The 66,968-nt window shown below is 47.5% G+C and overlaps 12 protein-coding genes across 13 annotated transcripts in view; 6 read left to right on the top strand and 6 right to left on the bottom strand.

Annotated features, from left to right (window-relative positions):
* The window catches only part of LOC101755798 (protein NRT1/ PTR FAMILY 5.7), a 2,572-nt gene extending 429 nt beyond the window's left edge, over window positions 1-2,143 (bottom strand). Inside the window, exons 1-4 of the mRNA XM_004981173.2 lie at window positions 1,909-2,143; window positions 1,529-1,746; window positions 910-1,433; window positions 1-654 (exon numbers count right to left, since the gene is read on the bottom strand). The exon at window positions 1-654 is cut by the window's left edge and continues 429 nt beyond it. Of these exons, the coding sequence (XP_004981230.1) occupies window positions 1-654; window positions 910-1,433; window positions 1,529-1,746; window positions 1,909-2,041 (1,529 nt within the window). The 5' untranslated portion in view covers window positions 2,042-2,143. The remainder of the gene's footprint in view (window positions 655-909; window positions 1,434-1,528; window positions 1,747-1,908) is intronic.
* Window positions 2,144-12,360: 10,217 nt separating this feature from the next.
* Window positions 12,361-15,178, bottom strand: LOC101755392 (ras-related protein Rab11C). The gene is made up of 3 exons (XM_004981172.4): window positions 15,047-15,178; window positions 14,699-14,910; window positions 12,361-13,181 (listed from the first exon to the last, which is right to left on the bottom strand). The coding sequence occupies exons 2-3, from the start codon at window positions 14,861-14,863 to the stop codon at window positions 12,699-12,701; spliced, it is 648 nt and encodes a 215-aa protein (XP_004981229.1). The 5' UTR covers window positions 14,864-14,910; window positions 15,047-15,178; the 3' UTR covers window positions 12,361-12,698.
* Window positions 15,179-16,380: 1,202 nt separating this feature from the next.
* LOC101754980 (nucleobase-ascorbate transporter 6) lies at window positions 16,381-20,591 on the bottom strand. The gene is made up of 14 exons (XM_004981171.4): window positions 20,034-20,591; window positions 19,766-19,863; window positions 19,464-19,640; window positions 19,273-19,373; window positions 19,107-19,182; window positions 18,971-19,030; window positions 18,705-18,889; window positions 18,469-18,565; window positions 18,239-18,325; window positions 18,075-18,133; window positions 17,881-17,972; window positions 17,604-17,681; window positions 17,342-17,502; window positions 16,381-16,852 (listed from the first exon to the last, which is right to left on the bottom strand). Exons 1-14 carry the CDS (start codon window positions 20,131-20,133, stop codon window positions 16,634-16,636), a joined length of 1,590 nt encoding a protein of 529 aa, XP_004981228.1. The 5' UTR covers window positions 20,134-20,591; the 3' UTR covers window positions 16,381-16,633.
* A 1,519-nt stretch (window positions 20,592-22,110) lies between these two features.
* On the bottom strand, window positions 22,111-25,603 carry LOC101754302 (calmodulin-binding protein 60 A). 2 transcript variants are annotated; one of them, XM_004981170.4, is made up of 7 exons: window positions 25,317-25,603; window positions 25,127-25,202; window positions 24,503-24,555; window positions 23,923-24,410; window positions 23,449-23,609; window positions 23,135-23,335; window positions 22,111-23,026 (listed from the first exon to the last, which is right to left on the bottom strand). In XM_004981170.4, the coding sequence occupies exons 1-7, from the start codon at window positions 25,454-25,456 to the stop codon at window positions 22,445-22,447; spliced, it is 1,701 nt and encodes a 566-aa protein (XP_004981227.1). In that variant the 5' UTR covers window positions 25,457-25,603; the 3' UTR covers window positions 22,111-22,444. The 2 variants fall into 2 exon arrangements, with proteins under 2 accessions (XP_004981227.1, XP_004981226.1); XM_004981169.4 differs by having other exon boundaries at window positions 23,923-24,413; window positions 25,317-25,602.
* A 558-nt stretch (window positions 25,604-26,161) lies between these two features.
* On the bottom strand, window positions 26,162-33,201 carry LOC101753229 (pentatricopeptide repeat-containing protein At1g74850, chloroplastic). Its single transcript, XM_004981166.3, has 6 exons — window positions 31,569-33,201; window positions 31,064-31,479; window positions 29,778-30,092; window positions 29,580-29,687; window positions 27,769-29,158; window positions 26,162-26,496 (listed from the first exon to the last, which is right to left on the bottom strand). The coding sequence occupies exons 1-5, from the start codon at window positions 33,069-33,071 to the stop codon at window positions 28,822-28,824; spliced, it is 2,679 nt and encodes an 892-aa protein (XP_004981223.2). The 5' UTR covers window positions 33,072-33,201; the 3' UTR covers window positions 26,162-26,496; window positions 27,769-28,821.
* Window positions 27,080-28,245, bottom strand: LOC101752816. The gene has a single exon (XM_012842732.2). It carries the CDS (start codon window positions 28,214-28,216, stop codon window positions 27,770-27,772), a length of 447 nt encoding a protein of 148 aa, XP_012698186.1. The 5' UTR covers window positions 28,217-28,245; the 3' UTR covers window positions 27,080-27,769.
* A 25-nt stretch (window positions 33,202-33,226) lies between the features above and the next one.
* Window positions 33,227-35,198, top strand: LOC101753904 (hemK methyltransferase family member 2). Its single transcript, XM_004981168.3, has 2 exons — window positions 33,227-33,438; window positions 34,085-35,198. Exons 1-2 carry the CDS (start codon window positions 33,349-33,351, stop codon window positions 34,832-34,834), a joined length of 840 nt encoding a protein of 279 aa, XP_004981225.1. The 5' UTR covers window positions 33,227-33,348; the 3' UTR covers window positions 34,835-35,198.
* A 4,365-nt stretch (window positions 35,199-39,563) lies between these two features.
* Window positions 39,564-42,480, top strand: LOC101786694 (dolichol-phosphate mannosyltransferase subunit 1). Its single transcript, XM_004981164.3, has 8 exons — window positions 39,564-39,857; window positions 40,828-40,927; window positions 41,051-41,084; window positions 41,163-41,239; window positions 41,337-41,362; window positions 41,626-41,790; window positions 41,866-41,980; window positions 42,079-42,480. Exons 1-8 carry the CDS (start codon window positions 39,751-39,753, stop codon window positions 42,181-42,183), a joined length of 729 nt encoding a protein of 242 aa, XP_004981221.1. The 5' UTR covers window positions 39,564-39,750; the 3' UTR covers window positions 42,184-42,480.
* Window positions 42,481-48,590: 6,110 nt separating this feature from the next.
* On the top strand, window positions 48,591-50,289 carry LOC101785893 (DIMBOA UDP-glucosyltransferase BX8). Its single transcript, XM_004981161.3, has 2 exons — window positions 48,591-49,251; window positions 49,340-50,289. The coding sequence occupies exons 1-2, from the start codon at window positions 48,717-48,719 to the stop codon at window positions 50,212-50,214; spliced, it is 1,410 nt and encodes a 469-aa protein (XP_004981218.1). The 5' UTR covers window positions 48,591-48,716; the 3' UTR covers window positions 50,215-50,289.
* Window positions 50,290-56,050: 5,761 nt separating this feature from the next.
* LOC106804111 (DIMBOA UDP-glucosyltransferase BX8) lies at window positions 56,051-57,851 on the top strand. The gene is made up of 3 exons (XM_014805744.2): window positions 56,051-56,792; window positions 56,885-57,758; window positions 57,808-57,851. Coding segments are annotated over exons 1-3 (1,569 nt in total). The 5' UTR covers window positions 56,051-56,098; the 3' UTR covers window positions 57,809-57,851.
* A 5,172-nt stretch (window positions 57,852-63,023) lies between these two features.
* On the top strand, window positions 63,024-64,769 carry LOC101785081 (DIMBOA UDP-glucosyltransferase BX8). Its single transcript, XM_004981159.2, has 2 exons — window positions 63,024-63,755; window positions 63,848-64,769. The coding sequence occupies exons 1-2, from the start codon at window positions 63,236-63,238 to the stop codon at window positions 64,720-64,722; spliced, it is 1,395 nt and encodes a 464-aa protein (XP_004981216.1). The 5' UTR covers window positions 63,024-63,235; the 3' UTR covers window positions 64,723-64,769.
* Window positions 64,770-66,652: 1,883 nt separating this feature from the next.
* LOC101784691 (DIMBOA UDP-glucosyltransferase BX9) overlaps window positions 66,653-66,968 on the top strand; it is a 1,776-nt gene continuing 1,460 nt past the window's right edge. Inside the window, exon 1 of the mRNA XM_004981158.2 lies at window positions 66,653-66,968. This exon is cut by the window's right edge and continues 364 nt beyond it. Coding sequence (XP_004981215.1) covers window positions 66,813-66,968 — 156 coding nt within the window. The 5' untranslated portion in view covers window positions 66,653-66,812.

The following is a 66,968-nucleotide window of genomic DNA, read 5'->3' as shown; positions in this document are numbered from 1 at the left end:
CCGCCGCGGGAGCTCGCCCTGTCCGCCGCCGTGATCACCAGGCTGCTCAGGAAGCTCCCGGCGCCGATCACGCTCAGGTACAGCCCGATGCCCAGGCTGCGCATGTTGTCGGGGACCTGGTCGTAGAAGTACTCCTGGAGCCCCACCAGCGCGAACCCGTCGCCTACACCGATCAGCACGAACTGCGGCAGCAGCCAGAACACCGACATGGACGCCGGCGAGGGGGACAGCAGGCGCCGACGCTCGACCACGGCCGCCACGGCGAGCGCCACCACGGCGAGCACCATGCCGATGCCCACGCGCCGCAGGATGCTGATCCCGCGCTCGCCGCCCGTGGCGCGCCGCAGGAACGGCACCAGCACCTTGTCGTAGACCGCGACGGTGGCGATCATGCTGATGGCGGACAGCGCGAAGATGGACGCCGGCGGGAGAACGAAGTGCGGGCCCATGCGCCGGTCCATCATGCTGCCCTGCTTGATGAAGAAGGTGGACACCTGCGCCGCCGCCATGCCGAAGGGCAGCGTCGCCACCCAGATGGGCACCATGGCAAGCACCAGCTTCGTCTCCTCCACCTGCGTCACCGTCGCGAGCCGCCACGGCCCGGCCGCGTCCTCGCCGCCGTCGTGCTCCACTATGGCCGCCTTGTCCAGGAACCTGCACGTACGTCACGTACCACATGCGTCACACTCAACATTTCATCGTAAATGTAATGCTGGGTTTCTGTGTTCCCTTTTGCTTTTCAAAGATTTGCTCCGGATTTGTTCATCCGAAAGAAGCAGAATTGGATAAACTCGTATCGCAATCACTGGTCACTAGCGACGGTTGCAACAATTGTAGCCAGCAATTGCACCTCACGATCGACCACTTTAATGGCCGGCGAAAGGAAAGGAAAGCAACGCCAGTTCTTACCGGAGCTGGTGGGTGTGGCAAAGCAGCCTCTTCTTGATATTCTGCGGCTTGACCTCGTACAGCTCGCCGGCGTCGGCCGGCAGCGCGAGGCGCCTCTTCCTGACGGCGGCGACGACGACCTGGAGCAGCGGCGTCAGCGGGCTGCCCTCCGGCACCCTGTAGCGGTAGAACCTCCAGCCGGCGAGGAAGACGACGAGCGAGGCGGCCATGACGGCGGCGAGCACGACGCTGGCGGCGCCCCAGCCGATGCGGTCCTGCGCGTAGACGATGACGGTGACGCCGAGCAGGACGCCGGAGCAGAGCGCGCAGTTCCACCAGTTGAAGAAGGACATCTTCTGGACCCGCTCCGCCGCGTGGCTCTCGTCGAACTGGTCGGCGCCGAAGCTCTCTAGCGCCGGCTTGTGCCCGCCGGTGCCGACGGACACCAGGTATATCCCGACGAAGAAGAGCGTCTCGTGGAGCCGCAGCGAGTGGTTGGGCGTCAGCCTCGGCGACAGCTGCGCCGTGGCCAGGACCATCAGGCCCTGGAACGACGACAAGAAAACACGCGTCAACGGACGGAGCTGAGAGATTCAATGCATGCATGCGAGAAGAATTCAAAGGGACATCAGCAGCTCACCAGGAGGTAGACGACGGTGGAGCAGACGACGGTGGAGAACCTGCCGAGGTATCCGTCGGCGAGGAAGCCGCCGAGCAAGGGCATGAGCGTGGTGACGCTGGTCCAGTAGTTGACGTTCTTGGCAGCGACCTTCATCTCCTCCTGCAGCACCTTGGTGAGGTAGAGCATCAGGCTCGTCGCGATCCCGAAATAGCTGAGCCTCTCGCTGAACTCGATCACTGCATGCCAATCGACCAAAGGAGGAAGACGAAATCAGTGATCACCTATTTTGGGAGAGGAAAAGCTAGGAACGAATTAATCGACCCGAAGAACACGCCGACGACAGAAAAACAGCTGGTCGGTGCATGGAGCTCGATGATCTCTGGACAGTGGGTACTCACTGATGATGAACATGGCGGCCTTCCACGAGCCGGTGGCGTCACGGGAGGGCGGCCTCCCGCGGTGATCGACGGAGGAGTCGTGTACCCATTCCCGGCGGTCCTCCATGGAACCAACCCTCAAGCTTTTCTCCATGAAGTCAATCTCGATTCCTATATTTGCCAGTCGTCAAGAGAGAAAGAGAGGAGAGGGTTGTTTTGTTTGATCTATCTATGATCTATCTAGTTCTTGGTTTGGTGGTCTGAGAGGCCGAGAAGGGAGGAGGGCCTTTATATAAGCGCCCCCCCCTGTGGGGCCCACATGGCAGCACGGGAGCGGCCGGGGGAATAGGAAAGCGGCCGGAATTGCGGCACCGGGTGGTCGCTGTTGAGGAGATGGACGACGATGGGCACGAATCGAATCGAGCAAAGGCAAGGCCACGCAGGCGAATCCATGGAGGGAATTTGTTAATCTGGCAATTGTTCAGTAAAGAGGCAGCACTAATGGGGGAGATCGAGATCGCTGGCTGGCTCAGAACCAAAAGCGGCGGGTCTGGTACCACGTCGTATCAGCGAAAATTAACAAGTCAGAGCAAAAGGGTTGCGAAGATTACAGTAGATCTACTCATAAAAAGGAACTTATTTTGAAATCTATACATGACACTACGAGGCTAAGTGCGTAGTATTCAACAATATCTCTCGATTTCTTTTGGCAAGTTCTTATGTTCCTCACGGAGTCCACTAGATGTGCTGCCATGACCTGAACTATATGTAGCGTCCCTCGCAGGCAGATGAACGAGACTATGTGTAACGCCTGCATTGCATTCAAGGCCAGCTACAAACCGTAGCAGACCACCGGTTGTCAGCTACAATTGTTTGCCGGTTCAGTTCGTGTCCAGAAGTCAGAGGTCCAAATGCCAGCCATCAGCAATGATGCAATCCGGATGGCTGAATCCTGCAGCCCGCGCCGCGGTGGTGCGCTTGGATCTCTTGCCACTGTGATCATGGAAGCAAGCAAACTGAGCTGTTTATACGCGCAGGCAGGTATCCAGCTGTTTGTTCCAGCGTCTCGGGTGTCCGAGGACAAAGGTTTTAATGGGGCTTGTCTGGCCGAGCAAACAGCTTGGACTACGCAAATGAGTGTGGTTGCCTGAATCTGGTGTTCTCCTCGTTTGAAATTACAAGGTGCGTGTATTTCCATCAGGATGCAGTCAAAGAAACAATTGAATATGACTGCACAGCACATCATTGTCGCCGTTTCAAAGACTTACTATATTTAATGTGTAATATTCAAAAAAAAATTGTAATATTTGTATGAGTGAATTTTGCAAAAATTTAAAACTTTTTGTTTGAATTATGTGCTCATTTGAAAAACTAGATAATTTCTCTCTCATCCCTAAATCCCATTTAAAAATTTGTGTGGCTTGATTTGGATCTTTTGGATTTTATTTGGAGTTCATGTTCAAGTGTTGCAATTCAAAATTCAAACTAAAATCTAAATCTAACTCTAAATCTAAAACTAAATAAAAACTAACCTAAACTAACCCAGACCACTAAGCTGAGCCGATCTGGCCCACTAACCTACCTTTCTTCTCAACCACGCGCCGCCCCGCAGCTCACCCGCACCGTGCTTGCTCGGCCTAGCTCGCCCGCACCGCTCTGCGCTGCCCAGCAGGCCGCCAACACCCAGGTCGCTTGCTCGGCCCAGCTCACGCTCGCGCAAGCGTTCTGCGCGCTCGCCCGTGCCTTCTCTCGCTGACCAACCGGCCCAACCTGTCGGTGTGCCCTGTTCGCCTTTCTTCCATATCCCGCTCATACGAGTCACGCGCCCGGTACGTGCACGCTCACGGGCGGGCAAGGGCGCCGCACTGGCGCACACCCCCGGCCGGAGGCGCCTCCGTGTCCCCTTCTAGAGGCTTCCGCAGAGGGGAATTCCCCTCCGTGCCCCCGGAGCGCCCGCTGCCCGCGCCCTAATCCTAGCCGCAGAGTCGCCGGATTGGTGCCACGCCATCCTCGGGCGCGGACACCGAGGATGGACGGCGGAGCACAATTGTGCCCTTGTACCGCCTCTTCACCGCTATAAAAGGAGCCGCGCCCCTCCCTCCAGCCTCACCATCCCTAGCCGCCCGGGGTTCTCCCCTTGCGCCGCCATCGCCGAGAGAGAAAGGGAGAGGAGGGCCGTGGGGAAGAAGAGAAGAAGGAGATGAAGGAGAAGGAGGAGAAGAAGGAGAAGAGGAAGAGAAGAAGAGCAAGGGGAGGAGGCTGCCCGCGGGAGCCGCCACGCCGCCGCCTAAGGGAGCTGCCGCCGACGCCATTCCTCTTCACCCGCCTTGCCGTGAGCCTCGCATCCCTCCTCCTTTCCCCCTTGCTGTTAGTTGTGCCGTAGCCATAGCGTAGTCGTAGATGCCGCCGCTCGCCACGGGACGCCGCGGCCATGCCGCGACCAAGGGATGCCCAACCGTGCCGCGCCAGTGCTCGCCTGCGCCTGCCGTGCCGCGCCCGCGTGTGCCCGCTGTGTTGTGCCGCGCTCGCCTACGCGCACTCACCGTTGCCCGCACGCCATGCCGCCGCCGCCGCCCACGTGGCTGCCACGTAGGCACCACGTGGCGCTGATGTGGCCGGCCGGGCCCACTTGTGGGCCCACTAACCCGATGGGCCCACGTTGATCGTTGATCAGGTCAACGCTAACGTCAGCAGGACACGTGGCAACCCGAGGGGTGCCACGTGGAGCAACCACAAGCTGACACATGTCACCTTTAATAAATATTTGTTTGAAATTACTAAATAATTAAATAAATCCTTTAATCTTTAAAAATTCATAACTAATTTATTTTAACTCCGAAAGTAGTTGCATTAAATTCGTAAAATCGAGCCCGTGCTGTTTGTTGCTAGTTTGGTATTATTTGGATCTTCTAAATTTGGCTTTATTGGAGTTTTTGCCTAGATGTAATGCCATTTAATTTACGTTTCATCGTATCTTGTTCTGTTCAGATCCGAGCTATGACCAGGAAGACCATCAAGACCTCGACTACACCGAGGAGGACCCAATCGACTACGGACAAAGTATCATGTCACTCCCAATTATATAGATCCTATGCATGCTTATTTGCTAGTGCTTTACTTATATTTCTTGGTGATGATGGATTGCATAGCCAATATTTTTAGTCATGCCTTGATAATTGTTTAATCCTGTTTTTCTTGGTTACCTACTTTTGTGGACTAGCTACGGACCCCTAGCTAGTCCAACGCTCATTTATCCATTTATATGCTTTTGAGTTATGGATGCGTATTTGCTATGGATTTGGTGATGGGATTCCTTGAACACTCTCGCGTGTGTTTTGGGTGAGTGTGACTCCTTGATGTGTTCTTGGTGGGAGCGAGCCATGATTGGTACTAAGGAGTGCCTTGCCGAGAGAGAGCTTTCTGGACTCTCTCTATACCCCATACCTGTGGTGGGTACCTTATTTGTTACTAAGGAGCATGTGGCTTACTTGTACATTGCAAGTGCTTCGGCACATACTTGTTGGCTGAGTGCTCGCTCTCAGCCGCTTAAGGACCGAGTCAGTTTACCACCAGTCACATCAGCTACTTTTCATACTTACCACTCGCTTACGTTATGGGCGGGGTTCGGTCCGAGACTAGTAGTGGATAGTGCTCTGCTTGTAGGTGGATTGGAGGATCGTGTAAGGAGTTCGAGGTGTTGACTTGCTCTAACTAGACTGCACCCTAGTGTGGGTAGGTTTCATAGCTTCGAGGTCCTCATTGGTGACGGTGTGCCCTACAGCTGAGGACGGTTCCAGAATCGAGGAAACAGGAGAGAGCTATCCACTTACTAGGGCTCCGGCTGCTAGGCGGGGTTTGGACGGTTCACTACCGTTCAAGCTCCATCCGTGCGGATATAGTTATAGAACCTCTGCAGAGTGTATAAAGCTATAGCTATAGTCCGTGTCCACTGGTTATGGACAGTGTTGTTGACTACCGCTACTTCTGACTAGACTTCTCTTGTACTTCCACCTTTCCCCTTTTTGAGATAGGCTGGCGTTTGCCATTGAGATGTGACCCCTTTTTGAGATAGGCTGGCGTTTGCCATTGAGATGTGAGGGGAGGGAGTTCTCACATTGCCTAGTGTGTTTGGGTGCTGGACCCTTGGATAAAGGATCCGGTGATTTGTGGCGACTTCCTTGTTTGAGGTGTTGACCTCGGAGATGATGTTGCATTGTTGCTTCCTTGATTGCTGCTGCAGTTGCTGCATAAACCTCTACAGCCATATATAGGTTTTATCCATGCATATAGTATATTTCCCCTATTTCCTTAGCTCTGCTGCTTTTGAGAGTTGACATGGCCTACCCGCTTCTCAGGTAGATTGTGGCTTTTCAGGGTCGGAGCCCGACTACGACTTCGACAACAACGGTTGGGAAGACTAGAGACCATTCTTCGCTCGAGTTGCCTCTGGAGATGGAGTTCGCCATAGCTTATGTTTCCGCTGTGTAGATGTTTTACCTTTCTTGATTCAGTCTTGATGGACTTGTACCGGCATGTGCCGCTGAGATGTACTCGTACTCATGTTACCTATGATGTTTGTATTCTATTTCTCTCTCTGTTTTTATGTTGGTATGGGTTTGTACTACCTGAGATAGGGATTCACACGTGATAGCCTTCCTAAAATTATCATCGAGGTGCGTAGGCTTGAATTCTCAGAAATAGGAATTCGGGTCCGTTTCGTAATGTATGCATGCAAGCATGCGAAGTTACTTTTAAAAATACTTCTTCCATTTTACAAATGTAAGGTTCGATTTGACTGACCTGGTCTCTAACGCTAGTAACAGTTAATATCTCCTACTCCATATGAGATGGTACGTGTCCATAAGGTCAACACTATAGAAATGCTTCTAAATATGAATCTAATGATATTAAAGCTATATCCTACAATTTACAAAATATTAGATTAGATCTTGATAGATACATTCTATATTGGAGTATGAAATAATATATCTTTGTATTAATGAACAAAGCATATGCTATGTTTGAAACAAAGGGGGTGGTTTCTTTTTTTTTTCACGTCTTGTAACAACTGTAACCGAGCTTAAAGATTGGCCAACCTCCATCTCTAATTGACAATCTCTAGAAGATAGCTTTTTCAAGAATCTGTCTGTCTCTAGAGAACCAAATACGGTAGGATACTTTCTCTCTTTTATTAAAATTTTCTTTTCCTCAAGTGGGTCTGAGTATAATAAGTCGGATTTTGAAGCCCATAGCTTGGTCAATTTTCTTAGTTTTGATCAAGATGACGCCACTTTTAGAGCCGATTATCATATTGAGTTAGTGGGTAAACCTTTTTTTCTAAAAAAAAGAGTTGGTGGGTAAACCTAGAAGGCTACTATAACATGAAGGGTCAATCAGAAGTGATTGTGCATTCTAATCAACACATTCTTATTCCTGAATATATCGCCTAGGTAGCCCATATCCGAGGGGGGAAATGTCGATTTTACCGTTGTGCGACAAGTACTTCCACCCGAATATTATGTGTGGATTCCATTGATGCGACACCGATTTTTCGTAATGGGTGTATCATCAGTATCAAAAAAAAAAATGATTTGCAGTAAACTGGATGATCTAATCTCGTGTGTTTTCCTTTTAATCGACAAATAGTAACTAGTTTTGGTTGATAAATAGCTGCAATAGTATTTGTAAAAAAGATACTAATTTGCAGTGGGTAACTGTAGCAAGAACTGTGAATGAAATATATAAATAAATTATAATATGCTTTTAAGCTGCCTAAAAAAATCTGAATGTTTTAAATATAGCAGTTTTTGATGAATATAAAAGATAATATAACCTTCATTCATCAATTCATATTTGGCATTATTCATAGTTAATTACTTCAAATTTTGCAAGCTTTGTCTTGCTTTGCAGTCGAATGGATTGATCTACTATCTAGTGTCATAGTGTGTCATATTGTCATACACCATCGTGATTCTTTGCCTTCTATCTTTTATTTCTCTCACTTTGAGTTGTCATATTGCTTATACCACTTCTTGTTACTCCTTGAATCTCTCTAATCATGAAGGCTATGTGGCTAGAAAGGCTATTTATTTTTGCAAAAAGAAGTTCTGGTCTTATTTTGATCACAAATGCAAGTGGACGCCTCTAGCTTTGTAATTAAAACGTTAATACCGTCATGTTTGCAGCGCAGAAAAATGCAGCAACTTGTAAGAATTATCTGAAAAATTGTATAGCTATGCATAAACCTAAAAAGTAGCTAGTAGTGGTCGTCCTCAGTGTTTGAAATTTGAAACCAGTCAAAGTTGGATCATGGATGGGATTTGCTCCAGTACACATTGTCGACCGAAAAGAAAGTTGACAACAGCCAACGATACACTGCCGGAAGAACTGAGATTTGACGAAAAAGGATGAACAATGCACGCACTGATCGACCAAGTGCAGCGGTGGAGCACAATCATTTTCAAGGTCAGACGATAACTACTTGATGTGCCATTCGTCTGTCACTCAGCTCGCAGCTAATCACATCCATTTTATCTCTGACCGAACCGAATGATTTCATCCACAAATCATACTGCAAATTTGACATGTGCCCATTTATAGCATTCACTGCAAGTTAAGCTAACCACTACCTTGCTACATATATGAGCATCACTACTTTTGTTTTTTTAACCCAGATTAGCAGTAGTTCCATGCATCGAACGAACTTGCTGGAAAATTAGTGGCCGGATCCATGCATGCACTTGCATTGCCGACAACGTCGAGTTGGGTGCAATCGGTGAAGGATCAATCGATGGATGGATGCGATCCACACCACACCTTTGCTACCACCACTTTGGTTTTGCTTTAGTCAGTGCCTGCCTCGATCCAACTAACTAATTCAAGCACATGAAAGAAATGCGTCAGAAATTTGCACAGCAAGCTCGTACCGAGCTAATTAGTTAGTGGATGCTAATGCAGATCTTCAGCCGCCACCGGAAACTGCTTCAGGTACAAACTATTTTGCTAGTGACTGTTTGTAAACAGATGGGACTGCTATGCATGGCACCTCTGTATCTCTTGAGCTAGCTGATGTCAAGAACTTTGGATTGATCGGTCCAGGCATTGTGGGAGCAGGACGATAATCATCATTTGTACCGGTCCGGTCACAGTGGGCGTGCTCTCCCATTATGGTCATCATCACTCTCCAAACTACTGTCAAATCGTCATGTTGAAAGGATACTATATTGAGGGTGTGCATCACTAATCTGCCGATAGTGGCGCCGATCCACGTGTCGATCGTTGGCGCTATCTGAAACAACAGCAGTTGACTGTTGACATGTGCTTTGGCTATATAATGACATACCGGTATCTTTTTTCTTCGGTCCGTTAGCGGTCATTATGAGCCAGATGGATTGATTGGAAATTTGGTCGTGTACAATGTGCTGAAAGGATTACATGATTGATTTGAAACGCCAATCAGATTAGATGCGCTGAAGATACGGATTGATAGGCCTTTTTGAAGTGGCCTGTAAGTAAGAGTAGAAAGATAAATGCTTGAGCTAGATACTGTATCTGATTGCAATTTGTATTAGCTGAAGGGACTGTGATTTGTAATTCTTGGAGCTAACCTTGGTACTCAGTTCCAACAAAATGCAACCGAGAGTTAGTTTGGCAGTGGTAAATAAGGTTAACCTTGTGCCCTTCTTTTTCTCATCTCACCTGTGTACCATGTTGTCACCATTTTGCACAACTGCAATGCAGAGAGTCTTATTATAATAGTTGTCTTAAATCAACACCATGCTCACCAAGATGTGCACAAATTCACTTTTGCGCCTTAGATCGTGGAGCATGAAATTCCCAACCCAAATCTCATGATGGAAGCAAAATGATTAGCTCCAAATTTAGTGGGTAATCCCCTGGTCAACCCCTGGCCTACACCGACCAAACCTGCATCTAGAGAGGAATAGGAATAAATATTCAGTGGTAGATTGCACCTCAGCCACAAGTGAGTATTTTTTATTGTCCTGGCCAACGTGAATTTCCAGCATGGGTCTAGTGAGTCTAACCCCTGATGAGGACAAGCATATGGATCGTGGGATGGACCTTCTTTTCCAAGACAGGCAAGGTGGTGCCTACACAACCGCTTCTTAATAGGATATATTCAAAGAATCAGAATGTAGCCATTTTTCTATGGGAGAATGTAACCATCGGAGTACCAAATTGGCGACATATCATACATGATTGGCGCATTTGGGGATAAGAATTTGTGGTAGCCAGTAACGAGTTAGCTCACCTTGTTGCACTTGCATCAGACACCCACTTGCTTCTCCAAAGTGCGCCTCACATCAATCCATCATGAAGGGTAATTTTCTACCTTGGTTCAATTGATATTTGATCAGTGTTTTTGCCTTGATCAGCAATGCCAACCAATCCAAGAAGGGGCGAGTCAGAACCCATGTAACATTGTAACCCCGGGAGCGAGGCTCCTTACAAATAAAGCACATGACAAATGGCCACCTGCATGATAGATCACGATCAGGGCCAAGGCTGCCTGCCACTGGAAATCTGGAATCGGAGGGATGTATTGGACTTGGATCCTACGAGCCAAAGCCTGACTGAGGTTTCTAGAACTGCTTTGCTTTGGCCTGCAAAAAAGAGGTCTGAAGAAAGCAAGTTCTATCATCAATGGCCGTGCACATTCTCGGCGAGGGGACAGAACAGGATTCGGCAAAAACGTTTTGCGTCGCTGCGAATCCGGTTTTGAGGAGGCTCTCCAGTTGACGGACGACCCGCACGATCTCATCATTCGCTACCATTTTCTGCGGCAAAGCATCTATGCAAGTGCCCGTTGCCTGAAAAGATTGACTGATTTTTTTGTGTGGACAGAACATGTTCTTCCTTCTTCGCGGCAGCAGCAGCTGCAAGAAATGGAGATCACAAGTTGTTGGTAGGGAGTGCACTCACACTTGACAAATCACAAGGGTTCGTTTTCGATCGTTTCGTTCTTCAGAATTCAGATAATGCTCTTCAGATTTGGTAATACTGTCAGATCTCATTTCTGAAAGACTGGGCATCTGAATAATGTGCAGGAGTCTTTGCAGAAAGCGATAGATTGTGCAAAATGAACCGGCTGAGAGTGATACAAATGCTAAACCATGATTAAGAAGGAATTTGGTGCTTCCTACCTTATATTGGAAGGTCCTTGTGTTCTTCAGACTATTCAAATTTTGTTGTTAGCAGGTTGGTCTCTGAAAGACCGGGCATCTGCAGAATTCGATGTCAACTTAAGAGAGCAATTTGAAAGACCGGGCAACGCGGAATGAGGACATAAGCCATGCATGAAGAGGTTGAAAATGTCGCCGTAGCAAGAAGCGTTAAGCATGGTTGCTACTGACAGCGAAGATGCAGTTCCAGAATGCAAGCTGGAAAGAAGTTTATGCTAAAGCTGAGATCAGAGAACTGATTCTGTCAGAATGCATTAGCAACAATGAACCACATGATAAGCTCAAATCATGACGCTACACGAATACTGGAGTATTGTTCACGTGAGAAGGGACATCGCAAGCAGTGTAGTTGAAGCAACGAGACAATGAGCCAATAGCGTGGAAGCTGTGCAGCCTGGAAGAACATAACGTGGAAACACAAAAAAATGGAAGGATGTGCTTCAGGTTTCGAAAAACTCATGTAGAATTAGAAATGCAAACCTGATTTTAGTTTTCGGATAATTAAGAACATATTAGGATTAGCTTACTGAAAGAAAAACGGCATTGCTCTGAAACTGTAGTAAGTCTGCCGAACGATAGTCTCTACCAAGATTTCGCTGAAAGGACATTGGCCAGCCTAATCTTTGATGGTTCTCCAGAGAATGCTGGTAAGATAAGCTGATTTTGGAGAGACTGGGCATCTGAATTATTTGTCCCAATCTTAGCAGAAAGCGAAAACAATGCTGCAAAATGAATCAGCTGAGAGTGATGTAAGGATGCAAAGACAGAAACAAGGGGTATCAATCACAGTTTAAGGGTAACAGACACTGGCCACACTTATCTTTCAAGGTTCACAAGAAAAATGCTGTGCAAACTATGACTTGTCGTTCTCCCAGCAGAAAAGGATAAATCGTTGCAAAATGGATCAGGTGAGAGTGATATAATGATATAAAGCCATAGATGAATATATCAAAAGTTTGAAAGGAGGTTGAGGTACTTTGCACGAGTTATGCATTGTCGCTCACTACTGACAGCGAAGATGGAGCTTTACAGTGCAACTGAAAAGAGGATTATGCTAAAGTAGATAGGTTAGAACTGATTCTGTCTGAATGGAATAACTATGAATAACAGAGACAGATCATGATGCATAACGAAAACAAAACTGAAGTATGGTACGCATGATATTGGAGGGGATCACACGTAGTCTAGGCAACAAGTGAATGAACCAACACAATGGCCAAAACCATGGAGAACACATGAGCTGTGTAGTTTGGAACATGGATCGATGTTCTAGCACAGAAACCAAAATGTCGGATAACACCACAAGCTCATGTAGAAATACAAGAAATACCTGATTTTGTTTTTCAGTAGAAAGACTATATTAGGATAGAACACTGAAAGAAAACACACTCTCAAAGGAAGTCTGCCAAACACCAGTCTCTACCAAAATTTCGGAACTACACATCATATCTACCTGAGATTGGAATTTCTTTGCACAAGTATGAATTGTGATTACAACCCCACCAGAGTTACAGGCCAAAAGGAGTCAAAGCAACCTACATAACACCTAGAGTGTTGTAAGATCCATAATACTTTCCTTTTGCATCATCAACATATCTTTGTTTGCTCCTAGGAAGAACAGCATCCTTTCTTCGTGTTGGTAGACGAATCAGCAACATTGATGGTGGTTCCTTGACCTGGAGGTCCACTGCCTGCTGCCTCCTGTGCAGCAAGTGCTTTCTTGCTTATGATTTGATGAATATCAGTGAGGATAGTCTGAAATGCCTTCTCAACATTCAGGGCTTCAAGTGCTGATGTCTCCAGGAAGTGTAGGCCTTCTTTCTCCGCTAATGCCTGACCATCTTCCTCTGGAACCGATCTCAGGTGGTTCAGGTCCGATTTGTTACCAACCATCATGATCACAATGTTGGAGTCTGCATGATCACGGAGCTCACGAAGCCACCTCTGAATGTTTTCAAATGTCTGCTTCTTTGTGATGTCGTAGACTAAAAGTGCACCCACAGCTCCTCTGTAGTAAGCACTAGTGATCGCACGGTACCTCTCTTGCCCAGCAGTATCCCATATCTGAGCTTTGATGGTCTTCCCTTCTATCTGTTAGAACAAGTAACACAGTGACAGTGTTAGAAAAACTTAATTTTAAATTGCTTGCCGAAAGAGAACAGTGGAAATACCTATACAATGAAGCGGAAAAATAAGCAAAAGTGACGATCATTTATTGCCAACAAAACATTGCAAGGTTTTTCAGTACAATAGAATATAAAGCCAAGATGGTACAGTCAAACAGCACCCAAATTTCTTATACGTACTAAATTAATCAAAGAACTTGTCTTGACAAAAACAGACCACCTTTGACATGCAAGGACAAATCGAGTACATGGTACCAGCACAATCATTAACTCATGAAGTCATGATATCCATTCGCCAGGCAGTTCCTTGTTCTGAAATATTCCTGGCCAAGATACAGATACATACACATGTATGCTCTGAGCAATTGCTCATTTTCATACCAGTCTGAACAAACCAGTTTGCTACCACTGGCAAAAGTGATAGTTTCATAATTGATTTGCAAGCAACGATAATAAACACAATATTGTGCATGCTTTGTAAATACACCAGGCAATGTATCAGTGAACTCGAAAACAACATATGGCAGAACTATTAAACCACCAGTATATCAACATTTTCTCCAGTTGGAATAAAATCATGTCAGTAAACTAGAATACAGGAATTTAAAATAACATAGCATTATAGCTTAAAACAGTAGAAGACAACCAGCAAATGAGTCTATGCTCCAGCTTGTTATTGGATAATGAGACAAAACAACCAAATAAAAAGTGGGGAACAACAATAGATATTGAAGCCACAGACAAAACTGACAAGCACAACAGCAAATTATGCGTATTTGGATGGAGTTTAGACAGACAAGCTGAGAAACCTCCAAACTGAAGGACACATCAACAATGTGCATGCAACTCAATACAACCAACTTTTTTTTACGGTGGTAATTAGTTTAACTGTTGCAAGTGTGGACTCAAAATCATTGGTGTAGACAAAATATTCATTAAAGAGCAGCAGTACTAGATTACTTGCTGAGGACAGAAAATCCCACAGGCGAGTCTTTATGTAAAGTGCTTCACTGCTTATTCGACCATTCAGTTAGAGCTTAAACTGCAATAAGAACCAAAACTAGGGAAAAGCTGCAAATACTGCTTACTGCATGGCAACACGCCTGCTCTAGTCTAGACTTCAAAATTTAAATAGTCCTATATATACCCCCAACCATAATTCATGGTTTTCTTCTCTGCATGCATAAATATTATCCATACAAAGTTGATTTGTACCTATCATTTACAATCATTCATAACAACACAAGAAACTTCACAGATCTGATACATGCTGATACTCTTGCTGTGCATAGCGCACCACATCCTCCAAATCATTATAATAGACCCATCAGCCGCAGTGATTTAGCTATCCCAAATTTCTGTCTCCGTAGCCCCAAGCCGAAACAATCGTCTCTGACCAGAACGCATCCAGAACGCATCGAATGCAATAAATCTCTCGCGTTCACGTCCCGAGATTCAAGGGCAGGGAGGGAGTGGGTTTACCTGGAGGGTGCGAGTGGCGAACTCGACGCCGATGGTGGACTTGGACTCGAGGCAGAACTCATTGCGGGTGAACCGTGAGAGGATGTTGGACTTGCCGACGCCAGAGTCGCCGATGAGCACGATCTTGAATAGGTAGTCGTACTCGTTGTCCACCCGGTGCGCCATCGCCGGCCGACCACCGCCCGCCCGCCCGCCCGCCGCCGCCGCGGATCCTGCAGGAGCCACGCGCGCCACCGAGATCCACCGAATAAGAGAGCGAAGGAACCGCGACGCGACGCGCCGCCGCGCGGATCGATCGGATCGCGTAATGGAGGGGAGAGCCGCGGCGAATTGCGCGTGCGTGCCTACCTCGGATTCGGATGGACTCGTGGAGGGATCGGAGGCCGAAGGGAACGGAGACCCGAATGGAGGTGGCGACGATGATGTGAGAGAGATGGTGGAGGAAACCGAAAGGAAACGGGCAGAGGACGTGGGCGTAAACGCGCGGTAGGGAGGGGATCGAAATAGTAGTTAATTAATAATTACTCAATCATTAGGGGGTCTAAAAGTAAAAAAATAATTAATGAATAATATTGTTGTCAGAAAAGAAATCAGAGTACAGCAGAGGAACGAACCATCAGAGAATTTGAATTTAGTTTGGATTTTAGAGCGCGACAGATCTCTCGGGTTCAGTGTTTTTGACGCGTCAAATGGAGTAAAATAAAAAAATGTTCTCGTGTAAACATCAATCACGTTTAGCGTCGGCGGCTATTTTACGATTTCGTAATCTGTAAAAAGAGGCGAAAAAAAAACAATTCCCACATGTTTGCACGTTAGTACTCTGTACTTGTACTATTTTTTTAAAATGAAAAGATTTGCATGCTAGCGGTTGGTACTTGATGACGAGGTCGTGCATGCGACTCAAAATCATGTGCCACTCACAATGTTTTTTTAAAAAATATTAATAGTTTGAACTTTGAAATGGTCTGGCTTTCTAGTTGTACAGCTACCTCACATCAACAGTTCAGGGTAGATTCACGCTGTTGGATTTGACCATGACCGTGGTATGTGGCCGTGTGAGTTCATACCGCGCCGTCTTTTGTTTCCAGCAGGGACGCGCAATCGGCTCTGACGACCTGAAGGCCGACACCAATGAGCTGCAGAAATCATCTGAAATCTGCAAATGGCAGCACCCCATCACTCCAGCATGGCCTGCAACTGTGCATTCAGCTCAAGAGTTCAGACCATCCTCATGTGTTCAGCTTGTCGCCTACCTGATTCCTCTGAACTCTCAAGGAAGATAAAATTTCCCGTGCAGTAAGAGCATCACTGAGAGGGTGTTTGGATACCACCAGCTAAAGTTTAACACTTGTCACATTAGATGTTTGATACTAATTAGAAGTATTAAATATAGGCTAATTACAAAACTAATTGCACAAATGGAGTCTAATTCGCGAGACGAATCTATTAAGCCTAATTAGTCCATGATTTGACAATGTGTTGCTACAATAACCATTTGCTAATAATGTATTAATTAGGTTTAATAGATTCGTCTCGCGAATTAGCCCCGTGGTTCTGCAATTAGTTTTATAATTAACTCATGTTTAGTCCTCCTGATTAGCATCCGAATATTCGATGTGACACTGCTAAGGTTTAGCATCTAGTATCAAACATCCCCTACCAACATACATGTAGCAGAACGATTGATGAGGTAGAAAGAAGTTAGGCATTTTCAGTTTATTGACATAACCGGGAATCCAACCCAATTTACATCCAAAAATACCGAGCCATTCCTCCATCCCGTCCATAGTTAAGCTGAGCTCTACAAGATTCAGAACTCAGGAGGTACATTAGAATATAGGAGAGACAACAGCGTGGGCGTGGCATCGCCAAAATCACTTCGTCAACGACCTAACCGTACAATTTTTTTTCCCGTTTTCTGTTACCGGCTGCGGATCAGAAGGATGGGAAGAACTTGTTGAGGTTGAATGGTAGGGAGTAGAACTCCTCGCTGCGCGGGTCTGTCTTGAACGACCTGAACCTGTCCCAGAAATGGTGCCCCCGGTCCTTCCTCACGGTGCCGTCACGCCTGTGCAGGGTGTTGTCCAGAAAATATGCTACAGCGCCTCCGACGAATGCTTTGGAGGAGAATACCACGTTGATCATATCATTGAACTGGACATGAGCAGAAGAGAAAACAGCAGTTAGGTTGCAGCTCTTCAGTGTATCAAAGCACTAAAACTACTACTCCCTCCCCGTCCCAAATTACTTTTCGTTTTGGCTTTTCTAGATACAAAATTTTTGATATGGATCTAAATGTATGTATGTCTAGATACGTAACAAAAGCTATGTATCTAGAAAATTCAAAGCCAAAACGAATAGTGATTTGGGACGGAGGGAGTAGAAGGCAATACTCAGAACACTTGCTTTGACATGTGATGTTTGGTTATTAACTATTATACACAAAAATCAAATATAGCACCAGGCTACAACATCAAAGGAGCATGATGTCTGTAAACCACCATGAAATAATATCAAACTTCACAGTGCAAGGCGGCATGAATGTGCATTTGGTAGATCTATAAGGATAGAACTATCTGTCAAGCTGTCAGCTTGTTGCTCTTATTGTAAGAAAACCAAAATTTGATTCGAGCTTGATCTTACCCATCTGGCATGTGTGTGTACTGGACCAAAGCCTGCGACAGAAGTGTATTCGTTGAAATACTGTGGCACCGACAAACCCATAAACAAAGAGAAGCCCAGGATGAACTTTGTCCGGAAGCTATTCAGGTTGCAGAACTGAAGGAACCCAACACCTGCCATACCTGTTTGTACAGCAGAACGCATTGCTTCTATCATTATTCAACCAGTTGATATAAAAAATATACGATGTTTACAATTTACTTTGTGGCTTCGTGCTACATACCAACATATGCGAAGAGAAGACAATATATAGCTGCAATAATTGGGCCAGGAATTGATGCAAAAACAGCTCCAAATTTCCCTACAAAGGCAGCACAAAATCACTACCATTAGATACAGTTGATTGTTGTCAGGAGTGCAGGGGCATAGTATGGATTGCTCTGCTCGATTGTATTTGTCCAGGTAACAAACTTAAACAGTTCCAGGCTTTAAGCTAGGTACTTAACACAGTATTATGGCCAGAATTTGAATACATAATTCACATAAAAGCAGAGGCTTACCAAGAATGGAGAAGAATATCATAAATCCAGCAGAAATCTGCACAACACGTCTGCTACCAACGCGTGTCAAAGCGAGCAACCCAGCATTTTCACTGTTTCAGAACAATGCAAACTCAGATCAATACTGAGTAGAATTCAGATCACATCATCACACTATAAAAACTAGTTGTAGCAGTCATCTAGAATCTACTCACACAGATACAGAGGATCCATTAGCTGTTCCAAATAAGCCACCCAACAAAATGCCAACCCCCTGGAATGACAGATAGACAAATTAATTAGATAAGACAGTTAGATGCTCACATGTCGTTCAAATTTTCAGATACACTAACTGCAAATAGAGAAATTTAGATGGTACCTGCCAACCAATGCCACGACTCATGACAGAAGGAGGGCATGGAGTTGCACTGGCATACCGTGAAACAGCAATGAATGCACCAGTAGACTGCATCATGCAGTAAGGAGTATTAACTTGATGATATGCAGCACTATCTAGGATGAGAAAGCTGTAAATAAATATCATGGGTTCTAATAAATATCATGGGTTCTTCCTTCAAAAAAAATCATGGGTTCATCTGAATAATATACCTCCACAAGAGCAACAAAGGAAGCTGCCATCATAGCAAAAGCTTCACCGGCATCAAAGGTTGGTGCTCCCCACTGAAATGGATAAGGTACACTTATCCTGCAATTTGTAGATGAATAATCTATCAATCTAGCGGCGAAGCAGGCTCTTTGCAGGATGTAGCATTCAGAATATGTATGCAAACATATAAAGCTCTCTTAAGTAGTGAAGGAACATGCAAAAGGATGCATGCTATTACCATGGAGCGCCCCCAACAAGCCCAGATCGATCAGTACGGCAATGGAATTGGGTTTTGGGAGCAGCATTCTTATACGCGCCACCAACTGTCAGGAAGAAGGCGTAAAGCCACACAACGGCAATGGACATTACGACAGCAAACCTCTCAAAGGCAGTACCCAGTAACGGGACCAGATGCGGTATGTACTGCAAGAGAAAACCAAGATCACACATCGTTCTCAAGGATGACGGTTAAAATCACACAGCAGCCATCCTGATGCATCATACCTGAGAAAGAGCCACAAGCAGTAAAATCTGAGGAAGACCAATCTCAACACACTTGGCAACCTGCAGGGCAAATTCATGTTACTATCTCACTGTTGTTACATTCATGCAGGTCTAACGTACATGTATAAAGACTTACGCTTGGAAATCCCAGTTCATAGAGCCCAAATCCGACAAGCGCGACCAGGGGAGCAGCAGATAGCGGGCTCAGCAGCCTGCAAGATCGAAGGAACAGGAGTTAGCACAGATGGGATGAGACAAGGTACACTGATGAATTCATCCCGACACTGGGACCTGAAACCAACCTGACGACAATGCGCCAAAGGCCGCTGAAGCCCATGATGATTTGGAGGGTGGAGGCCACAATGAGCGCTCCCTGCGTCCCCCGCATGATGCGCAGGAATTTCTGCAGCCACAGGTCCACCAGATTAAACCAAAGTCTATTGAAACGATGAAAGGCTCGGTGGGCCGGGGAGGAAGAGGAAGGCGAGGTTACCTCGTGGGGATCGGTAATGCCGCTGTAGCGGCCGGCGAGGATGATGGAGATGGTGGGCGCGACGAAGGTGTAGGAGCCCCCGATGACGGCGGGGAGGCGCGTGCCGAGGAAGCTCTGGATCAGCGTGTTGATCCCGGCGACGAACAGCAGCGTCTGGATGACCCGCGCCTTCTCCTCCTGCCCGAGAAAAGGGGGGGAAAAGCGAGCTTTCTTGTCAGGCTCCGGCGCGGCAGCCGTGGCGGTGAGGAGAGAAAGAGAAAGAGAAAGAGAAAAGGATAGCGAGAGAGGAGTCGGGAACGTACATTGCCGCCGCCCATCTGGGGGACGAGCGCGGTGGGGATGATGACGGTGGTGCCGAGCATGACGAGGTAGTGCTGGAACCCGAGGAGGATGGCCTCCGCTGCATTGCAAACAGGAACCCGGAGGAGGCCGGCGTCACGCGTCAGTCTCGTCCGAGACAGAGATCCAAGAGCAATGCGCGAAGCCGGCGGCGGCGGCGGTAGGGTACAGGACCAGAGCAATGTGAACGAGGGGATTAGCGTGGGAGGAGCGGAGAGAAAGAGGACGTACGCCATGGCGGCGGGCTGGTGAGGCAGTAGGATACGGCGGGGAGCTGGTCCCTGACGGCGTGCGGCTGCAGCTCCTCCTGCTTCGGCGCCGGCGCCGCCATCTCAGGAGCTCTTTGTTCGTTGGCTCGTTGCTTCCTCTCCCGTCTCCCTGCGTCTCTGTCTCTGTCTCTCTTCTCCTGGGAGCTAGCGAGACAGCAGCGAGCTGCAGCGAGGCGAGGAGTCGAGGAGTGAAGTGAAGAGGAGTGGGAAGTGAGGAGTGAGGTGCCGGGCGCCTGGTGGCGACGCGCGATTTGAAGCGGTCGGTGCGGTGCGGTGCGTCGTGGGTGGGGAGGCAGAGGCAGCGCACCAACGCGGCAGGGAACAGAGGTCGCGGCCTCGCAGAGCAGCGGTGACTCACGCGGCCGCTGCCACGCGCATCGAGCGGCACCCGAGTAAAGTATTCCCGGGCACGCAGCGCCGGCTCACCGACGGCCGCCCCTCTCTCGCCTCTGTGACCGGGCAAGAAGAGGTGCTCGCACGCACCGCGCCAGACAAACTGGCTCTCCTCCACGGCTCCACTCCACTCGGGGGCACGCTCTTTGGCCTGGCTCCCTCCATGTGATCCTCACCAGCTCCCCCTCTGTGCACGCACGGCCGCATCCCCTGCCGCCGGGGGCTGTCGTACTACGCGCAGCGCGGTGGTTGCCGAGAGTTACTGCGGCCAGGCCATCATTCATTCCACCCCGGGTCCTTTGGCTGGCTCCGAGCGTCCTCTGCTCCGTGCGCGTACGTTCAAAGACACGGGCCTCTCGCGCACGCCAGTTTGACCGTTTGAGAGGCCGGGCGGCGTGGCTGGGACCCGGGCGGCCGTTGGTTTGTTTGTTGCGGGCGGCGCGGTGAGGGGACGCTGTTTTAGCCAACACCATCATGCTCGCTGCGCGCAGGTGTCCTCGCGGGACTCGATTGCTCCGAACCGCCGGGGCGAACGGAGAGGGAGGGGGAGGCTCTGAGGTCCGGTGAGCAAACGGGAGCACCACGCTGGACGCCATCGATGGATGCTCTCGTCATGAGCATGTGGCCATCTACGAACTACGGATGGCATACGATCCATTGGCATGATGAACGTGTCCTTACTGATGGTTGTTCTAGACGGCCATTTTTTCCAGGCGAAGAGATTATTACGTTACGGTTAAGGGTTTAGGGACCCCACACGGAGACCTGGACACTCGATTCGGAGGACCCAGGGAACGAGTGATCCCCACATGGGCTCGAGCAGGTCGCGAAAGCAAGGCGAAAGTTGCAAGGAAAGGATCTTGGGAACCTCCCCCATGTCCCTCCCTCTTGTTTATTCCTGGGGGTGGGGACGATCCATTCACCATTTCATTCATCCATCTCAGCAGCAAGGAATCAATCGACCGACCGACACAGATATCATATTTATATACATGAATCTTTCAAAAAATGTTTATATACATGTAAACGTAGTAAATTTAAACGAGGTTGTGGGCAGGTAATAAGCTTGTGCGCTGTTTTGATCTTGATCCTGACACAAACCACACACGGCCATGTTGTTAGTGCTTGGGCGGGCGCAGGGGCTGGCAGGGGGTGCATCAGAGAATAAAGACGTTGGCTCCTCCTGCAAATGCCCAAACCAAACCTCTGTCTTTCTCGAGTTTTCTTGCATCTTTCGGTGATGATGGGAGAGCATCATCAGGGTTATATACAATACTATGCTGTAGTACTTTACTAATGCTTTCGTTTCCCAACGTCTCTCTGGGCCTCTAATCGACGCCTTCTCCTTCATTAAGGGCAGGAGTGCTTTGTACGGCTTATAGTTAGGGGCCTTGATGTTCACTTGACTTTTACTTTTTCCTTTTTACTCAATTTTTGGAAGTTCATATCTACTCAAACAAAACAAAGGCCCCAATAAAACTAGAACAATGGGAATAAGAATATGCCTCTTGATGGGAAAGCTCTGCCCTAGGAGTGAAAAATGAACTTTTTACCACCTCTGCCCTAGGATGGGATATGACCCTAGAGTAGCATCTCAACTCAAGATACCTTTATGCCACGCACAGCACAACACTGGATTCCTACAATAAAAAGCAGCACGCAACACAGTGCAGATTTATCCAGCATGCTTTACAGAATACACGGGTCGCATCAAAAACGAAACCCCGGCTTTTCATCACCAATACTTGTGCATTACATGTATGCGCATCCCTTACCCTGTACAAAACTTCATCTGATTATTTACAGCCTCATATCGGAACCCTAGCTGATAAAATGCTCATATACAGCACAAGAAACCAGCAGAGCTTACCAACTGCACCCAAAACAAGAGAAGACAACCAACGAATCTAATGTACATCATCTCCTCTCCACTTGTATTTCACCATTTAACTACGCAAAGACACAGCCTCGATCAAACATTTATTTCCCATATTTCTTTCTCCTTGCTACAATTCTCTTGGTATAGAAAATCCATCCTAGCACATAAGACAGTGTCCTCCACCCTCTGTAAGCCTTAGGCTTCGATATGGTTGCAATGAAGCCTTTCAGTGCAGCTCCAAGATCCTGTGTGTCAAAGGATATGCTGGGATCTACAGGGCCATAATACATATCGCTGAACGGGGGATGATTGCTGTCCTCGTAAACCAAAGAGTTGGAGAACTTATCCAGTGTTTGAGACTCTTGTGGCACTTCGTGGCCACCAACTGGGAGCACCCCTGACTGAAATCGATTTTCATTGCCCACCTCAGTCTCCAGTACACAAGGGTCTAAGGAACTCGATGGTTCCATCGAGAAAATGTCAGGTGATGGTAGAGGCGAATGGCTCAAACCAAAGTCATCAGTAGAAACTTGCGTGGGAAACGGGTTATATTGATTTTCATGCAAAGACAGAGATCTCATATTGAACAGCTGCGAAGGATTTCCCACAAGCGTTCCGTTGTCACATGTAAAGACATTCTTCCAGTGTTCATATGCTTGCTTCACAGCCACACGTGCTTCAGCCTGAAAATAGAAAACATGTAAAAACAGATGGTCAAGGTCAGAATGGGTGGGGGTGTAGGAAGCCAGGTGAACTTGTTCAAAAGAACTTAGAAAGTGATGGAACATTACCTTCTCCTTTTCAGTAAGATCATCAACAGAAACAAATTTATCAGATATTAACCCTCTTACTTCTCCAACTACATTGAATACAACACCAGCTTTGTTTAGACTGTCTGGATAGTAGTAATGCACTTTGTCAGTTAAAACACAGGTTTCTGCATGCTCCACGGTGGCCTCCCACATCTTTGTTGACATGCCGCCACCTAATATCTGCATGATTTGAACATAGAGCGGGGTTAATAGTACACATCTTTGATGAACTGCAACTACCCATAGGCAACAAACATGCAGAGCAGCAGAACAAATGAAGACCAGAACAATACCTTCCGAAGCCTAGGACCATCAAGATGTAGTAAAGTGAGAAAATCCTTAACAGTACAGATGCTCTCCCTATTCAAACGCTTGTGAAAAGCACCATCCTTGCCAATTTTCTCCAGGCGCCATACTTCATCATCAAGAAATGGTGGGTGGTGCTTCTTGTACACTGGTCAAGAGGAGACATTGAATTAAATTATATCATTTTAAAAGTATTCAAGGCAATGGAGAAATAGTAGGTCACATCATTCAGTTAGAGAAGGTAGATCAGCGGGATATCAGAATCCTTCACTTAAGGAAACATACTGTTCAACCAAGTCTAGACTCTAGAGGACAACAAGAAATTCATTTTATATTTTTCATGCAATTGTTAAATTAAATGCCACTAGACCAAATCATTCAGAAGCCTAGCATGAGTCCAGCGGAGCAAGAAAGTAAAAGGAGAGCTTGCGCATTGAAACTTGAGAAAATCAGAAACTCACATTCTCCTCGATGATCCTTAACCACAAATGATTCAGTTTTTGCTTCCCGTACTCTAATGCCGTTGAAACAACCATCCTCAGTTCTTGCACCTAGCCTGAACTTTCTGCTCCGTGTCCAACTGGAGTTATCTGTGAATGAAAGTTCCCCTACTGTTCCAATGCCATCAATAAGGCCAACATACACATCTCCAGAAATCAAGGGCCTTTTACCTTCCCTTTCTTTAACAATGTTATTGTTGAATTCTTGAGCTGTCCAATCATCATCTTCTCCACTTTCAAAATCCCCCTCTAGAACTACAATCTCAACCTTCATCAAGGACTCCTTGCCTGATGCTACAACTTGTCTCGTCAAAGTGTCGACTAGAGCAATGGTTATACTTAAGGAGCCCTCTCCTTCAATCTTAGAGCCAGTAAATATTGGAAGAGAAAGTTTAGTCATGAACTGCAGCTTCAAATTCTTTGATGGACATGGGAGAGTGTCCGTGACACTTCTAATAAAAAAATAAAAAAAACTCATTAGCGATACAGAGACCAACACAAATCATGGTGGTTGTCAAAGTAGTGTTAAAAAACGCCATACCTTGCCATCATAGAGGTATGATTCGCAAATGCTGACTCGATTTCTTCTTTTACCTAGAAATGAACAGACTATCAAAACCATCGGTAGATTGCTAAAGTAACACATGGTTGAAGGCGAACCTAGGCTGTGGTCCCCTGTAAAATTATCTCTGAATTGGAATGGCTGGGCACAAAATAGAAACAGGGAACAAAGCTTTATTTTGTAGGGTTGCCTATACAGCTATTAATATGATACAGATAAAAGCATAGCTTCTCCAAGAAGTAGTTTGGATGTTAAACAAGAATTTGCTGCAGTAACATAAAAACCAAAAACATGGTAATTATTAACCAATTTGCAGGATCGTAGGGGCTCCAATACATAGAATTGGGAACGGTTGAAGTAATTTAAGCATGTTTGCAACTTCTCAATTAGCCAATTGATTGAATGACCCATAACTAATACGCGGGTATAATCAGCAGCAGATACAGATAGTACTATGGATCGTCAAAATAACCAACCAAATGATAGAAATGAAATACAGTCTGAAGGGCGCACATCATACCAAATATCCAAACCCTATGAAATTTCAAGCCACGGAATCGAGAAATGGGAGCACATAATAACGGAAATAAAAGGCGGTCTCACCACTCTCCGGATGAGGGGCTCGATCGCCATGAAGAACTTCTCAATGCTGGTGTTCCGCATCACCTCCGTGATCACACTGCAGGAAGAGGAAGCCACCACAGCCCCGAATCAGAGAGCGACGCCCACTAATCGGCACAATCCAAACCGGGGGATTCCAATCGAGACCGTGAGGGGGGAAGGGCGAACTTACTCGCGGAGGGCGACCCTCGGGCGCTTCGGCTCGCCGGGGCGGTAAGGCAGGGAGGAGGAGGACGAGCTCCCGCCAGCCTCTCCGCCGCCGCCGCCGCGGCGCGGGCCGTCGCTCTCCTCCGGCTGCCTCTTCTGCGACATCTCCGGCCGCCACGCTCGCCACCCCTTCGCCTCAATCGCCGCTTGGTTCGGCTCGCCCACCGCGTCGCAACCGCGGCTTGACCTAACCCCGCGCCGTGCGTGCAGCTCCACACCGCATTCGCTTCCTTGCTAATCTTTTTTTCTTCTTTCTCTAGAAAAAAAAAATGACCTAAATGCGCGAGTGGGCCATTGGGGGGCAGATCGGCAGTCCAGAACGACCGGTCCACCTGAAACCAGGCCCGGTCGGGCCAGGCCGGCTTTCTTTAAGAGCTTAGTGGGTTGCCGGATTGAACGAAAGATTCGATCGAATACGTTTTTTGCTCTGTTATAAGATTCAGCCACAATTCCTGACCTGATCAAACTAAAATAAACTTGCAACATCTCTAAAAAGGCTTTGCAATCATCGACCAATACGAAATTGATGCATGGAACCTGGACAGCTTTGCAAGAGTTGATCAAATAAACCTGCTCAATTATGCTTCCCCAACTTGCACGGATGGTATCAAACTTTCACCATTGTAATGACGACTAATAGTGAAAATCGAGAATAGGACAAGTGGAGCACCATTAAGAAAGATGATGGCATCACGATGCACTTCTAACGGGACACGGGCGCAGCGACGGCTTGTCATCCTCCTCTCTTTTGACTGCGATCTGAAAGTGAGTGTTCGATCGTAGCCATGACACGCTCCCCCTCGAAGGATAAGCACATGACAATGCCGGGTGCGGTATTGTCAAACTGAGGATAATTAAGGGAAGACCAAGCGTGAAACTGATACATACAACTGATGGACGTAATTCTAATGAGAAATGAAAAGAAAATGACTCCTTATGATCACAACTGTTAACCCGCACATGTCCCGCGAAGCATACGTCAATTTCAGTAGCTCTGTGAATCAGTACCACAGATTTCTTGTCCAAACAACAGCCACAACAGTGCGAATGCAATTCTAAGGCACTCCTTTTCATCCAGCAATTCCAACAGTAAATTTGCTTTTCTTCAAATGATGAAATCTGTTCCATTCAGTCTTTAACAGAACCTGCTTAAGCACAAATACAAGAAATACCATCATCAACATCAAGAGAAGAAGGTTTGTGATAAAATTCGGTTAAGTTTCAAATCCAAAACAATGCGAGCAGTAGGAATGTATGATAATGTTGAAGGAGCAGATAGGAAAAGTAGCCATTCTTAGTGACTGCGCAAGGCACATCATCTGAAATTAGAAAAATTGCACCAAACGATTTAAATCTAAAATCAGCCAGTACTCAGTATGAGGGCTATTGCCTAGTGGCGTGAGAGCATCATGATATGAGGTTTAATTTCGTCCTGAGCAGTATCGGTATCAAAGAGCTACATGGTTAACATTCACCAGAATTACAAGAATCAACCTACTTGAAACCCGATGTTACCATTTGGTGATATAACAGATTATTAGACCTATCCAGCACAAGGAAACAAAAGAAAATGGTACATGCAGAAAGACAAACCATATGCATCACGTTGCTCGATTATCCATGTTCCAAACAAACTCGGCATATGGAATATACAATTGCAATCAACAACAATTTTAACTATTGTCTTATTATTGGTTCCTCCGGTTAAAGGCAAGAAAAACAAAACTCTCTTGCTTCCTACTTAATCGATGGACGGAGCGCCAGCCATGTGCTTAAAAAACACAGGAAAAATAATGATATCAAAATTAATCAACCAAACGGCTCTTCACCTTTACATATGATCAATTATCCAAGGGCGATCCAGTAAGTTGTGGCACTCTATAGATTCTGATCGAGTAACTTGTGGGTGAGCACTCTACTATAGCATGAATTCGTTTGGTAATAGGACACTGGGTGGGCTGTCATTCTACATAGATGATTAATCTACTAGTTGCTGCAAAACACCTAGTACACCATGAAACCATGGCAATCCACTACTCAAGGTATAGCTAAACGGACGGCATAAAGAACAGGAGATGGAAACTAACACAATTGTTCTCGTTCCACAGAAACAAGCAACGGCCTCCACAGCTCACCATACCTGTTCTTTGTTTGTAGAAATGCCATATGAAAATTATTATGCGTCCCAAATACATTGTGATTTGAATCTTAATTCCAAATGCAGGACGCAGCACATCTTTGTAGTCTGAACTAGTAACTCACTGTAGGAAGTACACATGGATCACAAGCTAGGACGCAAAATTACTCAAACGAAGGATATGCCATATTCAGTCATTCACAACGGCTCGATGCATATGGTGGGATCTAGTTGATTCCTGGTGAGTAATCTCATCGGGGAAGAAGGGGATATCACAAACCCTAGGGACGGCGAAGGCCGGAGGGGAACAGCGACGCTGTTGCCGGGGCCGGCGACGCGGTGCCGTTGCTCATGGGAGAGGGGGCCGCCGCCGCGGCGGCCGGGGGAGCGGCGGAGGAGAGCTCGCGGACGAGGGCGGCGAGGGCCTCGGGGTTGGCGCCGCGGTCGCAGAGCGCCATGAGCAGCGACAGAGTGTGGCGGTCGAGGCCGGTGTCGAGGATCTGGGACAGCTGGAACGCCAGCTCCAGAGACTCCTTCGCCTGCCTCGCCGCAGCCGCCTCCGTCTCCATCTCCGGCGGCGCCGTCGCTTCCGCCCCTGGTAGGTGGTGGCTCCCTGGGTTGAGTACCCTGCGCGGTTGCAACGACGGCTGGTGAAGGCGTAGTTTGGAGTAACAAATCGAAAGGTCTGGCCCCACACGCCAGTGGCTTCTGTAGGGGCTACTCCACATGACAGTGGAAAGATTTCCCAGTTCTTCCTCGTCTGAACAAAGCAACGGCAGCGTAAAAACGGCAACAAAAAAATTCAGGTGGCAATTGCCCTTTTAAGAGTAAAATCACACTACATGCACTATTTCCATCAGGATCCAGAACTTATCGACAATTGACATGTCTCACTAACAGTCCCTTACCAGGCTAACGAGGCTATCATGTTTTACAGAGTTGCGCTAGGAGTACATGGATGTTATACAGAGCAAGTGAGCAACTAACAGAAACATCCATAAATTCATTCTCCTCCCTACAACGAGCTAAATCCTGAAATGCAACTGGAAGTTCAGCATTGTCTGTCAAGCTTGCAGTAACTAGGGGCTCACCATTTACGGGCAAAATTCAGGCAACCATGTGGATCTGAAATGGTATCCACATCCACTGCATATACTGAACTTCCTGAAGCAAACTGCACAATGCAAATAGGCATATGGTCGTGCCATAGTACTGAGATGAAGATCTGAATGCCCAAACTCCAAAAATATGGCTGTTATTCTGCATCTCAACTCCCCTGTTCAGACTGATGGCATCACGATTGCTAATGCGAAGGGTAGCAGCTCCTGGAAACTCACAATGCAAGAAGCTCTGACTCCTTTTCCTCTACCAATGGTTCGTCAGGTAAATGGCCGGTGCCATTATCAGCCTGGGCCTCCCTAGTATATATCTTGGAACCAGGTGATGGCAAATGGGAGTTCGTCATGGGGATGAAACCAGCTGTGGCAGATCCATTTGAGGAATCTATGGCTGATTGCAACTTTTTCAGTTGGGACTTCAGGCATATGATTCGCCCCTTATTCCATTTTGGAAAATGGAAGGATGCTGATAGTGTGTCATTTAGAAAGGAGTAGACAACTTTTGCAGTTGGCAGTCCTCTTGTAATCGTGCTTTTCTCCATTTCTCCCCTCCTGGATAAGTGGATATAGAAGAACCGTCAGACAGACCAAAACAGTCTATAAGGAAAAATATTTTCTTTTCTTGAATCAAGAAGGGAAATATTCACTTAAATTGATAACAGTGCAAACAGTTACATATTATTTTATGAGAATAAAAAAATGAAATAATGCCTATGAAGTATTGTTATCCTATGAAAAAGTTTGGCCTTCAGTTTCACTTGCAGCAAAAATATTCAGTTATGCCCTCAAATGCCCTCTCTTCATGTAAAGTTCAACACTATCGAAATTAGCTTAAAATCAATTTGCACTTCTGTGAATATATGAACCAAAACGACTGAATAGCATTATTGAGGCAATTCAAGAATATACCATAACATAGCAACACAAGGCAATAATACGAAAGGAACATTTGAATCTTAGGCTAAAAGCTTACAATACAACAACAGATGCCAACTGTGGAAGATCTTCATCTCCTTTTAGTCTGTCATAAAGCTTATTGAGCCATACTGACACAGCCACCAGTGCTCCACCTACCGACATCCTGAAATGCAAGCTAATAATGAGTACATCCTGGCAAATAGAAAATCTGGTTGCTTAAGGTAAATACTATGAACGAGAGATATAGCATTACCTATGTACATCTAGTGACCAGACCAGCTTGGTGTCACGATATAATTCAGGAAAGAGCCCAAATTTTACTGCTTGATCCAGAACCCTCGCAGCTCGGGCCTTCTGACCAAACCACCAAAGCACATCAAGGAGAGCATTAAAGAATCGTATACTATAGTCACAGCCTTCCAAAGTACTGTTTTCCAAGGCATATTCAACCATTTGCCAGTTGGAGCTATCATCGTACTCCCCTTTGATTAGGGAAGCAATTACTTGATGCGTACTACTAGCACGATTTGTTTTCATTTCTTCCAGCAGATCATATGCATCAGTCCACCTGAAAAATGCACATTGATTAATTCGTTCAAAAATGAAAATGAAAATTGATTATGGTGTAGTCCTATCACATTGGGTAGAAACAGGGAACATGCTGTTCACAACAATGTTATTGTAATTGACACCAAACAAGAAAATATTTTCAGCGACTCCTAAGTTATGTAAACACAAAAATGCTTGTATCCAAAGCATTGATCGCCTCCTCAACAATTTTTTGATTCAAACTGATAAACACAACTATAGCTACTGTATGATTGTCTATTATCAATGTTCTGAAACCCTGAATAATGTAGGCCATGCCCTGGCCAACCTAAGAATCCTGTACCAGAAAGGGCACACAAAAGAAGGGAAGAAATCTTTTCTATTCCAAAGCATAGAATAAATGTGAATTCATACCCAATAGCACCATATTGGAAACAAGTGGTATCTAGAAGTGTGATTCAACACACCAACAAAACTACAGCTTCTGAAACTGAGTGCTTATTGTATTAGTTGAGGTGAAGAAGGATCAGGATCCCTGATCTGATAAATTATCATCTAAATCTCATTTGACTTCTATCAGCGTATTGGCCAGAGCTCCCAGCCCCACTAAATTTTTTGGAGGCTTAGGGTCATTGTTTACATTGGAAGTTTATGTTCCAATTGCTAGTTTGAACTTTGATTAGCAACCTAAAATCTAGATGGCATTGGAAGTTTCTGTTCCTATTGCTAGTTTGAACTTTGATTAGCAACCTAAAATCTAGATGGCAAGCACATCAAACCGAAGCTCATAAATCTCCTTTCTTATTTCCCCAAAAAAACAGTTAGTTTGATAAGGAAACTAATAACATATTGTTAATATAATGTAACTCTCAGTTAAAAAATGCAATGAGCTGTTTGTTAGCATCAATGTTCCAGTTATAAACCCAGAGCAATCTTCCAGAGAGAATATGACAGTTTGGCAGATTAAAACAAGTAGTCCTTCATCACTACCTGTCGTTCCTAGCATATAGTGACAACATCATGCAATAGGCAATAATGCTGGGCACAGCCACACTAGATTGAAGTTCTTCAAACTGCTCTTTGCTCTCATCTATGACCCCCGCTATGCAGTACGCATTGAGTACCCCCTCAAGGGAGCGCTCATCTGGATTAAACCTGGACTTGCGCATCTCCATGTACGCCTTCACTGCATCATCCAATTGTGCACCCTGGCAATATGCTTCAATGAGGGCATCAAATGAATCTTTGTTTTTCTGAATGCCAGCATTGTTAGTCATCCGAGAAAAGATGGCCTCAGCCTCCTGGAACAGCCCACCCTTAGCATATGCATTTGCAAGAGCATTGTAGGTCTCAATAGTTGGCAAGCTACCGATTTCAGTCATCATGTTGAAAGCGACGTAGGCTTCCTGCATACCAAAAAGAACAGCAATGAACATTTCATTAGAAATTGGATATCTTAGGGCCATGCTAATAAGATCTGGGTTAGTATCCTGACCTCATACATAGCCGCATGGCCAAGAGCTTCAACCAGGCCGGTATAGGCGTCCGCAGTAGGCACCATTCCTTCTCTGGACATATATTCAAGAACTTCTCTTGCATCCTCATGGAGGCCACCGCGACCACACGCAGCCATGACATTTTCACAGGTCACCATATCAGGCTCTACCCCAGTTTGAAGCATATCATGGAAGAGCTCCACCACCTCCTTGAAGAAGCCACCATCCCCGAATACACGGAAGAGCACATTATATGTGGCCGTATCTGGCGGTACAGCAGTTCTCATCTCACGGAAGAGTTCGCGCACTCCATCAAACCGTCCCTGCCTTCCATAGAGATCGAGCAGGACACGGTAAGTGGCAGCTGTTGGCGCACATCCATCAGCTTGCATCTGCCGCAGCACAGCAACTGCCTCAGCCGTGGCACCAACATGCGTGTGTGCCTCCATGAGTCCCAGATATGCAGAGGCATCTGGCGTGTGCCCCGTGGCCATCATTTCAGAGAACAGCTCAGCGACACGGGAGAGGTTGCCGGCACTTGCAAAAGCATCCACAATGTGGCGATAAGACACAGTGTCCGGGGAGACGCCGGCCTCAAGCATGGTGCGCAGCAGCATTTCAGATTGATCAGCCAGAGAGCGTACGGCGGCAGCGGCGAGGAGGGTGTTGTAGGTGGTGAGGTCGGGGCGCACGGAGGGGGACACGTCGTGCCGCATCTCAGCGAAGAGGCCGAGGAGCATGTCGAAAGGGACGGGTGGGTCAGTGGCGCGTGCGCAGGCGGCGAGCACGGTGTTGTAGGTGGCAGCGGTGGGCGCGACCCCCGCGGCCTTCATCTGGTCGAGCAATGCGCGAGCCTCCTCGTGCAGCGCGTTGCGCGCGTAGGCGGCGATGAGGGAGGTGTAGGAGAGCGCGGTGCGGGACTCGGCGGGGAGGTCGTGGAATACCTCGAGGCACTTGTCGAGCAGGGCGGGGCCCTGGCGCCCGAGAACACCGATGACGATGGCGTGGATGTGCTCGTCGGGGCGGCACCACGACTGGCGCTGCATATACTTGAAGAGCCGCAGCGAGCGCTGCCAGTCGCCGCGGCGGGAGAACTCGCGGTAAACGGCCGCGAAGTCCTGCAGCGTCAGCCGGTGCCGCGCCGTCTCGAGGCAGCGCGCGATGGAGCCCCGCGGCGGCAGGTTGCTCAGCCGGTCGATCAGCGACTCCACCTCGTACGAGTTCCTGCCATTCCCCGCGGGCACCACCTCCTCCCTCCTCGCGGCAGCCGTGGCGGCCCCTGCCCGCTCCAAAGCCGCGAGCCCCGCGCCCGAGCCAGCGCCCGCACGCTCCAGCACCGCGAGCCCGCCGCCCGTGCCTGCACGCTCCAGCACCGCGAGCCTCGCGCCCGCGCCGCCGCGGCTCCTCCTCGGCCCGTGCCAGCTCCTCCTGGCCGTCGGGAAGAGGAGGAGGTCGCAGTGGTAGGACGATGACGCGACGGTGGCGGTGGAGACGAGCGCCATGCGAGCATGCGGCGGCCGCCGGCGGCGGGGGAGGAGGGGTTTAGGATTCCACCACGCCTTGGATTTTGGGGGAGATTTTTGCCTCCGGGAAGTGGATAGAGTCGCGGCCTGAACCTGACCTGTCCGAGCCGTCGGTTCGGTTAAGAAGACTGGTGACTCGGACGCGCCGCGACCCTTCCGTTTCTTTTCTTTCTTTTCCCCAACTCGCCGCCCCGCCGCCACCAGCAACGGGGTCCACATCGCGGCAGCATCTCACCCCCCAGGCTCCTGCTGTTCCATGGCGGACGGAGACGGCGCGGCGGCGTCGGGAAAGCTCACGGAGCACTCCGCCAGCGGCGCCGAGAAGGGGCTCCCCAGGAGGGGCAAGGTGAGCACTTCCCACTCCCAATGTTTTTGGTTCCAGATAGGGAGATGTCGAGGGTTTGGGAGCGGAGTACGAGTCCTCTTATCTCATGATTTGGAATCTAGCGGAGGTGGCGAGATGCAGGATCGAGCTCGTTTTCATTATCCCGTGGCCATGGCTGCGCCGCCGCCGGTGAGGTAGTTCCCCGGTAGGGCAGCGTTGTTCCCCCATCCTAGGATTTAGTTCGGAAATTTCACCCTGAATCAATCATGTGCACACTCTCTCTCGACAAGTGCTGAAGTCATATTGTACAGCAGTCTAGGATAATACAACAATCTAGGTTAGGCAGCAAGAGATAGCAATAGCATGAGGATGAGGTCAACATGAGAGATATGTTCCAATGCACCCCCTTTAGTTAGGGCAGTGAGAGGTTTTGCTCAAAAATAGCTCTGATATAAGTGGCATTCAGCTTAAGTGCTTTTTTTTACTGCTTGTTGTTAGAGCTCAGAGTGCTAACAAGCAATATATCGATTCTGTCATGTGTTGGTTTGTTACATCTAATTAATGATTGTGCTTGCTTTAAACAGATACATACAGAAATTTGTGGTGATAAATATGTATTCTAGGGAATGTATGGTCCAGTTTTCATGATAAGAACTTGGTTTTGCAGTCTCTTTCCGGAAGGACATTAAACACTGCACAGATTCCGCTTGTCGCAAGCCATCCAGAGGTGTATGAGCCATGTGATGATTCCTTTGCCCTTGTTGATGCACTGCTCTCAGACAAAGCACAACTTTTGACGCTGCAGCCAAGGTTATGTATGGAGGTAGGGTGCGGGAGTGGTTATGTCATCACCTCTCTTGCAATCATGCTCAGGCAATTAGCCTCTGGAACCCAGTACCTAGCAACTGATATCAACAAACACGCTGCCGAGACAACTCAAGCAACCCTTGAAGCCCATGGCGTGCATGCGGATGTGATTGTTACTGATATCGTGTCTGGTCTTGAGAAACATCTAGCTGGTATGGTTGATGTGGTAGTTATTAACCCTCCTTATGTGCCAACTCCAGAGGAAGAAATTAGATGCAAGGGCATTGCTTCGTCTTGGGCTGGAGGGTTGAATGGGCGCCAGGTGATAGACAGGATCCTTCCTGCTGTGCGAGAGATCCTATCAGAAAGAGGGTGGCTGTACATGGTGGCCCTCGAAGATAATGATCCTTTGGACATATGTCATCTGATGAGCGAGATGGGGTATGCATCACGCGTTGTCTTGAAAAGATGTACTGAGGAGGAGAGCCTTTTTGTTCTCAAGTTTTGGCGAGATCCGCATACTGGTACAAGTGCGTCCCCTAAATCTCCTAAATCTGAGTCTTGGTTCTCTCAGTTGCCTTTCAAATCCCTTTGGCACAAGGGTTCATAGCAGTTCATGGCCTCGTCAGTTTGGAGTCTTCAGTTCTGAAAAAAGATCAAGAAATCCTTTGCAAATTGTGTTTGGATGAAATGTAACAGTTGATTTCTGACTTGCCATGGACACTCAGAGTACAAGAATCAGCCCAACCTGATTGGTTGAAGGTGTGAACCAAACAGGTTTAGACCAGAAAGTATTGAACCTTTTTATTTTGGTAGCTTAAATTGTTATTTTGTGTTCTCGTTGTGTGTGTATATATTGTACTATTGAATCCTATCGCGCTGCATTTGGATTCCGTGTTTTGATATGGATCTGTTGCTTTGAGAGTTCGATTATTTGAATATGAGAGGAAATAATACTTTTCTTGTGCCCTGTACGAGATCAGCTACAGGAATGCCAGCATCAGGTATATTATTTAGAAAATTTGTTTTATTTGCACTCTAGAGTCTGGACTCTGGAGCACAGTTACGTTGCAAAGAATTCCACATGCAGCAGCTCGCTTTAGTAACGGCATATCAGCGTTAGAAGTTAGAACTGATACAGTCGCCCGTTCTGTCAGATAACACAGGACAAGGCGAATTCCCAGTTCCAACTCACAATCTGACGAGAAAAGCAACATATTTGTCACAAGGTCAATGAATTTTTTATGATGTTCGGCTTGAAACCTCAGATCCAGAGCTTGAGAAGTACTCCTTCCGTTTCAAATTGTAGATTGTTTTGGCTTTTCTAAGTTCATAGATATTATTATGCATATGTCTAGATGCATAATAATATCTATGAAGCTAAAAAAGTTAAAATGACCTACAATTTGGAACGGAGGGATTACTTTTTTTTTTACGGTTATTATCTCAATTAATCTTCAGACCAGTGGTCCAAAAAAGAAAAGAGGTCTTCATACAGTGAGACTGAAGTATGTTTCACTTCGCAAAACAGCACTTCCATCTCCGGAACTAACGACCGATACTTACTAATCTGCAGCAGTATTGTGCTAATTGGAATGACAAGCTTTGGTAGGCCCAAGTCAACGTGTTATTAGAACTGAAGCTTGACGATCGCCTCTTATTTCAAGAGTTTGATAACCAGTGCAAAGGCGAATTCCTAGTTCCAACTCACAACCATGCATTGAGTTGGAACTAGGAATCGTTCTGCGTGTTCATGGCCGGTCCATGTTGCTTGTACGACGTGCGCGCTAGCCACAACGGCGCCGGCGCTCCGGCGAGCCACTGCGTGCCGTGGACGCGGAGCTCACGCCGCACGACTGCTCACGCTTGTTGGCCATGGTTGGCACGGTGCAAGCAGGGGATGCCACGGATGCTGACCTGTTCCAAGAGGAAGTAGCCGGAGGCAACCAACGCCCGGGGTGCGGCGGCTCTCCGCCTCTCCGGCAACCCACGGCACGCAAATACTGACCGGCCGGGGGACGACGGTATTTCAAATACCGTCCACCCCTGGGCCCTGTCGGCCGTTGGATTCTACTCGTGCGGTCCAGATTGGGCGGATTTGCCCTCGGAGGAGTCGGCCGTCCTCGTCAGGCAGGCGCGGCCGTGCGGGTGCTGGATGGCGCCAGCGCCATGGCGGAGGACGGACGGCCATGCCGGGTGCACGCGCGGCGGTGAACTCCCCCGCGAGCTCGCCGCTGGGAACTCCGGTTCGCCGCCACTTCGTTCAGAGTCCTCGCGCGCTCTGGCCTGGCGTCCGTGGGGCCGCCGGCTCCTACCTCGTCGCCGCCGCCAGCGTTGCCGACTGCTCCAACTTCCATTGCTGCGCAGGGTCGAAGAGGACGGTGGGCCAGAGGGCGCGGCCGCAGCAACGGCGGGATGCTTTGCGTTGCAGGTTCGAGGCTTTCAGAGTGGTCAGGGAGACTGAGGCGGGCGCTACCATTTGAACAGAGACTGGTATCTGACGAACAACAGCATACTTCTCGCAAAGCTTGAGAAGTTATCTGCACCCAGTGACGAACAACAACAACAACATACTCGTCATAAAGCTTGCTCCACTGAGCCGTCCTCATCTTTGCACAGTCATTATCTCAATTAATCTTCAGACAGCTGGTTTCAAAAAGAAAAAGATCTTCAGACGACGACACTGAATTACTCCGGAGTAATCTGCAGCAGAATTGTGCTAATTCGTTGGAGGCACAAGCTTGTCCATCAAATAAGAAACTTGGAGGCAACAATATTCAGCCCGCCACTGTGATTTTGGCGTTTCTGTGTTCCGATTAAGCATGCGATCGAGGAAAGCTGGATGCCAAGCACGTCAAGCGCGAACAGTCTGTCCTACGGTCAAGAATGCCAAGCACGTCAAGAATGCCAAAGGCGACCACAGCGGGCACAGGCAGCGATCGATTGCCGGCGGCGATACCTGCTGGCACTCGGAGTCCAGCCCGAAGCCCGTCAAGGGTCTGGACGGCGCTACCGTCTGCAATCTGTCCTACGGTCGCAAAGAAGGATCCAGCAGATCGTTTAACCGCATGGGATGGTGTATGCTTGAATACGATGACCAGCACGGCGGCGGCGGTGGCGACCACGTCCTCTGCAAGATTTACCGCTCCTCTTCATCCCTCGCTAGAGCCAAGTCGAAGCCGACGACCCAGCGCTTGTCCGGCTGCAAGAGGAAGGCGACGGGCGACCACGCTCAGTCCCTGCCAACGAAGATGAGTCAGGCGCAGGCCTGCTCCTGCGTCGATCTGGACTTCTTGGATCATGACGTGCTTCCCTTGCTTACTGACGACCAGATGGCGATGCTTGAGTCCCTGTTTCCAGCCGAAGAGGAACAGTTTCAGCACAACACCCAGTCCCTGTTGCCGGCCGAAGAGCAGCAGTTTCAGTTTGAGGACAGCACCCTGTTCACCATCGGCGAGTTGTTGGGCGACGACGAGAACGTGGACGAGTTCATGATCAGCAGATGCTGTGGCACGCCGACAGCAATGGCACCACCAGATGCCGGCTTCTTTCATGGCCTCGCCTTCTGATGTGCAGCACTGGCTAGAACTAGCTGATGCATGTGTGCTAATTAGCTTCGCGCAAGTTTTGGTGTACAAAAGTGTAGCGTAGTACGTAAACGCAAGGGCACCATCGGTGCGATGTAAGATGTCAGCTGTTGTTTTCGGAGAGGAGCGCCCGTAGTCATTGCTCCGGGGATGTAGGCCATATTGGCCGAACCTCGTTAACAAATATGGCCAAACCACATTGGCCCAACATACAGCATTCGTGTTTTATCTCTGATACTAGTTCATAAACTGGTACGGGTAATTTACAATCAACATTTTACAGTAGTTCATCGTGCTCGTGCACATGCATGGTTACTTACTTGGTCAGGGTATTGGAAAAAGCAGCGACTTCGTGCCGAGGACCTTGCCTCCGACGTCCAGGAAGCACTCCTGCCCCAGCAGAAGCCCGACCAGGCTGCCCCGGTGTCGCTGGAGCCTTCCATGGACCTCCGGTTTATGCTGGCTGATCCGATGATGAACATCATTACAAGAATCCGCTCGCAAGTTGGAAACATATACTTCTGTATGTCAGCATTTTTTCTTCAGTAGTTCTCGTCTGACTCAAGATGCAGACCTGCAGTGATACAGCTATGTTATGATTGTCCACGAGAAGTGTATAACTTTCCTTATTATGTTGCGAGCAAAAGATAAACAAGGCTTTTTCAGATATTCTACAATCTCAGAACCACCAGAGTTGTGAAGTTCATCCATTAGAGCCATGGGATGAATAATGAATCTAATCTTACACGTTAGAGGATGGCATGAGACAGCATGAAATGGCTTACCTCTGCAATGCGATTTCCTTTCCAGTTAACAGTAACTGTGGAGCCTATCTATTCAAGTAAGAGAAGGGACACCTAAATGATCAAGTCAAGTCTGACGCTCCAGGCTGCAGTAACGTCTGTGCAAGAACATTTGCTGCCATGCAAGTCAGAAGTCACCTTGTGCATGAGAGGGAACCATGGATACCACCATTCTTAGCATGATTAGACATATGAATTCTTTTAAGCTATCTCATTTCAGTTTGGTGAAGGGCTAAATGATCGAGCATTGCTTAAGTGTAATTTCAGCCAAGATGGCAGCAAACTGATGAAGAAATTTTCAGACGAACCAGACTGAATATATTCAGTACAAAATTAGGTTGAAGATTTGTACTAGCATCTGTGTTACAAGAATACAACAACATCTCTAATAACTACTCCTCATGGCACAGACGATTCAGTACAAAATTAGGTTGAAGATTTGAAGCAGATATTTCAAGTCCTCATGGCCACAGACGATGGCTTCCTCGGAACCTCTCCGATGTGGTCCTCTCTGCCGCGTTCTCTGAATTTGTGCGCCGCCCGCCGGCCTCGCCGTCGTTCTGTTCAGTGCCGGCCGATTCAGACGATGCAGCAGAGCTTTGGCCATCAGGTCTGACGATCATATCTGCTCCAGTCCTGCAGATGAGGCCTTAAGAGCAGAGACTACAAACATGCACTTCCCTCGAGCCCAAACTTGTGTGCTCCAATCATAAACTGGAAACCACGTGCACTTTCACACAACTCGAGCTTCGAGCGATGATGCATCAGTAAAATTCTCTATAATAGACTTTTATCAAAATTTTAAAATAGACTTTCCTTCTTCCTGGCCCAAACCATGGGCCGATGCTTGCATGTTACGCATTCGTGGGCTTGGCCTGGGCCACAAAGCTGGCTTGGGACTTTTGGGCCCAGCCGTCCTAGCGCAACCCAAATCGTTCGTTCGCTCCGGCGAAGGCTGCACGGCCTCGTTCATCTCGCCGCCTCGTCGGTCCTCTGCAACGGCGGCTGCGGCGACAAGGAGGGTCAGGGTCACTTCCGCGGCTACTCGCTCCACCGCTCCCGGCCGTTGATTAGTCCCCCTGCGGAGCGCTCGCCTGAGCGGGAGAGATCCGCCGCTGGGTCCGTCCGAGCCGTCAATGGAGGCGGCGGCGGGCAGCAAGCGCGCGTACAGCATCATCGTGCCCACCTACAACGAGCGCCTCAACGTCGCCCTCATCGTCTACCTCATCTTCAAGCACCTCCCGTAAGCACAATCCGCCTGCCGTCTGCCGCTGATCTGTCCCTCCTCAGTTGTCACGGTTGTGTCGAGATCGCCTTGGTAGACAACATCGTCGGATTCGAATTCGTTAGGTGCGATTCGGTTCCGTATGATTAAATCGGAACAAAATTAGCGCCTAACCGCACTAGATCTGATCTGGCTGTGTGAATGGAATTACCCCTATCTGTTTAACAACCTTTTGCTCTGAGATCCGACTGCAGGCACATGTGAATTATGTAAAGTAGAATCGCTTATCAGTCCATGATGCATTCAAATTGATGATAGAGCACCTTTATGTCCTGTCTTTCATGCAATTAAAACTCCGCCATGTGGCCATTAACCAGCCCTCCCTTGAGCTCTGCTTGCGCATCTTTCTGTTTAGAGTTACAGAGTTCTAACCATGCCACTAATGTTGAAGCTATCACTGTCCACTTGCTTTTCTGAGAACAACAAATGAAAAAATTTCTAGTGCTATTTTGACAATATTAAAGGTAGAGTTTGCTTGCTTATCGAAGTCTTGAACTGTCATAATGATGCTATGGTCCTGCTATAAAAAGAGATTATTCATTCAGCAGTTTTCATTTCTACTTGCATATTTTGGACCGTACAGGTCATAGACACCCTTCATCCTAGTACTGACCTGCTGGGTGTGCCTAATTCGCGCTATTAGACTAACAAAAACTTGAAAATCATGTTATGAGTTTATCAGCTATGCCAAATAGGTCATGAGAAGCTCTCCTGATGCACTATTAGGTATTGCAAGTCTTGGCTTGTTCCATATCTCTTTTTTTAGAATAGCCATCTTAGAATGACATCATGCATTACACCGGCATTATTTAAGTTTCATTGTTTGCTGGAAGCTTGCTACTTTCGTGAAACAGAAAAACTCATTCATATAGGTATGTTGCCAAATTCTTACATATCATAAAACCTGAGTTCAAATTTTCGACCTCAGGGATGTGAACTTTGAGATCATTATTGTGGATGATGGTAGTCCAGATGGAACTCAAGACATTGTAAAACAATTGCAGCAAGTGTATGGTGAAGATCGTGTTGTAAGTATCTTCTAAAATATGCTCCCAGTCAGCTTGAAGTTTTTGTATATGTGGTCTCATTTTTTCCCTTTTTAATTTGGTACCATGGCTTAATGCATTGTCTTTGGCCTGACACGATGCCAGTTACTGCGAGCTAGGCCTAGGAAGCTAGGACTTGGTGAGTTTAGAACTCTGATTTATGTTTTAATGAATTTATGCCATCCATTTGTATTAAGTAGCAACTGCAAATATCCAGGTACCGCATATTTGCATGGATTAAAGCATGCCTCAGGGGAATTTGTTGTTATCATGGATGCGGACCTATCTCACCATGTATAAATCTCTCACCGTTTGCTTTGTTTTTACACCTTTTGCTATTCAGAATATTTTTCTTCCTAGCTTGCTGACTATTTTTCCCCACTCTGAACAGCCAAAGTACTTGCCAAGCTTTATTAGGTAAGACTCTTATCTCGGAAGACATAAGAGTTATTGGATTCTACTGCATATTATTTTACAGATATTAATCCACATCCTCAATCTAATTTTGTGTGCTGATAATTCTCAGTCTGACTGATCCGAAAATATCTATAGTCACAAAAAGATAATATTGTCATAGGTTTTTTAATCCAATAGTCACTTTGGGCCCTTCACTGAGGCTACTGATATGAATTAGCCTTGAAGAATGTGTCTTTTTGTAATCATGTTCTTTCCTTAACCAGGAAACAAAAGGAAACTGGTGCTGACGTTGTAACCGGCACACGTTATGTTAAGAATGGTGGTGTTCATGGTTGGAATCTCATGCGCAAGCTAACTAGCAGAGGGGCAAATGTTCTTGCACAGACGTTACTACAGCCTGGAGCTTCAGACTTAACTGGATCGTTTAGGTGTGCCTTCTTTTATCTTGAACAGAACAGACACCTTTCAATCACTGTCTTTTGATGAATATTATTTCATAATAGGCTATATAAACGAGATGTCCTGGAAGATTTAATCTCCTCATGTGTCAGCAAGGGCTATGTGTTCCAGATGGAGATGATTGTTAGGGCTACCAGGAAAGGTTACCACATTGAAGAGGTACTACTGTGTTGTCTGATTTTTCATTCGTGTAATAGGAGCATTGGATCATCTCTTGGCAGTGGTAAATGAAATTTTGATTGCCCTCTCCTCTCCAGGTTCCAATAACGTTTGTCGACAGAGTGTTTGGAATTTCGAAACTTGGTGGATCTGAGATAGTTGAATATTTGAAAGGCCTCGTGTATCTGTTGCTCACAACATAATTGAAGATGTACTGCAGGCGTCTAACTTCTTGGGTAAAACCATGTTACAGAGAATTTTGCTGATGTGTAACTGCAGCTTGAGCTGCATATCACTACTTATGTCTCCAACTTGCAAATGGATTATTGTACACAAGTCTTGGTTTATCAGTGCATTATTTCACACAACATGGTGGCCCCTCCTCTCTGTCGAGTTTCAGTACTTCTTTGTTAAATGGTTTATCATTATGATGTGGAATGCTTTGCCTCCGTTATTTTACAGTGCAGGCACATGTATGTGTCTGCGGAACTTTTGCTGAATGTGTTGTTCCTATGCTATTCATCTTGTATCTGATTTTCATTAACGAAGTAAACAAATTTATGAACTACTACGTCCTGCCATCTTGACATGTCTATGTGCGGTCAGACTGTTAATGTATGGCTGCAGAGGCAAGGTATTCAATTTTCTTGATCAGATCCTGCTTCTCTTGATTCACTTCAGTGCTCCGCTTGGAAGTAGTCACGTGCAGGGATACTGAACTAGAGGGATCACTTCATGCTTTCGGAGCAGAAAATTTGCCTTCTATACCTTTTTATGAATTATCAGAGATCAGACATGAATGATGTATGTTGGTCTCTGCAAAACGAGGATTGCTGTTTGTATGTCTCGGTCTGATCAAAGATGTTCAGGTCACCATGCCTTGACAAGCCACACATCTCACTCTGAATAATCGATGTTACAAAGACTCTTTTCTTATATCTCCTCTGATGAGGATTCTTAAGACAATCCAGAAATAGAGAAAATCCAACTCAGATCTTCCAGTTAATATCTTAGCGTTGCTTGGATGCTAGACCTGATCGATTGTTTTTGCATTTTTCACTGATGAAACAACACGTGATATCGGTAATCTCACCACGGATCACAACTAGATGATAATGGTACCCCAAAAAAATGATAGAAGGCCGGGCCTCCCGTGACGCCACCGCTTGCACTGGCCACCTTCAGCTCCAACAAACACGCCAAACACAAAATAAAGCTTGGGGGTTGAAACTCAGCTGAATATTATTTGAACATGGCGTTTCTCAACTTACCTCTCATCATGAACTATATAATTTCTAACCCTGTGTCTTTAAGCACATCAGAAATCCATCTTAGAATGCCACGGATAATACAGACACATTGGTAGCCTCAGAACATGACAGCAGCACAAATAAACGCGTAGCTCAAAGAACCACGTAGGAGAATGACACCAAGACACGATATTTGTTAACGAGGTTCGGCCAATGCGGCCTACATCCCCGGGACAATGACTACGGGCGCTCCTCCCCCGAAAACAACAGCTTGACATTGAGTCATCTTACATCGCACCGATGGTGCCCTTGTGTTTACGTACTAAGCTACGCCAAACTTGCGCGAAGCTAATTAGCACACATGCATCAGCTAGTTCTAGCCAGTGCTGCACATCAGAAGGCGAGGCCCTCAAAGAAGCCAGCATCTGGTGGTGCCGTTGCTGTCGGCGTGCCGCAGCATCTGCTCATCATGAACTCGTCCACGTTCTCGTCGTAGCCCAACAACTCGCCGATGGTGAACCGGGTGCTGTCCTCAAACTGAAACTGCTGCTCTTCGGCCGGCAACAGGGACTGGGTGTTGTGCTGAAGAAACCGCTGCTCTTCGGCCGGCAACAGGGACTGGGTGTTGTGCTGAAGAAACTGCTGCTCTTCGGCCGGCAACAGGGGCTGGGTGTTGTGCTGAAGAAACTGCTGCTCTTTGGCCGGCAACAGGGGCTGGGTGTTGTGCTGAAACTGTTCCTCTTCGGCTGGAAAAAGGGACTCAAGCATCGCCATCTGGTCGTCAGTAAGCAAGGGAAGCACGTCATGATCCAAGAAGTCCAGATCGACGCAGGAGCAGGCCTGCGCGTGACTCATCTTCGATGGCAGGGACTGAGCGTGGTCGCCCGTCGCCTTCCTCTTGCAGCCGGACAAGCGCTGGGTCGTCGGCTTCGACTTGGCTCTAGCGAGAGATGAAGAGGAGCGGTAAATCTTGCAGAGGACGTTGTCGCCGCCGCCGCCGTGCTTGTCGTCGTATTCAAGCATACACCATCCCATGCGGTTAAACGATCTGCTTGATCCTTCTTTGCGACCGTAGGATAGATTGCAGACGGTGGCGCCGTCCAGACCCTTGACGGGCTTCGGGCTGGACTCCGAGTGCCAGCAGGTATCGCCGCCGGCAATCGATCGCTGCCTGTGCCCGCTGTGGTCGCCTTTGGCATTCTTGAATCGCTTGGGGCAGTACAAGTACCAGATGGCGTTGTAGCCGCCTTTGTCGAGATCGGTGCCCGGCACCGGCTCCAGGTTGGCGACGAGGTCCTCGGGGACCGCGGCGCAGACGTCGGCGCGGTGGACGAAGCTGAAGTCGGCGACTCCGGAGCGGATGCTGCGCAGGAGGGCGATCGACGACGCGTCGTCGCGAGTGCGGAAGCCGCGGTCCTCCGCAGCCATGTTGTCGATGGATTTGGTTCCCGGCGAGAGAAGGGGAGGGACGATGGAAATCGAAGGTCTCGGCGGGTTTGGTTTTCCCGGCGAGACCGCGAGAGGAGGGGAGGGAAGATGGAAATCGCAGGTGCGTGGCGTGGCGCAGTGCAGTTCCGGCGGCCGCTAATAAAGACTAGGATGGCGGCGTGGTGATCAAAGCCGGATCGGTGTAGGCACAGGAATGGCGTCGATCCTAAGCATGGATTCTGCTGGTTTTTCCTGATGTTCGGCTGTCGATGGATCAGCGTTCGGAACGTATGAAGAAGGGAACACGAGGAATGGATGGTTTCCTCAATTCCTCCAGAAAACACAAGAGGAAGAAGCATTAACGGGCTCGAGATCAAACGACGAAGCCTATCTGTACAGGAAAGACGGGGTGGGTGGATCTCAGCCGTCGTGCTCGCCCACCTATCGCCGATGTTGGCCGCTGCCGCCGAGCTCGGTCGCGGTGACCCTCGTGGGCCGCCATGTTCGCCGCCGAGGACGGCGCAGAGACCTTCGTAGGCTCTCAGCAATGCCAGCCCATAAGCTAGGAAAGTCAATTTAAAAAATTATTCTCTGAATTTGTTTCTGAGAGCAGAGGCTTTGGATATCACAAGTCAGTGCCCTAAACTGGTTAGTTCTATTGATATCTCCAAGGCCAGTTGTGAAAAGGCTGAAATTGGACGAGCTGAATAACAAATGCATTCGCTCAGCATGTTATGAACACAATCTTCAACCGAATCAGAAGAATGTGCTCTCTCAATGTGGATGAGAAGCAAACGGGATATTTGAACACACTATTGCAATACTGCTAGAGTAGACTGAGTAATCGTCAGGAAAGTCGGTTACAATAGTATAGGGAATGAAACAGGACATAAACATAAAATACAAACACGCATTATCTGTCCTTAACTGATCCTTGGCAGTTTCAGAGTAAAAATGCTTTTGGAAAAGCCATCCGCAATGCTCCCATGTTGATACAAATATGTTAAAACAATGTGTGCCGAAAGATGAATTATCATCCCAAACAGCCTCTTGGATTGTATATCACATAGAAGATGCGGTATGGAAACCTTGAAAGGTCTACACGACAACCAAATACAATAAACACAAACTATTGTCCATCAACAAAAAGGCCCCCTCCCGCCTTCTTGCTCCTTTTGGTTGCTTGTGTCTGCCATCTAAAATTGACTGCTGATCCTTTTCAATCCTCGGTTTTCGCCTTTTCTAGCTTCTGTAATGGACAACAGTAGAAGTTAGCATGCAGCCCAGAAGAATGTGCATAGCAAAAATACAGTAAACAACAGAGTACAACCCATCTTTGAAACAAGAATAAAGGCAAGGTGCTACCACAGGAGTTCAGAGTATAGATTTAGAGAATACAAGCCTTAACTAAGGTAACCCAAAATGATTACTCAGATTCCACACTCTTATATAAATGCATAATGTTAATCTAGCACCCATGGGTTTAGCAAACAGCAAGGCAAGTATTTGCCATTACCCAATAACTTGTTTGAATGCTATACTGGACTTAAATAGTTAAATAGAGAGCTCGATATCCCCATGTAACCAATATCAGAACAGGAAATGTTACCAGGTGTTTACATTTATCAAGAGCAACAATTTCTTTGTTACCAAGCTGAAACCACACCCAGCATATAACATGACTTCTGCATTCCATAACTGATCAATCACACTGAGGTTTACCTATACTAATACCACTAAACAGGGACTGCAAATCTTATATGGAGAATTCCTTTTCTAAGCTCCAGAGAAATGAAAGCATATGATCCCCAAAATTTTACGATCACTTCAATTAAAAAGTGCATCAAGTTCGCAATGAACCAAAAATATATATTCCAAATAAGTTGTAGCCTAAAATCAGGCATGCTATCCACATTCCAGGTGCGATGAGGATTGAGGATGGTCCGAACGTTGGTTTTCACATGATGAAGAATAACATCATTGTACTTTGCAGCAAACACTTGATGACACCTAATCTTGGTACCTAGATAGGTTCTAACAACGACTCCTCCTACACGAAACAGGTAGCAAATATATACATACGCCCAACAGGATCACCGAATTATCATGTTAACGCTTGCAAAGCACAGGAATACAGTTACTTACCACCCATTGATTGATAACAAGAATCACGTGACCGCACTCACATAGCCACCCATCATTGCTAATTTGAAAGAGCATGGCCAAATTCTTCATAATAGGCAGAAACTTGGTCACTAATCAACGCAGACATGATTTTGACATTACCATGAGAATCCAGAAGTAATGACCTTGTTATTTACACTAGAGCATACAAAACATCCTATTCTAAACCACAAAGATATTTAACACAAGTAGCTTCACCACCGTAGTTCGCTTTGCACCAAAAATTCAACGGCACGTAAAGTTCATACCCAAAAACAGAATATACTAAGTAAACTAATTTGAGAAATGGAATAAGTTTCTAACAAACTAGCAAACATGCATGCGTAATGGGATCACCGAAATATCATGTAAACGCTTGCAAAACTGACCCGACGCCCGGGAAGACGGTCTCTTCGCATCCGCTCAGAAGACGAAATCGCAACAGCAGCGTCGATCTAGCCAGCCACGGAACAAACCAAGCGAGGCAACAAACAATAACCGGGACAGCACTCACGCCGCCACGCATCGTCGCTAATTGCAAGAGCCTGGTCGAATTCGGCACAAGCAGGCATCGAATCGGCCGGAGAGGAGTGGAGAGATCCGAAATCGAGGCCCGCCAAAGCCCAGCGAAGGGGCGGGGTTGGGGAGAGGGCGGCGGGATGGGGTTTCGCTTACGGATTGCTCGGAGTGCCATGAGAGGCCGCGGTAGACGTTGACGGAGAAGGTGGCGGCGAGGTAGAGCGTGGCGACGCCGAGCCCCGCCGTCAGCGCCTTGAACGCCAGGTCGCCCACCGCCATCGCGCCGCTACTCTTCCTCGACTCGGAGCAGCAAAACCCTCGCCTGCGGAATGGGGGATTCTCGGCTCTCAACAACTCTGACGAGGCCAAGGGAAAAGGAAAGCAGAAGTTGGGCCTGGGCCAACAAACGGCCCATGTAAATCTTACTCTCCCCGCCCTTTGACGGACCATGGCTTGACACGTGCCGATCCGTGGGCCGATCGAACATGCCCCGTTCCAGGACAAAACAAGAATAAAAAATCGTGCGCCTGACGACGATCATGTGGCCGATGGGAGAGCAAGTCAAATCTAAGCGGGAAGAGGCACAGAGATGCGAACGAAGTCAGGCGGGGACCAAGATATCCTCAAATTTCAAATCAAGGTCCACTGATTTCACACCACCAAGGTTCCAGGCCAGGCACGACACCACACCACGTAAAAACCAACAAGTGGTTTCCATTCATATCATTATCATATTGACATTACTCCAGAAATGCATCATAAATATCCATAACTCAAACAACTAATTATTCACTTATTTATCTCTCTTATCCATCATCATCTTTCTTTCCCATCTACTCTTTTCCAACGAAAAATTTGGTAGTGTCATGCATTCCTTTTCTGACCATCGAATACCTGGATTTTTCACGTATACATGTGATCACGGGAGCTATCCAAACCATTCATTTTTGAATCAATGGTGAGATGAATCATGGATTTTAAGAAGTACATAGCTAGATAGTAAGGCAATTGTTAGACCGAAAGAAATCAACGGTTGAGATAAGTCATGTTGTCACATGTACATTTTGATTTGTATTTTACTAAGAAAAGGAATATCTCGAAAGTATTGTTCTGGAAAAGGAGTACTGTATTTCAATTGACGTACTATATACGTCACCAAGCACTTTCAAAATGTCTTTTGGGAGTAGTGCGTAAAGATATCCCCATGAAAGAATGTGTAAAATAATAAATGCCCGGATCCCTGGATCACATGACCGCCAGAAGAATCCCCGGAATCACATGGCCTGCTCACCACATGGCCGCCAGAAGAATCCCCGGACAGAAAATGTACTCTAACCGAGAACCGAGCACGCACAACTCCACAGAGGACAGGAACCATGACGCCACCGCCGGCGCCAGCCATGGCCGCGGAGAGCAACGGTGAAGCCGCCGTCCACGGCGGACGCCATCTTCGCCGGCACGTGCTCCTGTTCCCGCTCCCGTACCAGGGCCACATCAACCCCATGTTCCGGCTCGCCGGCATCCTCCACGCGCGCGGCTTCGACATCACCGTCTTCCACACCCACTTCAACGCCCCGGACCCGGCGCGCCACCCGCACTACCGCTTCGTCCCCGTACCCGACGGCATGTCCGGCCCCGCGCCCGTCGCCATCGAGGACGTCGTGGCGCATATCGTCTCGATCGGCGGCGCATGCGAGGCCGCCTTCCGGGACCGCCTCGCCGCCGTCCTGGAGGAGTACTCCAGGGACGCCGTCACGTGCCTCGTCGCCGACGCGCACCTGCTGCCGATTTTCCAGGCGGCCAATTGCCTCGGCGTACCCACGCTGGCGCTGCGCACCGGCAGCGCGGTCTCATTCGCGTGCTTCGCCGCCTACCCGATGCTATGCGAGAAAGGCTACCTCCCCGTGCAAGGCACGCCCTCCTCTTCAAGTACTTGTTCGTATAGTAGCCTACCAAGTTCATGCCCATGGATCAACGTGCTCGTGTTTCGTCCCTGCAGATTCACAGCTCGACACGCCGGTGGTGGAGCTGCCACCGTACCGAGTGCGCGACCTGATGCACATCGGCAAGGACGGCCACGAGGTGCTGTGCGAGATGATGGCGCGCGCCGTGGCGGCGGTGAAGGCCTCGTCGGGCCTCATACTCAACACGTTCGACGCGCTCGAGCGCCGCGAGCTGGAGGGCCTCCAGCAGGACCTCGCCGTGCCGGTGTTCGACATCGGACCGCTCCACAAGTTCTCCCCCGCCGGCGACAGCAGCCTGCTGTGCCAGGACCGGAGCTGCCTGGAGTGGCTAGACGCGTGGCCGCCGGAGTCGGTGCTGTACGTGAGCTTTGGCAGCCTGGCCTCTATGAGTTTGCGGGACCTGGAGGAGACAGCATGGGGCATCGCCGGCAGCGGCGTGCCGTTCCTCTGGGTGGTCCGGCCGGGCCTTGTCGGCGGCTGCGCGGAGAACCATTTGCCGGAGAGGTTTGAGGCCGCGACGCGCGGGCGCGGCATGGTGGTGGGGTGGGCGCCGCAGGAGGAGGTGCTGCGCCACCGCGCCGTGGGCGGGTTCTGGACGCACAACGGCTGGAACTCGACGACGGAGAGCATCTGCGAGGGGGTGCCGATGCTGTGCCGCCCCTACTTCGGCGACCAGATGGGGAACGCGAGGTACGTGGAGCACGTGTGGGAGGTGGGCTTCGAGGTGTCCGGCGAGCTCGAGAGGGGAAGCGTGGAGGCAGCAATCCGGCGGCTCATGACTGAGAGCGACGGTGCCGGGATGAGGACGAGGGCCGGCGAGCTGAAGAAGGCGTCAGCGGAGTGCACCGGCAAGGGCGGGTCGTCGTGCCTTGCCATTGATAAGCTTGTCACGCATATGATGTCTCTGTAGTCTGAACTCTGCTCGAAGCTTAAAAGTTTTCACTTGACATAAATAGTATACACTGTCTCAGAGTTCAGTGTGAAATTTGCTTGAAATTTAGTGGGTGTTTGGATACGACCCGCTAAAGTTTAACACCTGTCATATTGGACGTTTGGATACTAATTAGAAGTATTAGACATAGGTTAATTACAAAACTAATTGCACAGATGGAGTCTAATTCGCGAGACGAATCTATTAAGTCTAATTAGTCCATGATTTGACAATATGGTGCTACAGTAACCATTTGCTAATGATGAATTAATTAGGTTTAATAGATTCGTCTCGCGAATTAGCCTAGGGATTCTGCAATTAGTTTTATAATTAGCTCATATTTAGTCCTCCTAATCAGCAACCGAACATCCGATGTGACACTGCTAAAGTTTAGCACATAAGTATCCAAACACCCAAGCTTGGTACGTTGTCAGTGTGTCAGTCAGATTTTATTTGTTCCGAATCATGGATTTCGGCATTCAAATGTCACGAAACGCAAGAAATTTAAGACCATCAGTCACAAAATTTAAAAACAATCATCCCATTCGAAAACTGAAATTTTAGTATAGAAGTCACCTCTATTCGAATTTTTGAAAAAAAAATATGATTTAATTTCTTCAAATTATGTTGCGCAACGAGTATAACTCGACCGTCGGATGAATGACAAGTTCATCAGCACACAGTCATCTAAAACTAAAATACTCCCACCATTCCAAATTGCAAGTCGTTTTGACTTTTATAGATACATAGTTTGCTATGCATTTAAATATAGTGTATGTATAGATGCATAATAATATCTACGAATCTAAAAAGATCAAAACGACTTACAATTTAGAACGGATGGAGTATGTGGCTCGACTAAGTGGGCTCTACTTTTCAAGTTTGCATATTATTTTGGAGGGATGATTGCGTAACTGTAACATCTCGTGTTATTGACAGCCTAAAGATACCAATGAGAAGTTGGTAATGATGTTTGGAGTAAAAGGAAAGAAATTGACTCAAAGTCAAATTTGAGCCGAATTTAGACAAAATTGCAACTTGGAGTTTTAAATTCGGAAAAATTTAGCAAAAATATGAAGTTGAGGCTTGAGGAAGTTTAGAACTCAAGGGAATGAAATTGGACACTAAATCAAGTCCTAAACTCCTCAAGAAATGCAATTGAAAACTAAAATCAAAAGAGTACTATTCCCTGTCCGAAAACAGGAAATTCAGAAAAACATTACAAGTATCCAACTTGGAAATTGATTTCTGCCTAATTTTCCAAGTTAGTGGACAAAAGTATCTAAACAGCAGTGGAGTATGATCCTTGGACAAGATTAGTAGGGTGTTGTTGATCAGGAACAGTGAAGGGATCAGATTTAAATCGAGACTCAAAGTCAGCACTTAGGCAGTTCGGCCTAGCTACTGAATTGGATTTTTCTAAGTCAGAAAACAGCAGCAATTGACCATGTTTGGAGCAAAATTCAAAGAAATGTAGTGCAAGAGGTATATGTGTTTATGGGCAAAATGGAACCCCCGTTAGTTGTAGAGCATGAATGGCTAATGGTTGAACGAAATGGATCAAGAATTAGCTACTCAAATCAAGACCAAAGAAGGGTAAATGACCAGGAACAGTAACTGTTGAACTGAATCGAGGGATTCAGAACATTTCAGTCTGCCCGAGAGAAAAACTCAAAATTCCGACCTTTGGGATGTTTATCTCGAGTAAGAGCCAATATATAAATTAAAGTGCTCGAGTTTATCTCCAACTTTACTTAAGGGGCTCTTGAACCGTAGGATTCAAAATCGACCGGTTGGAAGGTCTGAATTTTCGGACTGAAAGAAAGGGGAAGGAAGCGAGCAGAACAGCAGGACAGAGACGTGTCGCCGCTGGCAACATTGCCCGTCATCCAGCTCGGCGCCTAGGGCCACCTCCTCGCCACGCAAGTCTACAGCTAGGCCACGGTGTCGCCCATGCGTGCGGTGAAATTTTTGTATAATTACTCCTCCCGCCGCCGCTCTCATCTGTTTTACTGCGCCACCGTTTTTACCGTCGTAAGCAAAGCCCCTGCCGTCGGCCGATTCCCGCCGTTTCACTACCTCCCACCTCGATTCCTTTCACCCACATCCCCACCAACACCTTCCTGACCACCATGCCTACTCGTTGTCCAACTTCCCCGCCGGCGAGCTCTTAGCCGCCGCCGTTTTCGTCTGCCGCCGCCTGACTCCCTGCTCACGGTGAGCTTCTCCTTGCCGCCTATCTCTCTTCGTGTGTTCAGTTCTACGTAGGTTCGTAGGTCGCTAGGGAGCTTTAGAGGTAGTTAAAAGGACCGAGCGGTGCCGTTGCCGTGCTTGGCCACGGTCGGCCGTCAGTCAAGCTACCCGCCGCCGTGGAGAGGCTAGCTCCGACCGTCTCCCGGGGAGCCGCCGCCGCCTACGGGTGCGCTGTGGCTTGGGGATGCCTCCCCAGCCCGGCCCCATCGCCGGTGGGGCGCCGGACGTCGGGCCGTGCCGTCCCCTGCCGCGCTCTGTTTTGGCGCGAGGAAGGAGAAGGAGCTGGCGCCGGGGGCCCGCGCGTTAGAAGGAGAAGACGAAAAGGTTAGGAGGGTCGGCGGGTGAAGGAGAGGAACGTGGGCCGGTCCAGCAGGCCAGGGCGCCAGGGTGGAGGAAAAGGAGTAAGGTGGGCCGGTGGGCCGGCAAGAAGAACAGGAAGGAGGGAGAGGAAGTAGAATCAGCCCAGTAGCCCGGCAGTGAGAGGAGTGGGCCGGTGGGTAAGAGAGAGAGGGGGAGAAGGTGGACCAGTACCACGGGCCCAACGCGAGTGAGAGAGGGTAGAGAGGAGGCGGGTGAGAAAAGTTTGGGCCGGGGGTTTAGGGATAAATCTAGGTTTTTATTTTATTAGATAAATAGATTAAATTCAGTTGCACCATTTAAATCATAGAAATTTCTAGGAGTGTCCAAAATTAGTGAAACCAATTTTGTTAGGATTGTTTTATTTTTATTTATGCATTAAAATTATTATACCTTAGGAAAAATAATAAAATTTAGGTATTTATTTAATGCCTTTTCATTAAAGTATTTAAATAAATACTTAACCTTTATTAAATGCATAAAATAGTGAATAATGGTTTCATATTCACAAATTATCATTAACCCATAGGAGTTAGGTTTTGAGGTTAGAAAATATTTATAATGTTTTCTAAAAATAAAAGAAAAGGCTTAAGGTAGGATTAGTAAAGGAAATAAAAATGGTGGGTTAATCTTTTCGGGTTTTTGTGTGTTGGCTTGCAACTTTATCATGAGAAGTTGTGTAGTCACTTGTTGGCTTGTAACTTTATCATGAAGGAAAGTTGTATAGTCTTGTATTCAAAAAATTGCATCATTAACCCCTGCATGTACTATATCGTAGATACCGAAGCACCAGAAGGGGAATTCTTGGAATTATCTGAAGGACCTTCAGAATTTGAGGAGATCGTTGAATTGATCCCCTGTGAAGCCAGTCCGTCGGACAACGCTAACATTTTTACAGATCAAGGTAAGCCCCGATGCGTCTATACCTATCTATTTGAAAGTTATTATTTCATGTGTCCAATTACTGGTTATTCTTCAGATGAATGCATTAAGTCTAGGAGTTGATTGAAACCTATTCTTGTGCATGATCCTACCTTGTTATAAGGACATCTTTGCCACTTGTTCAATAATTAGTAATTAACCCATGCTTAGGAATGCTTAGATGCTTTAAGTAACTTGGTTACTTAGCCTTAAGGTAAATTGTTGGGTCATACATACTAGTTGAGGGAAGTTAGCTTGGAAATTTGAAAAGTCGGCAGAAGCTAGAGATGTTAGTTCTGTCTGCTAGATTAATTTGGTTAAGGCCCGATCATTGTCTTAATCTTTGATCAAGTGAATGTCACCTGGTTGCTTACTGGGTATGGGACCAGTAAAGCCCGGGAGGTTAGTAGACTTTCTGATCGGGAATATTTCGTACCCGTGCTTGACATGCTGGAGAATGGCAGGGGCGTAGCCTAAAACTCACATGGAGATCGGGCCAGACGTGGGGTCCCATGTGGGGGTGCGTCCCTGAGTTCGGGTAGTCTTATTCCCAATCTTTGGGTACGCTAATCGACGGGTCGTTACGTACAACCTGGACAGTTGTACGTAACTGGTGGTCAGGGTGCTCTCCTGCAGAATGTAATTGATCCGGATCGCTGCAATTCTTAGTTATGAATGCGCTTGATTACTGTTAAGCATCGTAGTGTAATCTCATGTATGCAATGTCTTTCTGAAATTAATATGTTGTATGACTTAATTTCCTACTGGTTGCAAAAATATTTCTTTTTCGCCATCTAGACTGGTTAAGTAACAACTCAAATTGAATTAAAAGACAAAGTTAAGGTTTCACTTTTAGTAAGCTCTTTTGGCAAAAATGTGAGTCAGCCAGTACACTAAACAGCTAGCATGCAGTTCCACAAAAGCTATTATATTAGTTAGTCGGGTTGGTCTTGTTGAATACTCCGTACTCAGGGTTATCCCTCGTTGCTATTTGAGAGCCTCAGTAGGAGTCCACCGAGGAGGAAGCCCCGAAGAACTAGGGTATTTTTACAAGACTCGTAATACCCTAGAAATAAAACTTAGATGTTTATCTTTCACCTGGACTGGTTTATGTTTTAAACTCTTAGAACCGCTCTAACCTGCACTATTAAGTTTGTTTCAAACTATGGTCTGTAATAATTCGTACCCCGGTATGTATGTAAAAATGTAATGTTTGTTGATGCTTTCCCATCGTGGAAGCGATCCTGGTGTATGGCTATGAGACACGTCGTGGATCCTTCGAGAAGTCCCAGGGACACTCGACGGACTACCGGACTTATGCTGTTTTAAGTGCGTTATGGATAATTGCTGTTCCGACAGTAATTAGACGTATTTAAACCAGTTTAAGTTGGACAGCTCCGCTACAGTAACCTACAATTTAGAATTTGTGGTTGGTGTGTCATGGGGACACCTCAGTCACTGGCGGTGCAAATTCCGGACTTAAGGCATTTTAAAATGGAAGAAATTATCTATTTTAAACATCTTATTAAATTGTTAAGATATTTCCTTAAACAATGGCAAAGATGCGCTATCAGTAGGGGGCGACAAAACAAAGTCAGCACGAGACACAGGCGCATCCGCGCATGCACATGATCCGTGGAGAGACAGCCCGACAGATGATCGGGAATCGAGATCATGTTCTTATCCTTCATGGAATCATCTGCCGTTCCGCGAAACAGAATAGTGATACGCCTGCCGATCGCGTCATGGTCGGCATGCCCCGATGGGTGACGGCACCGGCAGGCAGCTCGTTTGGTAACCCAACACGCGCAAAAAGTTCTTCAAAACGCGCACACGCGCACTCGCTCGCATAAAAAGAAAGAAAGAAAAACACAAGAGGCAACTCGATCAGCCCACGACCGAACGATATCCGTCAGAATCAGCCTGCGTGTTTCACGTCCCAAAAAAAATACTCTCTATCGTTTTGGAATTATTAGAAGGGACGTGTTTAACTAGAGAAAATTCTCTGCGTGACATTAGAAGATAGACCAATTTTTTATATAACATCTAATTTCAATATTCCTTATTTGTCACCGTCTCCAAGTTTTATACCTTCTATGACACAATTTGATAGGAAAAGACAAAAATACCCATATGTGCATTACCACAAGTTTTAATCCCCTCCTATGGCATTTTGTATGCAAAAGGATTTTTCCACCCACTTTCCTGGTTGACTGAGCAATAAGGAAACTAATGTTGAGTTACGATGTAAATCCGATATTGTAGTATATAATACAGCCAAGCATGTTTACGATGGATTAAAACCAACATTATACGTGGTTGCAAACAAAAAATGTGGTTGCAAACACGTAACAGCCACCGACAACCCCGTAGGTTGTACGAGCAGAACAGAGCAGCAGCGTTCACTGGCCGTCAAGGACAAACAGCCACTCACAAGTCACAACCCCGAAGGTTGTTGCTGGGTCCCGCTGATCTCGCCCATCCTTGCCTCACACTCAGCAAAGCGATGACACCACCATCGGCGCCAACCATGGCCGCAGAGATCAACGCCAACCACGGCGGGCGCCACCGGCACGTGCTCCTGTTCCCGCTCCCGTACCAGGGCCACATCAACCCCATGTTCCGGCTCGCCGGCGTCCTCCACGCGCGCGGCTTCGCCGTAACCGTCTTCCACACCCACTTCAACGCCCCGGACCCGGCGCGCCACCCGCACTACCGCTTCGTCCCCGTCCCCGACGGCATGTCCGGCCCCGCGCCCGTCGCCACCGAGGACGTCGTAGTGCATATCGTCTCGATCGGCGGCGCGTGCGAGGCCGCCTTCCGGGACCGCCTCGCCGCCGTCCTGGAGGAGTACTCCAGGGACGCCGTCGCGTGCCTCGTCGCCGACGCGCACCTGCTGCCGATTTTCCAGGCGGCCAATTGCCTCGGCGTACCCACGCTGGCGCTGCGCACCGGCAGCGCGGTCTCCTTCGCGTGCTTCACCGCCTACCCGATGCTATGCGAGAAAGGCTACCTCCCCGTGCAAGGCACGCCCTCCTCTTCAAGTACTTGTTTGTAGCCTACCAAGTTCATGCCCACGTGATCCATGGATCAACGTGCTCGTGTTTCGTCCCTGCAGATTCACAGCTCGACACGCCGGTGGTGGAGCTGCCGCCGTACCGAGTGCGCGACCTGATCCACATCGGCAAGGACGGCCACGAGGTGGAGTGCGAGATGATGGCGCGCGCCGTGGCGGCGGTGAAGGCCTCGTCGGCCCTCATACTCAATACGTTCGACGCGCTCGAGCGCCGCGAGCTGGAGGGCCTCCGGCAGGACCTCGCCGTGCCGGTGTTCGACATCGGCCCGCTGCACAAGTTCTACCCCGCCAGCGACAGCAGCCTGCTGTGCCAGGACCGGAGCTGCCTGGAGTGGCTAGACGCGTGGCCGCCGGCGTCGGTGCTCTACGTGAGCTTCGGCAGCCTGGCCTGCATGAGCCCGCGGGACCTGGAGGAGACAGCATGGGGCATCGCCGGCAGCGGCGTGCCGTTCCTCTGGGTGGTCCGGCCGGGCCTTGTCGGCGGCTGCGCGGAGAACCATTTGCCGGAGAGGTTTGAGGCCGCCACGCGCGGGCGCGGCATGGTGGTGGGGTGGGCGCCGCAGGAGGAGGTGCTGCGCCACCGCGCCGTGGGCGGGTTCTGGACGCACAACGGTTGGAACTCGACGACGGAGAGCATCTGCGAGGGGGTGCCGATGCTGTGCCGCCCCTACTTCGGCGACCAGATGGGGAACGCGAGGTACGTGGAGCACGTGTGGGAGGTGGGCTTCGAGGTGTCCGGCGAGCTCGAGAGGGGAAGCGTGGAGGAAGCAATCCGGCGGCTCATGACTGAGAGCGACGGTGCCGGGATGAGGAAGAGGGCCGGCGAGCTGAAGAAGGCGTCAGCGGAGTGCACCGGCAAGGGCGGGTCGTCGTGCCTTGCCATTGATAAGCTTGTCACGCATATGATGTCTCTGTAGTCTGTAGAAGTAGTACTTGTGGCGAAGTGCATAATTTGTGTTTTTAATGTCTGAACTCTGCTCGAAGCTTAAAAGTTTTCACTTGACATAAATAGTATAAACTGTCTCAGAGTTCAGGGTGAAATTTGCCTCAAACTTAAGTTTGCATACCACCCGCTAAAGTTTAGCACCTGTCACATCGGATGTTTGGATACTAATTAGAAGTATTAAATATAGTCTAATTACAAAACGAATTGTACAGATGGAGTCTAATTCGCGAGACGAATCTATTAAGTCTAATTAGTCCATGATTTGACAATGTGATGCTACAGTAACCATTTTGCTAATGATGAATTAATTAGGTTTAATAGATTCGTCTCGCGAATTAGCCTAGGAATTCTGCAATTAGTTTTATAATTAGCTCATATTTAGTCCTCCTAATCAGCAACCGAACATTCGATGTGATACTGCTAAAGTTTAGCACCTAAGTATCCAAACACCCTACCCTAGCTTGGTGCGTTGTCAGTCTGTCAGTCAGATTTTATTTGTTCCGAATCATGGATTTCAGCATTCAAATGTCACCAAACGCAAGAAATTTAAAACCATCAGTCACAAAATTTAAAAACAATCATCCCATTCGAAAACTGAAATTTTAGTATAGAAGTCATCTCTATTCGAATTTTTGAAAAAAAAATGATTTAATTTCTTCAAAATATGTTGCGCAACGAGTATAACTCGACCCCGTCGGATGAATGACAAGTTCATCAGTACGCAGTAATCTAAAACTAAAATACTCCCACCATTTCAAATTGCAAGTCGTTTTGACAGTTATAGGTGCATAGTTTGCTATGCATTTAAATATAGTGTCTGTCTAGATGCATAATAATATCTACGAATCTAAAAAGATCAAAATGACTTACAATTTAGAACGGATGGAGTATGTGGCTCGACTAAGTGGGCTCTACTTTTCAAGTTTTCATATTATTTTGAAGGGATGATTGCGGAACCTACAATTTAGAATTTGTGGTTGGTGTGTTATGGGGACACCTCAGTCACTGGCGGTGCAAATTCCGGACTTAAGGCATTTTAAAATGGAAGAATTTATCTTTTTTAAACATCTTATTAAATTGTTAAGATATTTCCTTAAACAACGGCAAAGATGCGCTATCAGTAGGGGGCGACAAAACAAAGTCAGCACGAGACACATGCGCATCCGCGCATGCACATGATCCGTGGAGTGACAGCCCGACAGGTGATCGGGAATCGAGATCATGTTCTTATCCTTCGTGGAATCATTTTCTACTCACGGAGTCACCACATGCAGGAGCTCTTGTCTTTCGTATTATCGCCGCCTAGTGTTTGAGCTGTCGCGCGTACAGAATCAAGTGGCGGCGACCCTGCGATCCATATGGCACCATCAGGTCTGGAGGTGGAGTCGTTGGAGCATGCCCTGCTGGGCAGCAGCGACGGAGCAAGCGATAGTAACGGTGATCAGGGGTCGGATGAGGTAATTGAAGGCACGTGAATAACAAATTGAAGTGATAGTATAATAGTATGTATTGTTGTAAGGCACCTTTAATTCTTGACTTATTGTACAACACGTAGTTGATGAAGTTGCGGAAAATTATTTCATCGTTCCTGAAGTTGGAATGTCTTTTCAATCCGAGGAGGAAGCTTATGGTATGTACAACACCTATGCAGGCAAGGTTGCGGAAAATTATTTCATCGTTCCTGAAGTTGGAATGTCTTTTCAATCCGAGGAGGAAGCTTATGATATGTACAACACCTATGCAGGCAAGGTTGGGTTCAGTATTAGAAAGAGCGACACAAAGTGTCGAAGAGATGGCAGTATCTATCTCAAATATATGGTTTGCAGTAGTCAAGGTCATAGACAAATTGAGTCATCAAAGGACACTACAAGGAGGGGGTTTGATCAGTGCAGAAGGTTGTGCTTGATCACAACCATTACCTTGCAAGTCCAAATAAAAGACAGAAGCTTAGGTCCCAACGACGTGTTCAGGAAGCGGACAAGAAGCTAATTGGCCACATGAGGGAGGGCGGGATGAAGCCAGCCCAAGTGTTTGAGTTTATGGTGCAATTTTATGGAGGAGCTGACAAAGTGCTATTCTCACGGATTGATTGTAACAATGAGATTGGTCGGCAGCGCAGAAAATACTTAGAATCCAATGACGCATAAACATTGTTGGAATACTTAAAAAATAAGCAGATAGAGGATCCAACATTTTTTTATGCCATTCAAATAGATGAAGAAGATGGCAGGATGGCTAACTTCTTTTGGGCGGACGGTCAATCTATCATGGATTACACATGTTTTGGTGATGCCGTGTCTTTTGACACCATGTTTCAGACTAATAAGTTTGAAATACCTTTTGCTCCGCTCCTGGGAACCAACCATCACAAGCAGACTATAATTTTTGGGGCTGCATTATTGTTTAATGAGACTATTGAATCATTTGTTTGGCTATTTGAAACCTTTTTAACAGCAATGTCAGGTAAGCATCCCAGCACAATTTTCAGTGATCAAGATGCGGCCATGGCAGGTGCAATTGCTTATGTATTCCCAAACACAAGCCACCGTCTTTGTTTGTGGCATATTTATCTAAATGCTGCTAAACATCTCGGTCACGTAATCGAGCAGCATCCAGAGAATTTTCTTCCTGATTTTAAGGGATGTGTCTATGAAGATAGATCTGAGTTTTACTTTAACAAGAAGTGGGATGAATTGTTGTGTGAGTACAACCTTAAGGATAATGAATGGATGTTAAACCTATATGATTAGAGGATAAAGTGGGCTGCTGTATACCATGACTCATTTACAGCTGATATGAACTCCACTCAAAGAAGCGAAGGTATGAATAACGTATTCAAGAAAAGGTTTCGTAGGAAATTGGGTATTTCGGAACTATTTGAAGAATGTGACAAGGTTTCTGCTAGTCTTCGTAATAACGAGTTGGATGAAGATTTTCAATCACGTCGAAAGAGTCCAGTTGCACACATACCTCTTTTGAAGACTGTGGTCGAGTCATATACAAGCCGGATGTATAAAGAGTTTCAAGAAGAATTTAATGAACAATTTTCATTCTCTCATAAGGTGTTACACACTGAGGGGTCGATTTTGACATATACGGTTACACATATGTACTCTGATTATGGAGCAACGGTTGTGTTCAACAAAGCAGATAGTACCATTACATGTGCTTGCAGAAAATACGAATCCATAGGTACGTACAAAAATCTTTATTGCAATAGTATAGTTTATAATAGAAAGTAATGAAATATGATATCCACATATAGGTTTACTGTGCAAGCTTGCCCTCAAAGTCTTCAATGCAAACGATATTTTCTTGTTGCCATCTCAATACATATTGAATAGATGGACAAAATATGCAAAGAGAGGATTCTATATTGAGAAATAAGGATTTGAAAAGGAAAGCTTGAAAACGCATGCTGCACGTATTGCACGAAAGGCGACATCCATTGCATTGAAGTGTTCATTGTCCAAGGAACTTCTTGTTGATTTGGAGAATGCCATAGATAAGTTGGACTTGGAAGCAGATAATTCTCTAAGCAGGATGCAACAAAAAGCCAGTGAGGTCCCTCTAGTTTCAACAAACTGTGTTACAAACACATTGAGAGGTAAAATATCATTTAGAATTCCTCGGATGATAAAAGGTCCAAAGAGTAAACGAGGGACCATCTCCCTTGAAAAGAATAAAAGGAAAAAAAGAAAAGTGGTAAAAAGAAAGGTATTACTCATATCAATTCTACATGTTTTTATCTATTATATGCCAGTATAGTTAACTTGATATGTTTGAATATAGGACAACATTCAATAACTGCAGTAGAAAATAGATCCGAAGTATATGAAGGTGCTAATCTAGATCAATTTATCGTAAGTCATATGTGTTGGACTATATCCACTTTTCATATTTGAATTCCTCGTATGCAACTATTTATCGTAAGTCATATGTGTTGGACTATATCCACTTTTCATATTTGATTTGGTACAGGATCTTAATGATGGTGAAAAGGATGTTAACAGTATGATGCCAAACTTTGCAAATGATGTGTATGGACAATCTTCGTCCATGGCTGCTCCATTGATCCAAGGTGGCTATGCTAATACCATAATGCCACAATTTAATATGTACAGAGATTCTTCAACTGTGGGTGCTCCTTATGTGCAAGGAGGATATACAAATCTCTTACTTGGAGTTGATCGAGCTGCCACATTACAGCCGGCTGTTAAAAAATTAAATTTTGGTGGAATGCCAAATCAAGAAAGCATGTAACCTTTGTTGTGTTACACATAATTTTATTTGGATTTGTATTATGTGAGTTGGTACCATGTAACTCATTTATATTGTTTGATAAGGATCACATCACACTTCATAGACCTGTCATTCTTTTGTACACATCACTTCCACATACCACTCTTTAGATTTAAACTTTTTCAGATTATGAAATATCCCGGATTTTGTTTGTGAAACGAATTAAAGAAGCTGTGGCAACAGATTTTGTAGCCCTTCGTTCTGGAGCCATGAGGCGAGAGGAGCTCCTGCAGGCGCAGAGAAGCCCTGCTAAGCGCCGGCTCATCTTCCGCCGGCTTGAGAGGCACGCGCGCGAGGGGCTCGTCTTCCTGGCTCGTCTATTTTTTTCTTCTTCAGCGATGGCTCGTCTTCCGCGCGAGGGGTGCGGGCGTTCGATCGGGAAGGCTGCCCACGCGTCGTGATTTGAGGCCGTCCTGCACCAAGACTCGGTTGCAGGAGTCCTGCGTCTAATTTTTTTTCCGACCGAACGATATCCGTCAGAATCAGCCTGCGTGTTTCACGTCACAACAAAAATACTCTCTCTCGTTTTGGAATTATTAGAAGGGACGTGTTTAACTAGAGAAAATTCCCTGCGTGACACTAGAAGATAGACCAATTTTCTATATAACATCTAATTTTAATATTTCTTATTTGACACCGCCTCCAAGTTTTATACCTTCTATGACACAATTTGATAGGAAAAGACAAAAATACCCATATGTGCATTACCACAAGTTTTAATCTCCTCCTATGGCATTTTGTATGCAAAAGGATTTTTCCACCCACTTTCCTGATTGACTGAGCAATAAGGAACCAACGTTGAGTTACGATGTATATCCAATATTGTAGTATATAATACGGCCAAGCATGTTTACGATGGAATAAAACCAACATTATACGTGGTTGCAAATAAGTTAAAAAAAAAGTGGTTGCAAACACATAACAGCCACTGACAACCCCGTAGGTTGTACGAGCAGAACAGAGCAGCAGCGTTCACTGGCCGTCAAGGACAAACAGCCACTCACAAGTCACAACCCCGAAGGTTGTTGCTGGGTCCCGCTGATCTCGCCCTGCCCGTACCAGTGTACTAACCTCCTACTGGCTACCGTTTCTCCCCCATCCTTGCCTTCACAGTTCACACGGCACAGCTCACGCTCAGCAAAGCGATGACACCACCACCGGCGCCAACCATGGCCGCAGAGAGCAACGCCAACCACGGCGGGCGCCACCGGCACGTGCTCCTGTTCCCGCTCCCGTACCAGGGCCACATCAACCCCATGTTCCGGCTCGCCGGCGTCCTCCACGCCCGCGGCTTCGCCGTAACCGTCTTCCACACCCACTTCAACGCCCCGGACCCGGCGAGCCACCCGCACTACCGCTTCGTCCCCGTCCCCGACGGCATGTCCGGCCCCGCGCCCGTCGCCATCGAGGACGTCGTAGCGCATATCGTCTCGATCGGCGGCGCGTGCGAGGCCGCCTTCCGGGACCGCCTCGCCGCCGTCCTGGAGGAGTACTCCAGGGACGCCGTCACGTGCCTCGTCGCCGACACGCACCTGCTGCCGATTTTCCAGGCGGCCAATTGCCTCGGCGTACCCACGCTGGCGCTGCGCACCGGCAGCGCGGTCTCCTTCGCGTGCTTCACCGCCTACCCGATGCTATGCGAGAAAGGCTACCTCCCCGTGCAAGGCATGCCCTCCTCTTCAAGTACTTGTTTGTAGCCTACCAAGTTCATGCCCACGTGATCCATGGATCAACGTGTTCGTGTTTCGTCCCTGCAGATTCACAGCTCGACACGCCGGTGGTGGAGCTGCCGCCATGCCGAGTGCGCGACCTGATGGGCATCGGCAAGGACGGCCACGAGGTGCTGTGCGAGATGATAGCGGGCGCCGTGGCGGCGGTGAAGGCCTCGTCGGGCCTCATACTCAACACGTTCGACGCGCTCGAGCGCCGCGAGCTGGAGGGCCTCCGGCAGGACCTCGCCGTGCCGGTGTTCGACATCGGCCCGCTGCACAAGTTCTCCCCCGCCGGCGAAAGCAGCCTGCTGCGCCAGGACCGGAGCTGCCTGGAGTGGCTAGACGCGTGGCCGCCGGCGTCGGTGCTCTACGTGAGCTTCGGCAGCCTGGCCTGCATGAGCCCGCGGGACCTGGAGGAGACGGCGTGGGGCATCGCCGGCAGTTGCGTGCCGTTCCTCTGGGTGGTCCGGCCGGGCTTTGTCGGCGGCTGCGCGGAGAACCATTTGCCGGAGAGGTTTGAGGCCGCGACGCGCGGGCGCGGCATGGTGGTGGGGTGGGCGCCGCAGGAGGAGGTGCTGCGCCACCGCGCCGTGGGCGGGTTCTGGACGCACAACGGCTGGAACTCGACGACGGAGAGCATCTGCGAGGGGGTGCCGATGCTGTGCCGCCCCTACTTCGCCGACCAGATGGGGAACGCGAGGTACGTGGAGCACGTGTGGGAGGTGGGCTTCGAGGTGTCCGGCGAGCTCGAGAGGGGAAGCGTGGAGGCAGCAATCCGGCGTCTCATGACTGAGAGCGACGGTGCCGGGATGAGAACGAGGGCCGGCGAGCTGAAGAAGGCGTCAGCGGAGTGCACCGGCAAGGGCGGGTCGTCGTGCCTTGCCATTGATAAGCTTGTCACGCATATGATGTCTCTGTAGCCTGTAGAAGTAGTACTTTTGGCGAAGTGCATAGTTTGTGTTTTTAATGCCTGAACTCTGCTCGAAGCTTAAAAGTTTTCACTTAACATAAATAGTATAAACTGTCTCAGAGTTCAGGCCTTGTTTAGTTACCCCAAAATCCCAACTTTAGCACTATGCAAAAAGAAGATTCCCCATCACATCAAACTTACGGTACATACATGGAGTACTGAATGTAGACGAAATCAAAAACTAATTGTTCGGTTTGGTTGTACTTTGCGAGACGAATCTTTTGAGCCTAATTAGTCAATATTTGGACAATAATTCACAAATACAAACGAAACGCTACAGTATGCTACAGTGCTAGCGCAGTGATTTTGGTTGTCCAAAATCGGGCAACTAAACAAGGCCTGAGTGTGAAATTTACTTGAAACTTAGCTTGGTGTGTTGTCAGTCTGTCAGTCAGATTTTATTTGTTCCGAATCATGGATTTCGGCATTCAAATGTCACCAAACGCAAGAAATTTAAAACCATCAGTCACAAAATTTAAAAACAATCATCCCATTCAAAAACTGAAATTTTAGTATAGAAGTCATCTCTAGTCGAATTTCTGAAAAAAATGATTTAATTTCTTCAAAATATGTTGCGCAACGAGTATAACTCGACAGTCGGATGAATGACAAGTTCATCAGCACACAATCATCTAAAACTAAAATACTCCCTCCATTCCAAATTGCAGGTTGTTTTAATTTTATAGGTGCATAGTTTGCTATGCATTTAAATATAGCGTATGTCTAGATGCATAATAATATCTACGAATCTAAAAAGATCAAAACGACTTACAATTTAGAACGGATGGAGTATGTGGCTCGACTAAGTAGGCTCTACTTTTCAAGTTTTCATATTATTTTGGAACCTACAATTTATAATTTGTGGTTGGTGTGTTATGGGGACACCTCAGTCCCTGGCGGTGCAAATTCCGGACTTAAGGCATTTTAAAATGGAAGAATTTATCTTTTTTAAACATCTTACTAAATTGTTAAGATATTTCCTTGCCGGCCATGGCTAATCGGTATGTTTGGAAGATTACACTTAAACAATGGCAAAGATGCGCTGTCAGGAGGGGGCGACAAAACAAAGTCAGCACGAGACACAGGCGCATCCGCGCAGGCACATGATCCGTGGAGTGACAGCCCGACAGGTGATCGGGAATCGAGATCATGTTCTTATCCTTCATGGAATCATCTGCCGTTCCGCGAAATAGAATAGTGATACGCCTGCCGATCGCGTCATGGTCGGCATGCCCCGATGGGTGACGGCACCGGCAGGCAGCTCGTTTGGTAACCCAACACACGCGCAAAAAGTTCTTCAAAACACACACGCGCTCGCTCGCAAAAAAAGAAAGAAAAAAAAAGACACAAGAGGCAACTCGATCAGCCCACGACCGAACGATATCCGTCAGAATCAGCCTGCGTGTTTCACGTCGCAACAAAAATACTCTCTCGTTTTTTGAGTTATTAGAAGGGGTGTCTTACTCAGACTTAAGATATTAGAAGATAGACCAATTCCCTACATGACATCTAAAATTTTAATGTTCCTTATTTGACACCACCTCCAAGTTTTATACCTTCTATGTCACTACCGTGTTAAATTTGATAGGAAAAGACCAAAATACCCATATGTGCATTACCACAAGTTTTAATCCCCTCCTATGGTATTTTGTATGCAAAAGGGTTTTTCCACCCACTTTCCCCCGGTTGACTGAGCAAGAAGGAACCAACATTGAATTACGATGTATATCCGATATTGTAGTATATAATATAGCCAAGCATGTTTACTATGGATTAAAACTAACATTATATGTTGTTGCAAATAAGTTTAAAAAAAAATATTGGTTGCAAACACAACCACTGACAACCCCGTAGGTTGTACGAGCAGAGAACAGAGCAGCAGCGTTCACTGGCCGTCAAGGACAAACTGGCCGTAGGTTGTTGCTGGGTCCCGCTGATCTCGCCCTGCCCGTACCAGTGTACTCTCCTCCTACTGGCTACCGTTTCTCCCCCATACTTGCCTTCACAGTTCACACGGCACAGCTCACACTCAGCAAAGCGATGACGCCACCACCGGCGCCAACCATGGCCGCAGAGAGCAACGCCAACCACGGTGGGCGCCACCGGCACGTGCTCCTGTTCCCGCTCCCGTACCAGGGCCACATCAACCCCATGTTCCGGCTCGCCGGCGTCCTCCACGCGCGCGGCTTCGCCGTA

The sequence above is a fragment of the Setaria italica genome, chromosome IX (assembly GCF_000263155.2).
Source record: "Setaria italica strain Yugu1 chromosome IX, Setaria_italica_v2.0, whole genome shotgun sequence".
Taxonomy (NCBI): Eukaryota; Viridiplantae; Streptophyta; class Magnoliopsida; order Poales; family Poaceae; genus Setaria; species Setaria italica.
This window is presented reverse-complemented; position numbering and strand designations above follow the sequence as displayed.

Coding starts and splice junctions, on each gene's coding strand:
- LOC106804111 (XM_014805744.2), top strand. CDS start 56,099: ATGTGGTTGCAAACACGTAACAGCCACCGACAACCCCGTAGGTTGTAC. Junction 56,793..56,884: donor AGGCTACCTCCCCGTGCAAG/GCACGCCCTCCT, acceptor TCGTCCCTGCAG/ATTCACAGCTCGACACGCCG.
- LOC101786694 (XM_004981164.3), top strand. CDS start 39,751: ATGGAGGCGGCGGCGGGCAGCAAGCGCGCGTACAGCATCATCGTGCCC. Junction 39,858..40,827: donor CTCATCTTCAAGCACCTCCC/GTAAGCACAATC, acceptor TTTCGACCTCAG/GGATGTGAACTTTGAGATCA. Junction 41,791..41,865: donor GACTTAACTGGATCGTTTAG/GTGTGCCTTCTT, acceptor ATTTCATAATAG/GCTATATAAACGAGATGTCC.
- LOC101755392 (XM_004981172.4), bottom strand. CDS start 14,863: ATGGCGCACCGGGTGGACAACGAGTACGACTACCTATTCAAGATCGTG. Junction 13,182..14,698: donor TCGCCACTCGCACCCTCCAG/GTAAACCCACTC, acceptor TTGTTCTAACAG/ATAGAAGGGAAGACCATCAA.
- LOC101752816 (XM_012842732.2), bottom strand. CDS start 28,216: ATGTGGAGTAGCCCCTACAGAAGCCACTGGCGTGTGGGGCCAGACCTT.
- LOC101785893 (XM_004981161.3), top strand. CDS start 48,717: ATGACGCCACCGCCGGCGCCAGCCATGGCCGCGGAGAGCAACGGTGAA. Junction 49,252..49,339: donor AGGCTACCTCCCCGTGCAAG/GCACGCCCTCCT, acceptor TCGTCCCTGCAG/ATTCACAGCTCGACACGCCG.
- LOC101753229 (XM_004981166.3), bottom strand. CDS start 33,071: ATGGCGCTCGTCTCCACCGCCACCGTCGCGTCATCGTCCTACCACTGC. Junction 31,480..31,568: donor GCCATGCGGCTATGTATGAG/GTCAGGATACTA, acceptor TTTGGTATGCAG/GAAGCCTACGTCGCTTTCAA. Junction 30,093..31,063: donor CTATATGCTAGGAACGACAG/GTAGTGATGAAG, acceptor TGCATTTTTCAG/GTGGACTGATGCATATGATC.
- LOC101754980 (XM_004981171.4), bottom strand. CDS start 20,133: ATGGCGGCGCCGGCGCCGAAGCAGGAGGAGCTGCAGCCGCACGCCGTC. Junction 19,031..19,106: donor ATGAACTGGGATTTCCAAGC/GTAAGTCTTTAT, acceptor TTTGCCCTGCAG/GTTGCCAAGTGTGTTGAGAT. Junction 17,503..17,603: donor TCTTCTCTTCGCATATGTTG/GTATGTAGCACG, acceptor CTGTACAAACAG/GTATGGCAGGTGTTGGGTTC.
- LOC101753904 (XM_004981168.3), top strand. CDS start 33,349: ATGGCGGACGGAGACGGCGCGGCGGCGTCGGGAAAGCTCACGGAGCAC. Junction 33,439..34,084: donor GGCTCCCCAGGAGGGGCAAG/GTGAGCACTTCC, acceptor TTGGTTTTGCAG/TCTCTTTCCGGAAGGACATT.
- LOC101785081 (XM_004981159.2), top strand. CDS start 63,236: ATGACACCACCACCGGCGCCAACCATGGCCGCAGAGAGCAACGCCAAC. Junction 63,756..63,847: donor AGGCTACCTCCCCGTGCAAG/GCATGCCCTCCT, acceptor TCGTCCCTGCAG/ATTCACAGCTCGACACGCCG.
- LOC101754302 (XM_004981169.4), bottom strand. CDS start 25,456: ATGTCGCAGAAGAGGCAGCCGGAGGAGAGCGACGGCCCGCGCCGCGGC. Junction 25,203..25,316: donor CCGAGGGTCGCCCTCCGCGA/GTAAGTTCGCCC, acceptor CTCTTCCTGCAG/TGTGATCACGGAGGTGATGC. Junction 23,027..23,134: donor ATCTTACTGAAAAGGAGAAG/GTAATGTTCCAT, acceptor TTCTATTTTCAG/GCTGAAGCACGTGTGGCTGT.